Source organism: Populus alba, chromosome 1 (genome assembly GCF_005239225.2).
Source record: "Populus alba chromosome 1, ASM523922v2, whole genome shotgun sequence".
Lineage (NCBI taxonomy): Eukaryota > Viridiplantae > Streptophyta > Magnoliopsida > Malpighiales > Salicaceae > Populus > Populus alba.
Genome location: NC_133284.1, coordinates 40,812,094 through 40,884,182, shown reverse-complemented (window position 1 = coordinate 40,884,182; position 72,089 = coordinate 40,812,094). Strand labels below are relative to the sequence as shown.

General features: G+C 31.3%; 2 protein-coding genes and 1 long non-coding RNA gene across 5 annotated transcripts; 2 read left to right on the top strand and 1 right to left on the bottom strand.

Moving 5' to 3' along the window:
• Window positions 1–6,672: 6,672 nt before the first annotated feature.
• On the top strand, window positions 6,673–12,218 carry LOC118056794 (protein TORNADO 1). The gene is made up of 3 exons (XM_035069147.2): window positions 6,673–8,743; window positions 8,853–10,093; window positions 10,686–12,218. Exons 1-3 carry the CDS (start codon window positions 7,234–7,236, stop codon window positions 12,075–12,077), a joined length of 4,143 nt encoding a protein of 1,380 aa, XP_034925038.1. The 5' UTR covers window positions 6,673–7,233; the 3' UTR covers window positions 12,078–12,218.
• A 4,481-nt stretch (window positions 12,219–16,699) lies between these two features.
• On the bottom strand, window positions 16,700–19,523 carry LOC118056795 (uncharacterized). Of its 3 annotated transcripts, none has more exons than XM_035069148.2 (2): window positions 19,237–19,523; window positions 16,700–18,271 (listed from the first exon to the last, which is right to left on the bottom strand). In XM_035069148.2, the coding sequence occupies exon 2, from the start codon at window positions 18,250–18,252 to the stop codon at window positions 16,954–16,956; it is 1,299 nt and encodes a 432-aa protein (XP_034925039.1). In that variant the 5' UTR covers window positions 18,253–18,271; window positions 19,237–19,523; the 3' UTR covers window positions 16,700–16,953. The 3 variants fall into 3 exon arrangements, with proteins under 3 accessions (XP_034925039.1, XP_034925041.1, XP_034925040.1); XM_035069150.2 differs by lacking the exon at window positions 19,237–19,523 and adding an exon at window positions 19,118–19,142; XM_035069149.2 differs by lacking the exon at window positions 19,237–19,523 and adding an exon at window positions 18,820–19,099.
• Window positions 19,524–41,322: 21,799 nt separating this feature from the next.
• On the top strand, window positions 41,323–44,272 carry LOC118056797 (uncharacterized). The gene is made up of 3 exons (XR_004688851.2): window positions 41,323–41,548; window positions 41,635–41,710; window positions 44,027–44,272. It is a non-coding gene; the product is annotated as an uncharacterized lncRNA (long non-coding RNA).
• Window positions 44,273–72,089: the final 27,817 nt, after the last annotated feature.

The following is a 72,089-nucleotide window of genomic DNA, read 5'->3' as shown; positions in this document are numbered from 1 at the left end:
TGTAGCGGTATGAAGGTGTCGAGGAGAAATCATGAATTGACTAACTTGTTTGTCTGCATAGGGAATATCAAGTTTGGTAATTGTAAGATAGACCAAGCTTCCAACTAGCATTCAATAGGCTACAAGGTCTAATAACAAGTCACCTTTTTCTTTGCGTAGCTTGAGATTTAGTTCCATAAGAGTATTAAGAGTAGCAATCACCAAATCCTAAGCATACTTGTGTTGTGACAGAAAAATACCAGGTGAACTAGTAATAATTTCTAGACTAAGAAAATATATAAAAGATCCTAGATCCTTCATGTGAAAAGAGTCTTATAGATATTATTTTAATTAGGAGATCAGAATCAAATCAGCACCTGTGATGATTATGCCATCAACATACTTCAAAAGAATGACAACCCCAATCTTAGTTTTATGAAGAAACAATAATGGATCATACTTGCTTTTAAGAAAAGCAAACTTGAGAAAGGTAGAAGTAAATTTCCCATACCATGTATGGGAAGTTTGTTTAAGGCCGTACAAGGAACAACACAACTTACACACTGCAGAAGTGGGGGTGGAAAGTACACCTGTAGGTGGAAGCATATAAACATCTTCCTTGATATCCTCGTGAAGAAAGGTGTTATTCACATTCATTTGGTGTAAACCCTAATTTCAATAAGCAGTAATAGCCAACATTGTGCGAATGGTTGTCATTTTGGCTATTGAAGAAAACATATCCTCGTAATTTACTACATATTCTTGATTATTTTTTAAAGCTACTAAACAAGCTTTATATCTATCCAAACTACTATCATACTTAACCTTGATAGAATAGACCCACTTATATCCAAGTAGAGTCACACTCGTAGGACAATCCACCATGTTCCAAGTTTTATTAGCCTTAAGAGCACATAGTTCCTCCTACATGGCTTGTTGCCAATATTTTTATTTAATTGTTAGTGAGTAACCAGTAGGAATAGTAAAAGAAAATAGAGTGGCTGACAATGTAGATGTAGTAGTACTTGTCATATGTGACGAGAATCTATACCAGTCAGGAGGACTAGGTACTTTAGAGAAACGATGCAAAGGAGTAGGTGGCAAGACCTGAGTAAAAGGGGGTAGCATTAGAGGTATCCACTGGTATACCATCTTTGGCTTGAACCTTTCAATATAAGTACTAGGAGCATTAAACTTGTCACCAAAAAAAGGTAAAAATAATAATAAAAGACTCTGCTGAGGAAGACATAGGAAAAAACAATTAATTTTCAAATAAGAGCACTTTTCGTGAAACATGAATTTGATTAGAGTTTGAATCATAGCATAAATATTCCTTTTGTGTGACACTATATCCTTAGAAGACACAATGAATGGATTGGGTATAAGACTTGTTCCTTTCTTGCGAGGGAAGAAGTATAAAACATATACACCCAAAGATGTGAAGATCTGTATAGGTATGATTGTAATGATAAAGCCTAAAATATGGAGATTTAATATCTAAAGCTTGGGAATGGAGTTTACTTATGAGCAAGGTTACTACGGTAAGTGCTTCTACCTAAAATGTAGGAGGAACTAAAGACTCAATGAGCATAGTTTGGACAATATCTAAAAGATGACGATTCTTGCGTTTAACTACTTAATGAGCATGATTTGGACAATAATGTTAAAAGATAATACCTTTAGATTGCAAGAAAGATTGGAACTCATGAGACATATATTCCCTACCCAAGTTGGACCGAAGAATTTTAACATAAGTTGAAGATTGAGTGTCAATAAGAACCAATAATAGTTTGAACATATGAAAAACTTCTAATTTGTTTTGCAAGATGTTTATTTGTTGTTGTCATCGATAAATGTTATTAAATATTTGTATTGTGTATGAGAAATAACAAGACTAATTCCCTAGACATCGCTATGAATGATTTCAAAACTATGGGTGGCTTAAAACTGAAAATACACTCACAATCATTTCTTGCACCATTTCTCAAGTTATAAAAGGTGTTGCAGGCTGTGAACCAACAATAGAAGTTGCAGCAATAGTAACAGATATAACTGGATGTAAGTCACCAGTGACAACAACATGATGGGTTTTGTTGGAGTGTGAAGGTCAAATAGTAGAGTCCTTAATAATATGCCATTGCTGCTTGCAGTAATTACATAATTTCTAAGGATAATTAGGGGCAATATGGCCATATTTCTTTCAACTATAGCACTATGTAGTGCTCATGTCACGACCTTTCCCCTTGCCATAAGCAACATAAGCAACCAAAACGGTATTAGAAACAATACGTGAATGATCCATAATATTTTGAGTATTGAGATGTTGTTCCTCACGCAAGAGTTCTCCAAAGCATGCCTTTAAAGCCACAATAGGATTTCTATCTAATAGAGAAGCATAAATAGCTTCAAAGTCAGGCCTCAATTTCATTAGGAATTGATCTCTTTGGCAGGTTTTGTGTATGTGTTATATTGTTGCCAATCCTGCCTTCAATCTTTCTATAGAGATTGTGGTTGTAACAAGATCAAAATAATCATTCCATAAAATCAAAAAAATTAGAGTAGTAGTCTTGAACTGATAAATCCCCTTGAGTATAGTTAGCAATGGCTAACTCAAGTTAGAAGCATCTGACATTGTTGTCTTGCTTATAGACTTGCTTTAGGTAATTCTACATAGCTTTTGTAGACCGATTGGGATGCAGAGGAAGAATTATATGTAGCTTTATAAAACCAAGAATCTTGGACATGATTTTATTATCTTTGGCCTTCCAAGCTGCCTTGTTGGCCATAGAATCTTCAACATTAGATCCCCCTTTGCTACTGCCATCTATATGTCCTCATAGCTCTTTACCTTTGAGAAAGGTCTCGAATTGAAACTCTTAAACAATATAATTTTTTTCAGTGAATATGACACAAACATTATCTGATTTCTCTATAAGTACTAATACTATGATTAAGAAAACTATGATTAAGAGTTCTTAGAAAAACAACTCTGATACAATGATAAAATGGTTAGAATTTTGAATCATTTTCTTTTTAGAAGTTCTACATTATATATAAGGCATACTGCAAGTTATATAAGGAAACCATAGTGAATTTAGGAAGCTATACATTGTAAGCTAAATCTCCTTTCCTATTTATAAGAGTATATGTAACCTATATGGTAAGCTATTAACAATGCATAATTTATGGCTTTCTATTAATAGTTTAATTCTCAATCAACTTAATTTTAGAATAATAAAATAAAAAAAATCAATGAAAAGGGACACAAAAACTACCTGAGTCAACCGACTAAACTTGTGATCTGGGTCATAAAATTAGGATAAACTTATAGAACACAAATGAAATTAAAAACCTCGAGTCAACCAGTCTAACCCGCAACCCAAATAATAAGACTGTCATAACTGCATAGAAAGAAAATAAATAAAAACCAATTATGCATCTCAATTTCCTAGTAATCCAATGTTGAAGGATTAAATTGAAAAAAATTAAATAAACAAAAGAATAAAAAAAATAACTTGGGTCAACCTAAGATAACTCCTTAGAAGACAAATAAAAAAAAAATTATAAATTCTAATTCCTAATCAATCCAATGTTGAATGATAAAAAAAAAATCAATTAAAACAAAGATAAACAACCCAAGTCAACCTTATTAACCTACAAAACTCACAACTCAGGTTATGAGACCGTGATAACTCCTTAGAAAGCAAATAAAAAAAAAAAATATAAAGCTCGATTCTCAATCAACTCAATGTTGAAGGATGAAATTGAAAAAAAAAATAAAAAAATAACAAAAAAAATGACCTAAGTCAATTCGACTAACCTGTAAAAATCATGACTAATATCATAAGACTATGATAACTCTATAGAAGATAAATTGGAACAAATTTCAAAGTTTAATACCTAGTAAAACCAATGTTGGAGGATGAAATTGAAAAAATAAAAAACTAAGTTTGAAATTAAAAAAAAATCCTAAAAATCTTGAGGACTTAAGTGAAAAAGGCCTTGACATTTCACTATTCATTGCTATGCCAAGACCTTTTAAAATAAATGTTATTTTTTTTAGCTTATGCTTTTACCTGCTCTCTTTAAAATTTAGATCCCATTAATTTTCTTACCAATATAGAAAATTGATCCCCCAATTCCAATACACATTGTTTGAATATATGTAATTTTTTAGAGCATCCCTAGAGTAATAATTAATAGTTATAGGAGAGACAAATACAAGGAGATATGGAAACATGAGTTAAAAAAAATAAAAATTGTTTTTGAGCATAGGTCTAAATAAATTTAATCATAAGTGTAAAATAATTATTTTATATGAAAAAGATAGACAAAAGAAGATAGAAAATCAAAGAGTTAGATATTTATTTTTGAGTTTAGAAATAAATAAATTTAAGCATATGTGAAAATTATATAATTTTTTGTGGATCTATTTATGATTTTATCTTTTATTTTTTTATTTGTCTCTTCTTAAATGAGTGTACTCTTTCCATTAATATTATAGAAAGAACTAAAAGGTTTGGTGGTTTTACTATGTAGGATATACTATGCTTCCTGCCATATTTTTACTATGGATTGAAATAGTGTATTTGTTTTTATCATCAAACTTTTTTCTTCTTTGATTGAATCTTTTTGTGACCAAATTAATATCTAATTTGTTATAATCTGTTATAGAAAGACACAATTAAAAGAAAGAGGATCAAAGTGTAAACATAATAAAATTTCTTATAATTTGTTATAGAAAAACACAATTGATAGAAAGATGATAAAAGTGTAAAACACAATAAATTTACATATCTGTTAAGAAGCTCATATGAAAAAAGTTTGCATTGGTCCCCATACTTTCCCTTTTTTTTCTTGACATAGTCCTTTTATTATTTAAAAATTATGTTTTTTGTCCTAATCTTCGTTAACTTATTTCTCATATCCTAACTTGACAAAGAGACAAAATCACTAAAAATTAGTGTAAGAGAGAGAAAGTCATTGATAGATAATGTTTCAACCATTAAAAAAATTGTTTTTTGTGTCAACCATATGCAAAAAGTTCCAATGAGCTTTTTTTTCTCTTTAATTTAGTCAGAAAAATAGATTGTGGGTCGAGAGATAAACTTTTCTTTTTATTTGATTTTGTGTTTTTTGACAAATTTTGATTTGATTTGTTGGTTTATTGACTTCATAATGATATTTATTTGGTGTTTTTGGTGAACATAAGTCCTAAATTGTATTTTTAGGTGAAAAAATACCTACATAATTTTTCAACCATTTATCTGATGGTCGAAAATCTAGCTAAAAAACAATGTGTCATACCTTTATTTGTTTTTCAAACAAATATGAAAAGACGACATGTCTTCCACTTCTATTGCCAGCTAAAACAAAGAGCAAGATGCTAAATGGATGGGCTTGTAGGCCCGCGCGCATGGCCTTTGCTTTTAATGGGATAGGCACGCTATACCACCTAAGCTCCTAACCCTTTTTAACGTTTGATTTTTTATTTGATTAAAAATTAATTAGAATACATTAATTAAATATATGTGTGGGATACTTGATATAACAAGTATTTAATTTTAATTAAGATTAATTAAAATGAATAAATAAAATAATTTTTTGTGATTTTTTAATAAAATATCTTTTAAGTTTTACTTGGTTTACACATAAGATTGCAACATTTTTTTTTTCCTAATGTTAGTATGTGTTTTTTTTGTGCTACCTTGAATAAGTTTTTTTCTTTGATTTTACTCAGTTGATTTTCAATGCGTGTTATTTTTATTATTATTTGATTAAATAAAAATCTGATTCTAAGAAACAAAGCTATCAATGTTCATGTTCCAATATCATATATTTTAATTTACATCTATCTCTCAACTTTTTATTTTATTTTATTTATTTATTTATTGCTTGGTTTTCAAATAAAATATAACATTATTTTCTAATTTTAGTAGGCATTCTTTTTTCCCAACCCTATGAAATCTTTTTTTTTCCCTTGAATTTTATTCGATCGCTTTTATGTGCTTGACCGTGTTTTTTATTATTATTTTATTTAAAAAAATTGATTCCACAAAACAAATTTTTAAATGCAACCCGATTTATGACTCATGTTGTGAGATAAAATATCTCGTGTTATATCTATCTCTCAATATTTCAGTCCAGTCTTTGGTTATAGACACCGTGTGTTTTTCCGTTTTAAAAAAATTTTAAAAAAAATTATTTACTTCAAATTAATTTTTTTAATATTTTCAGATCATTTTGATGTGCTGATATAAAAAATATTTTAAAAAATAAAAAAATATTTTTTTTTGATATATTTTCGAGTAAAAAACACTTTGAAAAGCAATTGTTACTACACTCTTAAACATCTCATAATTAAAAAAAAAAAATTTGTGTTTATTGATGTAAATAATTTTAGATTTATTTAAATTAAATGTATATATCAACCTTTTTATTTATAATTATTTTTTTAAAATTCAAAATATACATTGAAAATGCATACATATTTAAAATTTTGTGTTATATATATATATCTAATCCATAACTGAACACAGAATCAAATAGCTAGTTACATCACTAAAATTGATTGTGGTATTTGAAACATCGTATTTCATTATTGTTGGTGAACGTTTTTGCTTCAAACCTTATCTCAAAAATGCTTGCCAACTGTATGTCATTCACACAGGACCGAGTTATTCACTGCCGGGAGAAAAGAACCTGGAGCTCACAAGAGTCACAACTGAAGGCATGAGGTGGAAATAATGGTGTGCTTTTTGACTTTAGGGCTCCTAGAAAGAATCATTCTTTCTTCTTTTCCCATTGGAAAGAGAAGGAATCCTATAAAGCGAAGTAAAAGGGAAACTGTGTTGTGGCATTAGTCAAGTTAACCTCTCTTCAATGGATACGTATTTGTTTTCCCATAGAAAAGAGAGGGAATCCTATGAAGGGAAACCGTTTGGTAGTATGAACCCTAGACGAGAGAATACTGCCAATCGTATTTGTTGGAAGTCTGGATTCCATCTCCCTAAAGTAACAATACAATGAAAAGATGGCTTTTATTAGAAGAAAGGAACCTGGGAATATGAAGGAGACAACTAGCAAAGAAAGGTAGTCATTGCCTTGAAACAAGCTGGCTAAAAGGAATACTTTGTCGAAGAAGATGAGAAGAAATACGCTCTCTGTTATGGGCAGCATTTTCTAGTTGACACGAAGCCCCATCCCTGAGAAGCAAAGAAATTTGGTGTGATATTCTTATAAGGAGTTGCAGCAATGGGATCGAACCAGAACCTTAGAGAGCTCCAATGGCTTCTTCAAATGATCAAATCCGAAAGCTTCAATCCTCAAAGCATTTCTTTCTACCTTTCTCACCGAACTTCAGGCTGTTACCAAGAAACAGAAAACTCTGTCAACATAAACATTTCAGAGGACAGCCTTTCATACTTCTCTAACATCCTCTCAGATCTAGGCACAGCCAAAAACATTCAATCATCTTTAACGAACCTGGAGTTTCATTGTGTAGAGTGGGGATTAGAACAGCTAGTATACCTTGGAATATTGCTTCAGAATAGCTCAAACATCAAGCAACTTGTGTTTCGGCTGAATAGATTCAATATAGAGTGTTTATCTGAGCTTTGTGAGGTCTTGAAGAGAAATAGAGTGATCAAAGAAATTATGATTTCTGAATCAGGTATAGGTCCAGTTGGGGCTGGCCTTATAGCTTCTGCTCTTAAGCTAAATGAGAGCTTGGAGGAGTTGCAGATATGGGAAGACTCAATTGGTTCGAAAGGTGCTGAGGAGCTCTCAAAGATGATTGAAGTGAACTCGACACTTAAACTTCTGACAATTTTCGATTCACACCCTATAACAGCGGCTTCACTTATATCAGCTGTTTTAGCAAGAAATAGGGCAATGGAGGTTCATGTCTGGAGTGGAGAAAATGGAGAGAGAAGTTCCAAGGTAGTGGAGTTTGTACCTGACAACAGCACACTTCGAATTTACAGGCTACACCTTTCAGGTGCTGTCAGGGTTGCTTGCTCTCTAGGATGGAACTCCACAGTGAAGTCACTTGACATGACTGGAGTCCGGCTGAAATCACGGTGGGCTAAGGAGTTTCGATGGGTTTTGGAACAAAATCGGAGCCTTAAGGAGGTAAGATTGTCAAAAACCAGCCTTAAGGACAAAGGGGTTGTGTATGTTGCTGCTGGACTCTTCAAGAATCAGTGTTTGGAAAGCTTGTATCTTGATGGAAACTGGTTCAGTGGAATAGGTGTAGAGCATTTGCTATGCCCTCTGAGCAGGTTCTCGGCCTTGCAATACCAAGCCAACATTACTCTCAAGTCCGTGACCTTTGGAGGAGGGAAAACAAAGATAGGTAGGGATGGGCTCGCATCAATCATGCAGATGCTGACAACAAATGAGAGTGTGATTAAGTTGGGAATATATGATGATGAGAGCTTGGGAGCAGATGATTTTGTCAAAATCTTCAAGAGCTTAGAGAGGAATGCTACTTTGAGATATTTGTCATTGCAAGGTTGTAGAGGGGTTCGAGGAGACGTGGTACTCGATACAATAATGCAGACATTGCAGGTAAATCCTTGGATTGAAGACATTGATCTTGCGAGAACACCACTGCAGAATTCAGGGAAGGCTGATGGAATTTATCAAAGGTTAGGCCAGAATGGAAAGACTGAACTAGAAACAGATACAGATTTGTTCAAGGACATGCCACTCACCGAGCCAAAAAGCTGCAGGGTTTTCTTCTGTGGGCAAGAATATGCAGGTAAAGATCTGAGCCTTGAAATTACAATGTCCACATTGGTTTAGAGAACTGCATGTGTTTGTTTAACCCATATTTTACTAGAACTTGAAAGCAGAGTTTCTATTTGCAGGCAAGACTGCCCTTTGTAATTCAATATCTCAGAACTTCTCCTCCTCGAAGCTTCCCTACATGGACCAGGTTAGAAATCTAGTGAACCCAGTTGAACAGGCTGTTAGAACAAGCGGAATGAAGATAAAGACTTTTAGAGATGAAGGCACAAAGATATCAATATGGAATCTTGGTGGCCAGCATGATTCTTACTCCCTCCATGATCTCATGTTTCCAGGGCATGGGAGTGCATCATTCTTCCTGATCATATCCAGTTTATTCAGAAAGCCTAGCAACCGAGAGCCAAAGACACCAGCAGAGATAGAAGAGGACCTGCAATATTGGCTCAGGTTCATTGTTTCCAACTCAAGAAGAGCACTCCAGCAATGCATGCTGCCCAATGTAACTATAGTTCTTACACATTTTGATAAAATCAATCAACCGTCACAAAACTTGCAGCTTGCAGTGAATTCAATTCAGAGAGTAAGAGACAAGTTTCAGGGGTTTATCGACTTCTATCCCACTGTATTCACAGTTGATGCGAGATCCTCTGCATCGGTCAGTAAACTCACTCATCATCTTCGGAAGACAAGCAAGACAATTCTCCAAAGAGTGCCCAGAGTTTATCAACTTTGCAATGACCTGATTCAAATTTTGTCAGACTGGAGAGCGGAGAATTACAACAAGCTTGCAATGAAGTGGAAAGAATTTGATGAGCTATGCCAAGTGAAGGTTCCACCACTGAGAATTCGATCAAGACATGATAATAAAGGGAAGGTGGAAATGAGGAGGAAGGCAGTTGCTATTTGCCTTCATCATATGGGTGAGGTGATATATTTTGACGAACTAGGCTTCCTGATCCTAGACTGTGATTGGTTCTGTAGTGATGTGCTTGGCCAACTAGTAAAACTAGATGTTAGAAAGCAAAACTCCATGGAGAACGGATTCGTTAGCAGAAATGAAGTGGAGAAGATTCTGAGAGGAAGTTTGCAAAGTCAAATTCCTGGAATGAGTTCAAAAGTACTTGAAAACATAGAGGCCAGTGACCTTGTGATGATGATGCTGAAACTAGAACTATGTTATGAACAAAACCCATCAGATCCAAACTCTCTGCTACTTATCCCCTCAATTCTTGAAGAAGGCAGAGGGAAACCCCAGAGATGGCAGTTAAGCACAGCTGACTGCGTTTATGCCGGGCGGCATCTTGAGTGTGATGATTCAAGCCACACATTTCTCACACCAGGCTTCTTTCCTCGTTTACAGGCAATCTCTCTTTCTTTTCTGGCCCCTCTAATTTTATTTTATTGTTGCTTATGCTTTCATGTAAAATTGAATGTATGCAAGAACAAGGGAAAATAAGCTTTACACTGCATAGATATAGAGAATTCAACGCTACAAACTACAGGCTCGTATTTTTCAGAATGAACTTTACTGGTGCTCTAAGCATACGAGTATCGTAATTTAAAAACTAAAGAAAACAAAGGACTCGTGTGAAGAGCAAGGGCATTTCATGGAGAATCAAACAACTTTAACCATAAAACTTTGAGTTGATGCTTCCATGTCATCCTGCTTCTCTTCAACATATACCTTAAAGTACCAGAAAAAAACATACATTCTGCAGGTAGCTTTAAGTATTCATGTAAGTTTATGTTAATTGCCATGTGAGAATAAACCCTTACGGGTGATCTTTGTAGTCTTAAATGTTGCTTACTGGTTGAGCAGTTCTGTGATGTTCAAATGCTAGCCATAGCGTGGGATTATGAATGATACACGTACCCGTACCATGAGATCCTTGTTTGATTGGCAAAGTCAAGGAACTGCAATCTCTCTAATTTTCATTTGTTTGCAAATCCAGGTTCATCTTCATAACAGAATTATGGCACTAAGGAACCAACATGGAGCAACTTACAGTCTGGAGAAGTACCTCATCTCAATCAATATCAATGGGATCTTCATTAGGGTGGAACTTGGAGGACATTTAGGACACTACATTGATGTTCTTGCTTGCTCCACCAAGAACTTGACAGAAACCATTAGACTCACTCAGCAACTAATAATTCCAGCAATCCAGAGTTTCTGTAATGGATTCACCTTGACTGAAAACGTCATGAGGCCTGAATGTGTGCAAAACTTGACACCCCCGAGGTATAGGAAAACCCAACATGTGTCTCTGCAGCAATTGAAGCAGGCACTGCTCTCAGTACCTGCAGAAAGCATGTATGATTATCAACACACTTGGGATCCAGTTTCGGACTCTGGAAGACCTGTTCTTAGACCTGGATTTGATTTGGCTCGGGACCTCCTGTCAGATGATGACTTCAGGGAAGTATTGCACCGTAGATATAATGACCTGTATAACCTTGCTGTGGAGTTGGATGTCCCGCCAGATAATCCAGATGGAGGAGATCACACAGGCAATGAACTTGAGAAAGTTGATCCAAGCTTTGCTGGAATCGCAAAGGGGGTAGAACAAGTGTTGCAAAGACTCAAGATCATTGAACAAGAGATAAAAGATTTGAAGCAGGAGATACAAGGACTGAAATACTATGAACACAGGCTCCTCATTGAACTTCATCGCAAAGTGAATTACCTTGTGAACTACAATATCCAAGTTGAAGAAAGGAAAGTGCCTAACATGTTCTTTTTTGTTAGAACAGAAAACTACTCGAGAAGATTGATCACCAACATGATTTCTGGAATGACTGCACTTCGGCTGCACATGTTATGTGAATTCAGGGGAGAAATGCATGTTGTTGAAGATCAGATTGGTTGTGAAATGATGCAGGTTGATAACATCGCAGTAAAGAGTTTGGCTCCATACATGAAGAAATTCATGAAATTGTTAACATTTGCTCTCAAGATAGGAGCCCATCTGGCAGCTGGAATGGGAGAGATGATACCAGATTTGAGCAGAGAAGTTTCCCATCTGTCCGGCTCTTCCCTTATGTACGGGGCAGCAGGAACAGTTGCTGCCGGAGCTGTAGGGGCTGCAGCTCTGGGGCGAATACAAGGAAGCAGGAACAGAAGCAGGGCTGCAGAAAGCTCAAGAAACATTCAACAAGACGTAAAGGCAGCACAGCAGTGGGTGGTGGATTTTTTAAGGGACCGTAGGTGCTCGACTGGAAAGGATATTGCCGAGAAGTTTGCATTGTGGAGGGTTAGATACAGGGACGATGGGCAGATAGCATGGATCTGTAGGAGGCATATGGCCATAAGGTGCAATGAAATAATTGAAGTACCTATTTGAATTTGTTCAGAAGCCTGAAAGATTGGAAATGGAGTTTCTCATTCTTGTTTTTCTTCATCATCCATGCATGCTATGTTGTCTTGTTCAGTACATTCCAGTTTATAGAAATTCTCTAATAAAATATTGGTTATTTAATGGTTATCCAGGCATGGGAGGAATTCACTTTGAAGCAACTGTTCCTTCTATCTACCTTTTCATTTTAATATATTTCAAAACTATTATCCATTACTAAAATTATCAAACTATCAATTACTTAGTTTCACTGTTATACCTCTGATTATAACTTACTCTAACTCTTTCAATCCAATTTCTCTTATTAAAACTATTTAATGTTTTTTTTAATGCATTTTTTTAATTTAAAAAATTTAAGTTCAAATAAAGAATTTTATGCATAGAGAACAATATGTTTGAATAAATAAATAAATAATCATTAACAATACCTAATAATAAAACTTGAAAATCAAGAGCCAAATTTAGATCAAAATATTTAATCTCGAAAGATGAGACATTTACCCTGTTATATTTGCTAAATTTTTCTATTCAAGCAAATGATGATAGAAATAAAGACACAAATTAATTTGATAGAATAAAATAAAAAGGAAAAATAACATCATGCAAGATTGCACATATTAAAAATATTATCTGAAAATAAAATTTTTATTTTATTTTCAAAAAATAAAGTTCATCCATACAAAAAAAAAATATTATAGATAAATAAGAAAAACTCTTTAAATTTATATGAATAACTAAAATGATAATTACCATTTAAAAGAGAATCCAAACAAAATGAAAGAGAGAATGGATACTAATTTAAATATAAATTAAAAAAATTAGAGAAAAAACCATAAAAAACAACTAATTTTAAAATAATAATAATAATAATAATAATAATAATAATAATAATAATAATAATAAGAGCAAAGGCCAAGTATTGCAGAGTTCGTGCAACTAGGCCCTTTATTTTATTTTATTTTATTTTGCAATTGGGACGAACAATATGTCATTTGCCCCAAATTTTTTTGAAAAAAAAATCAAACGCGTCATTTGATTTGCCCAGATTCTAGTTACTGTGGTGGTCTAAAAATCAGGGTTTAAATTTTTTTTTATATATATCTAAAAACCTATTTTCAACTCATGTTTTACCCAAAACACCTATAAAATGCCATAAGAATCATGAAAAACCTATTTATGGCCTTAAAAACCCAAAAAATCACCCCAAAAACTGAAATCAATTGGAAACAAAAAATCAACTTAAGCTCATATCTGTTTTTTCATCAACTTCAAAGGTTTTAAAAAAAAAATACCTAATATGAACTCTCATCATCAAATAGAACCATTTGAAATAAATATCATTTGTTTTGGTGGTCTAAATTGGTGTCAATGACACTTTTCTCTCTCTATTACTGGAATCTAGCAACCTTTCTTTCCCCTCTCAACCAAGAACTAAAAAATAAAAATAAATATAATTTGGTATCAAAATTGAATTGGAAAAATATTGAGGTACTGAAATTGCATTATTTATGTGATTTTTAAAGTTCAAGGATCATAGTGCATCTTTTATGAAACTTATTACTATTTAATGTTTTTTTTAATGCATCTTTTTAATTTAAAAAATTTAAGTTCAAATAAAAAAATTTTATGCATCAAGAACAATATGTGTGAATAAATAAATAAATAATCATTAACAATACCTAATAATAAAACTTGAAAAATCAAGAGCCAAATATAGATCAAAATATTTAATCTCGGAAGATGAGATATTTACTCGGTTATATTTGCTAAATTTATTTATTAAAATAATTTTTTATTCAAGCAAAAGATGATAGAAATAGAGACACAAATTAATTTGATAGAATAAAATAAAAAGAAAAAATAACATCATGTAAGATTACACATATCAGAAATATTATCTGAAAATAAGTTTTTTTTTTTCAAAAACAAAGTTCATCCATACAAAAGATAAAAAAAAAAATTATAGATAAATAAGAAAAACTCTTTAAATTTATATGAATAACTAAAATGATAATCAACATTTAAAAGAGACTCTCCAAACAAAATGAAAGAGAGAAGGGATGCTAATTTAAATATAAATTTAAAAATTAGAGAAAAAACCATAAAAAATCATTAATTTAAATAATAATAATAATAATAATAAAAGCAAAGGCCAAGCATTGCAGAGTCCGTGCAACTGGGCCCTTTATTTTATTTTATTTTGCAATTGAGACGAACAATATGTCATCCGCCCCAAATGTTTTTGAAAAACAATCAGGTAACGCGTCATTTGATTTGCCCAGATTCCGGTCACTATGGTTGTCTAAAAATCAGGGTTTAAATTTTTTTATCCAAAAACCTATTTTTCAACCCATGTTTTACTCAAAACACCTATAAAATACCGTAGGAATCATGATAAATCTATTTATGGCCTCAAAAACCCAAAAAATCACTCCAAAAACTGAAATCAACCTAAGCTTATATATGTTTTTTCATGAACTTCAAAGGGTAAAAAAAAAAAAAAAAACAACTAATATAAACTCTCATCATCAAATAGAATCATTTGACACAAATATCATTTGTTTTGATGGTCTAAATTGGTGTCGATGACACTTTTATCTCTCTATCGTTGGAATCTAGCAACCTTTCTTTTCTCCCTCAACCAAGGACTAAAAAATAAAAATAAATAAAACTTGGTATCAAAATTGAATTGGAAAGATATTGAGGTACTAAAATTGCATAATTTACGTGATTTTTAAAGTTTAAGGACCACAGTGCATCTTTTATGAAACTTATGGCATGTCACCCATGTTAGAAGCCTTTTTCATTTCAGTCCCTCTTCTTTCAATCTCACCATTTCATAAGAAATAAAAAGCAATTAGTATTCAATTAGAACTAAATCGTTGAAAAAAAAAATTGAGGATCAAATTAAAAAAAAATTGTACAGTTCATTCACAGTAATGTGTGAGAGAATGAACAATTAGGCCTTTCACAATGAAAAAACCATGCCTTTTAGAGTTATATTGATATGATCCACGAAAATGTTGGACAAGAAAATTTATATTCTAGCGTAATTGTGCGTACAATCTAATTTTACCGCAATAATCATAATTCTCAATCCGATTGTTAAATTATACTAAACATTTACCTAGAGTTTCCTAGCATATGGTTCTATATTGGCGTAAAATTTCATGTCAATCGGAGTTCAAGAAGGCCTTATGATATTGGTCAGGATAGGTTGTACGAGTTTTGTTATTTATTTTCTTTCGACTTATAGACTTCTTATTTGACAATGATCATTTTCCTACAAAAATGTGATAGCTTGTTTTGGAAATTTCCTTGTTCTACAAGGATATTTAATAGGCCCCAACATAATTTTCAATTGTGATAAAGATTTATTAATGTTTTAAAATCATTTTCTTATAAGGATTTCATATTCATCATAGTTAACTACACAACGAAAGAAAGGTTGATGATATTTAATGACAATTAGTTTATCTTGGGAAGTTTTCTAATCCTACAATGAAGGTTAAAGGAAGACAATAAAGCTTATGTTAGGAAGCTTTGAGATGATTCTTTAAAGTTATAATTAATTATCCCAGAGAAACAAGGAAACCAAAGAAAAGACAACTTAAACGATCAATTCCCTAACTTGTCTTGGATATCTAAAGGTAGCAACAAAGACCCTAGTATTTTTGGAATGAGAATTTCATTCACGACATTATTTAAACTAGGAAAAATATGTATATTAGGTTATTTTATGTAATTGGTGCAACAACTTTATTTTATGTGTCAGATTAGTTATTTTTATTATTTTCTTCATATTTGAGCTTAGTTAACATACTTTAGCTTTATTGTAAGTAGGTAAATATTAACCCACAAGTTTTGGGTCCATTAGAGTTACTAGTTGAACTATTATATAAAGTTTTTTTAGCTAAAATTTTTAGCAAGCATGAATTTTTGAAATAAACTTGTGTCTTGCTTGAAGTAAACATGTTCTTTGTTATTATAAAGAAGAAAACCTTACTTATCAAGGTATAACTGATCTTGTGACATCATTTAACGAATTCCAATACCTCTATTTTTTAGTTACAAGTTAACTCTAGGTCAAGATTTTTAAACTTGATTTTCAACTTTCTTGGAAAAATATCATCTTCATTGAGGTTGCTTGACAAGTTAACTCTATGTTAAGATTTTTAAACTTGATTTTCAACTTTCTTGGAAAAATATCATCTTCATTAAGGTTGCTTGACCACGTAATTAAGAGATTATCATCATATTATTAAATTTTTTAAAGTGTGTAAAAAGTCAATAAAATAAATAATTAAAAAATAATAATATTAAATAATATTGTTGCTAGCATATTATATAATTTGGAAGAAAAGCCTGTATAGTTTCCCTGGGGTGGCCACACTAGCATGGTCTTTGACTATGGGGTATGGAGATGAAGAAGAAGACAATCAGTGTGAATGTGATTGATATTTTTTAACCCAATTGTGCAAGCCGAAAGCAGAATCATGGATGCTTTAGCCCTTATTTGACTTTTCAACAAAGATCACCATGTCTGTGACTTTGGGATCAATATGATTAGCTTATGATTTGGTGAAAACCAGTTTCATAATAATTACGAGTTGAAGCAACATGGAGAAAAGTGAAAATAGAATGGGAAATATTCAAGTGTACATACACTATCAGCACTTGTTATGAAACAAAGCTAATAAAGCTTACAAATTCATGATTTCCCCTTCTGCTAAACATATCTCAACGTACAGAAGGAAACAACACACTACATGATACGTTATTACACTTCACTATTAGTATTAGTCACCATGCTAAGGCCTAAAATCACCTGTGTGTTTTCCGATGAACTAGGAGAGGTCAGAGCTCAGAAGAAAGCCCGACTCCCATAAAACACACGGGAACTTGTGTTCTTTGATGCCTGCATTTTCTGATCGGAGCTTGAACTTCCTGAACTGGTTGGTCCACTATCAATGTCCAAAGGAAGCTTCATCTTGGCCAGTGACTCTGTGAATTGTTGCATGCTTTTCATGTACATGTCTACTATGTCTTGCTGGACCACTTTGGACTCCGGCTCAATGTTGACTGGAATAACAGGTTTTGCATTTTTCTCATTTGATGCTCCACCAGAGCAATCAGTCTCACCATCTCCGGCGTTTGCACTCTCTCTCTCTTTATGGACCGAGACATGCTCCTGATTTGGTGTTTTTGAAGCTGCTGGGCTATCAGATGTTTCTGAACTTGCAGCAGCGGAAGGTGAAGAAACACCATTAGTTGACACACTGCTTGGAGGAGAATCAGGCTTTGGAACTTGAGTTGGATCAGAAGTGGCAGCTGAAATGCTTTCCATAACATGAGCTCCGATTTCTGAACCGAGATTATTTTCAGCATTAGAAATGGCCAAGCTCTCAGAGGCTTCAGAATCCAGGCTAGAACATGAAATTCCAAAATACTCTGAGATCATCATCTGGTTTTCATTCACAACCTTTGGATCCGGGAACTCAATCTTGTCAAGTTCGCAAGGGAGTGATTCCTGTATCTCAGAATCCTGGATGGTTCCATTTGTAGCTAAAGCGGTGGGCATTGCTGGAATTTCCATTACCTCTGGTGAAGCTCCGATGTATGATAGAGACAATTGAACAAACCCTGCTGGAGAGTGGAACAAATCAGTTGAGGAAAGAGAGAACTCTTTCTCCAAATTTCCGTTATTGATTAGAACTTCAGACAACGGAACCAGAGCAAACCCTAACAGCTGATCCTCCAGATAATTCTTCACCCTACTCATCATGAATATCTCACATTTAAGGGAGGAATCAATAGTCTTAACATTGAGCCGCAGACGGTCGTTGAAGACAGGATTCCTCCCACCACCATTGATGATTTTGGTGGACAATGTGTACTCAGGATCACTAGTCAAGCATAACTTAGCATAAACATCTTGCTTGTGGTAAATGCATATGTTTTGGATGTCCCTAGCCTGGTGTACGTAAACCTCAACTATGCCAATGAAGTCTTCTGGATGGCCAGCCACAGCCTCATGTCTGGGGAACTCAATTCCCTTGGATAAGTTGTCAGTACTCTGAGCAGAACAATCAGATTTCTGCTTCTCTGGCTCAAAGACAACAGAGGTCTTGAATGGTGACACAACAGATTGAGGGGAATCCATAGCTGCTTGAACAATAGACCTGGAAAGGCACAAAAACAATCAAAACTCAACCTTGAAATTAGAAAACAGAAGATCTGTATTTGAAAAAACCGTAGATACTATGATTTTTAGTACTCTACATCCTGCAATAACAATCAAATCCAAAACTTATATCCTAAAATAAGAGATAATTTGATATATTAAAACACCTTTTCTAACACTAAATCTGACCTAAAACAAAACACAAGTTCCCAAAATTCAGAGGCAAATGATAAAACCAGGCCTTTCGCATGAACCAATTAGACCCAAGACAAGACACGGCCAACTATCAAAACTCAAAAGTAAGGCAAACAGCTGAAGCCCCTAGCTTGAGCTTATGTGAAAATAAAAATTCTCAAACCCTAAAGACAACCCTAAACTTCAACAGGAACAACTTCAGAACCCCGAACCCAACCTTAAAATTAACAAAATCTAAGTCGATTTAACTTATAATCATCAAAACCCAGAAACCAAAAAGCCCCCACAAATGAGACCTTGCACATGGACTACTAAAAAAAACACAAACCCTACTAAGAACAATAAACAAACCTAGAAACCAAAATCCAGAAAGAGCAGCGGTCAGTCCGAACTCTCAAAGACCCAAAAGCCAAAAACCGTGAAAAATGAGAATTTGCAGTGGAACTACTGCTATCTTGACTCCCTGAACTGAAAGTAATAAAGACCAATCAACAGTTATGCCACATAACCAGATTCCAATAAAGCTACCAACGTTTTCCACACGAAACTGGAATCCAAGAGAGTGAAACAGGGAAAGCAAGAAAAAAGCTCTCCCATTCAAAGCCAAAATAAGCCATGACAAACTAAAAGCCAAAGATAGCACAGTTGCCTAGGTTCATCACCGCAAACTTCGAAAACAAAACCCACTAAAATTCTGCTCGAAACCCTTCTGAAAAGCCCGAGAAAGTAAGAAAAGAAACTAACAAGAAAATCAAATAAAAAACCCACCTTTAGCTTTAGCAACAAAGTCAAAATGAAGTGAGGGTGCAACACAAGATATGGCCAAAACCCAGCCGATAATTGGAGGAGGTGCTTTGGTTTTGCTGTTCAAGTGAAAGCTGGTGCTAATAATAAGCTTGGGATAAAATCTAGTACTATGATATTACTCTCTCTTTTCTTTTAGATGCTGATACATAAAGTACAAGGAAAAAAAAAAAAACTCCAACAAAATACAATATCCTTCTCAAACAGAAATTAACAATGCATCTCGCCGGGCTGCCCAAGCAGTCGGAGTTGTATTTATGCTGATCAGTAGTGGTAGTAATACCAATACAGTCTCTCTCTCTCTTTACTTTTAAGATTTTAGAGATAATATTTAATAAGATTTTATAAATACGTTAAATTGGCCTGAAGGTGTACTTTAAAATTATATATATAAAAAATAAATTTAGATAACACATGTTTTCGGTTCAATTTGATTTTTATATAAAACAAAAGTAATCAAACTGATTTTTTTTCAAATCAAAATTGGTTCAAATCAACCAGTTTCGGTTCGGTTATTTTAGAATAAAAACCGGTTCAAATCTACCGGTTTCGGTTTGGCTCAGTTTTTTCTGATTTGACTCGGTTTTTTTCTGGTTTAGCTTAGTCTTTTTCTGTTTGGCTCGGTTTTTTTTTATTTTATCTTGTTTTTTAACGGTTTGGCTCGGCTTTTTCGATTTAAATTTGGTTTGGTTTGGTTTGTTCGGTTTCAGATTTATAAAATCAAAATCAAACAAAACCGGTCAGTTCTTTAAAAATTCCAATTAATTTAATTGATTTTTTATGGTTTAATTTTTTTTAATTATTTTTTTTTATTTAATCAGTTTTTTAGTTTTTTATTTCACTCCTAACACACAATATCTTATAATGGATTTATCATCTTACAAAAAAGAAAAATACGGGTAGAATACACTGTAATTAGTACGCTGTAGAGAGACATCGCCCCACGCGTTGGCAAGAAAGGACCAATGACAAGAGAGATGAGTGCGTTTGTTTAGGTAGGGACGGACAGACACACACACTCACACAAGCCTTTTTACTGTTCCAACTGTTCACTTCTGTCTTCTTGTCAGTCTGCGCTTTTTTGTTTCTCTCTCTCCCTTTTTGACTTTTCTGCTCTCATCACAACGGTCTACATGCCTGATTCTATAATAATTCGGATACGACATCATTATTTTCTGAATAGTTTAACGCCATGTTTAAATAGTTTTGTTGCTTTCATTATTCCCTGAATTTGAATTTAGGATTATTAATTAGATTAAGTTCTTTCTAATAGATTATATTGGTACGAGGAATGTGTTCTTACTATCATTTTAAAAAAAAAATTAAATATCCATTAAGATACAAATCATTCTTAATTATAGACCTGTTTAAGAATATAATTATAATTATTTTTTAAAATATTTTTCATGTTAAAATACATTAAAATAATTTTTTTTATTTTTTAAAAATTAAATTTTAAATATTCTTTTGCCTTTAAGATTAATATCATTACTATAAAGATTATTTGATTTCATTATAGCTTTACCGTGCAACTTAAAAAAAGGGATAGAGATGGGTTTTCCTATTCACACATATATATTATACTTTAGATTTATTAACAATCTTTTTATTTCCTTGATTTTTAGAAACCTCGTAATAGTTTTATTTTGTGACTTTTTTAATCTCCATACGTAAAGTGCATTTTCGTTGATATTTGGTCCTTCACCATCTTTATGGAGAGAGAATGGCATAATTAAGAAGAGAGGAGGCAATGGAAATGGATTTTTCAACATTTATCCCCATCATTTCCTTATTTTTCTAACATTATTTTTGTGAGAGAATAATATATAACCATGAATGGAAATGGATTTTTCAACATTTATACTCATTATTTCCTTATTTTTGCAACATTATCTTTGTATGAAAATAATGATTAACCATGCAACACATTTCATTTTCATTTAAAAAGTCAATGTTCTCTTAACAGAGACCATAAAACAACTCAAACTTTTCACTTGAAGAATAAAAATCTAATTATTTGAAAAAACTAGAAGCTCTATCACAAATACAAAACAATATGTTCATAATTCAATATTTTATTCTTTTTTCTTTCTCTTTCTCTTTCTCTTTTCTTTTCTTTTTCTCATATTTTATTTTCTCTCTCTCTCTCTCTTTTTTTATTCTTGCCCCTTAAAGAGATGTAATGTGAAAGATTAAAGCGAAATGATGTGTCGATGGGAAAAAAAACATGCTATAAATTTCATGAATTGAATTTGATGGTTTTTAACCCTAAACTCCAACATTCAAAAATTTTAAGGATTGATTAATCTAGTATAATCTTAGATGGACAAAATTAATTAATAAAACAATCATATATGAGCCTACGCTTTAATCGAAGCACAAAAGACATTAACACATTAGTTTATAAGAAAATGAAAATCTCAGCTCCTGACCTTACTTTAAAACCCAAAAAAAAGCCTTAAACCAATCAATCAAACATGCTTGTACTGACATACCAAAACTCTCAAGAACTTAAAATGGAAATACAAAACAAATATTTAGCCATACAATCCATAAAAAAATCAAAAGGCATATTCTTAACTACAAACATTATATTATTGATTCTAACATCTATTTTTAATTGATATTATCATGAACTTAGCTTCATGAACCCAACATTTCATCAAGAACAACATATAGTATATTTTGTTGAGAAACAAAAATAATCAAAATAAATTTTTCCACTAAACTAGACATCTAAACATGCTGAAATGCCTTTTAAACAACATTAATAACATCAAGTTTTAGCCTTAAAACAACAAACTATGCATCAAATACTATCTTAAAAACACATATGTAGGTTTAAGATAGCATTAGTTCAAACATGAATAAATGCATTTAAACATAAGTATTAACAACTCAAACATAGAGTGTAGACAATAAACAATCATAAAATAGTTTAAAAGGCATTAAAAGAGGAGGGGGTGTGCCTATTAAGCTATACATCCTCATCAAAGATAGGTATATACCTTGTAGATGCAATGATGTTTTTGTCCTTCTTGTCTTTTTTTATGACTACCTGTTTCTTCTACCTTTCTTTCCAACTCCTCTGATCCTTGATTTCATGCGCCTTTTCTTTTTCCCTTTTTTGAACATTATTATTGGAATTCTTCTCTCAACAACTCTGCAAACCCCTGGATAAAATCCACAACATTAGTAAAGGAATTATTATGTTAAATGGGTAAAGTAAATATTTAGATTATGACCTTACCCATTTAAAGTAAATATTTCCATATTATCATCATGGGATGATGATAGATTTATGAATTTGAAATAAAATGTTTATGTACTAATGTTAAAAGAAATAAAATGTTTATGTACTAATGTTAAAAAAAATAAAAAAATGAAAATGGTTGGAAAAACAATTATAGAAACACGAATAAAAACTAAAAGTATTGGTATTTGATTTAATGAAATTTGAAATAGCTTATGTTAAATTCAATAAAAACAGGTGGTGGAATTATATATGGAAATTGATGTCAACCTCCCTTTGAGATGGAGGTTGATGCTAGCCTGTCCATGAGAGGAGCCTAATGCTAACCTACCATTGAGATGGAGGTTGATGCTTGCCAACAGGTAAGGTGTGGAAGCAAATGTTAACATCTCATTGTGAATAGGGTTGAGAAAATATGGACTTGCATTACTTAGAAAGATAGGAAAAATTTTTGAATTATATAAAATTGATATAGAAGGAAATGGTTGGAAATTGTACAGTCTGTTGTGCTTTGAGACAAATCGACCGACCGGTTTGTAATTTCTAATAAGTTGACCAGTTGAACAGTAATTATCCATTCTTTGGTGGACTAGTCGACCGATTCACACAACTGTCTTAACTAGCTGACAGGTTGAGCCAGAACATCAACAATAAAGTTGACAAAAAATATACAATAAAAAAATAAAAACATCAAGTTTATAGTCTTATTGTCTTAAATACTTTTTATAGAAAGATTAAAGATGAAGTTTAGAGTTATAGGATGTTATAGGATGTTATAAAAGTATCATGGATACTCAACTATTAATATATAGTCCTTAGTAAAGACAAATCGGGGGAAGGATGTGAATATAGAATAAATTAAGAATAAGTGAATTATAATGAAATTTGAATTAAAAAAGGTTGTAATGCAACTACATATGTCAAGGATTTATTGAATATATCTAATAAATATTTATATTTGAATTGTGAAGTTGTGCATTAATCAACTTATTATTGTATTGTTACATGTGTTGCACATCCAATAGATATCATTGAACAAAGTTTTTTTAAATCAAAAGTAAGGATCACTTTTGCATTATTGTTATGTATCCTTGTATTGTTATATGTATTGTATTATTATATCTCAACTTGATGATCACTTCAAGGATCATTCCATAAAAATTAATATGGAGATATGAAACGGTTAATAAGATTGTGTGTTATATTTAAATAAATTATTTATATTTATTAAGTAATACATAACGAGTGAGATGATGATGGTTAATAATAAGTATTAATAAATGAAGGGATTTCATCAATAGTGGATGAAAAAGTATTATGTTGAAGTTTGCCATCGAATTTGTACAAGCAAGTTAATGATGTTGAGTTGTTAATATAGATTAATAAATACTAATCATTATGACTACTTGAATGCCAATTAAAATTTATAATCTTGTACGTGTCTCATGAAATTATATTGGTTGATATAAGCTCTTTATAAAGGATTAACAAGTTATTTAGTTTATTTGACAGATAGTTCCTTGTAATGGAGAAGAAGAAATTTGTATTTAAGATATATGTATGTAATACCGAAAATGATGGAAAACATACTAATGCATAAAAATAAATGGTACATCCTTGTACAAGATGTAAAAAAACATACTAAGTGCGGGACGTTACAAACTTAATATGAGATTAGGACATAAACGTGCCATTGAAAGAATTGAATCTTGTAGAAGGGATGCAATTCTATAATTGGAAACAAACCACACTTGATTTAGAGGTTTGTAACTCCATATTTATTAATTAGAAGATTGGCCTTCCATTAACTTGAATTTGCCAACATAGAAGAGGTTGACTAGGGATAAGATGTTGGCAAGTTCATCAATCCAAATGAGGTGTGAATGTTTAATAAGGATAGATGATCTTTATAGTGAAAGTATTTTTTAGTCGATTAGTGCTAATTAAAGCCCCTGAGATGGTTAGAGATGTCACATTCATTCATCTAAAAGTGGCCTCTCGATCAACCTTTTGGTTGAAGAAGAAGAAGATATAATGACTAAACGACATGTCATTTATTTTCTTCATTAAAGTCTAAATGAAATGTCGGTTTTTTAAACCTAAAAATTAGGGGTTTAAAATAGGATTTTAAGAAATTTAAATTCAGCCCATGTTCTTCCAATTTCAGTGTATGTATTATTTATCAATCCAAACACTTTTCAATCTCTGTAATTGCATCCCTAGAAACATTGATTGAGACCCTTTAGAATTTGCATGCCTTTTGCAATTTAGTCATTGGTTTTCAGATTATGCAATTTGACCTCTATTTTTCATTAAACTTTTAATTTATCTCAAATTGACCCCTAGTTTGATCAATCTTAGTCCCTAGATCTATACGCCTTTTTCACCTTGGTTTTTGGTTATGAAGTTTTGCAAATAAGTCCTTAATTAACCTCCAAACTTCATATTTCTTTCAATTAAACCTCTGATTGCATTAATTTGGCTCTTTAAAGTTTTAATTGGGTCATTTTTCTTTTAATTATTATAGATTAACTCGAATTAGGTCTCCAAACTTAATACTTTTTCAATCAAGTCCTTGATTAAATCCACAAAACCCATTTGGAGTTTAATTAAGTCCTTAAATTTAATTAATTCCTTCAATTTTTTCCAAATTGAATTTCAAACTTATTTGTTTGCTTCAATTAAGTCATTAATTAAGTTAATCAAACTTGTTAAAAGTTTAATGAAGTCCTTAAACTTAAATAATTCTTTCAATTTTTATCAAGTTTGGATGTCAACTTTAATTTTCTTTAAATTAAGTCTTTCTTCAGCTCATTTTGTCTAAATACCATAATCTGACTATTCTTTTCAAGGATATTTTGATTTGTTGCATCTCAAAGGCTTATCTCCCCATGTCTCAACAATAATACACATACAAACACACATTGTTTTGAATTATTATTATTTGGATTTTTAAATAACATGTAGTTTTTATAAAAAAGAACTTTATGGAACCCAAATTTAGGTTATGATAGTTAATATGCTTCTTAAAGCCTTAACAATCATCAGTTGAATGACCTACAACTCATACATGTTATTCATGTTTGGCATCTTTGTCATATCATTTAGGGAATGATAGTTGAATGGGTTTGAGTGGTTGATGTACTATTTGATAAGTATTTATAAGATGTTAATATATATTGATAAATAGAGTTAGAAAGAAATATTATGGTTCATAGTGTACTCTTTCACAATTTATATTGTAATAACCCAACATTTCTAATGTAATTTAAAACCTTTACTTTAAGATTTTCATGTAAAATGTGACAATTTGTTTTTTATATAACATCAATATGTCTTTAACTGGTCTCAACATGTAACATTTATGCCCATCCTATCATACTTTATAATTCTTATATGTCATTTTACATGCATGTTTACTTAGTAAAGACATGGTAATTAATTAAAATGAGTCTTATTCTTTTTTTATAAAATTTTAATAGATTTTTCAATACATAAATCCTATTCAAAAAAATTTCCCACCTAATCTCTCGTATAAAACTAATTTCACACAAAATGGTCTCTAACTCACCATCCAACCATACACAGTTATTATTTATAAAATAGTTAGTCTCAAGCACACCACCAACCAATTTTAATTAGGTTCACTTCTTTAACACATTATATGATATGCAATTTGTTTTAACAAGGATTCTTCAACGTTCAACCATCATTAATCTTCCTAGCACCAAAAGCAACAACACAACCTCTCACATCAAAGCAACAATACAATATCTCACATCAGTTCATCAGCACCATTTGCTCCCCTAATCACTCATCATGAACACTTTCAACTGAAATAATTTCATTTTAACCAGAGAAAACCATCTAAAAACTAGATCATCCTCCTTCACAAATCGCCAAATGAGCCTCAACCAAATACCATCTGCCTCCTAGCCAAACCACTATAACCTACACATTCACCACATCCACCATAAATCATCAACCTTAGTAAAACTCCATTTCCTACCAACATCACCATAACTACTATACAACCAAACCCATAGCAAACCCCTATCTCACCAAATAAACAAACTAGATCTGCTAACAATATAACCGTCTTGTAGCTTTGCTATACTTTAGTCATAATTAATCACTTTTGGTCCATACATGACAACTTTAAACCCACATAAAAACAACCATCCTAACCCAAGATTCACCACAAATTCCCCAAACAATATCCCTAAAAATTACAACCTTTATTACCCAAGAAAATGAATTTTTCTGTGTTAATTCTTTTTTAGGTCAGTAGTGGGGTATGAAATGTGTGCCTAACCCAACTATTGTCAATCTACTAGTGTGTGTGCCATACGCAGTGCCACTACTAAGTTTAGTTCCAATTCTTTCCAATCAAAGCAAGCTATTCTTAACATTATTCCCCCCCATACATTATCTTTGATCAATTATTAATTTCCCTATACAAGAAATTTATGATTGGATGTTTAACAAATTTAAATTCATGGGTGGACTTGTTTGAACTTGCATTTGAATTTATTTGATTATGGTGAGAATGTATTTAAATTTTTTTAAGGATATATTTGAATTTGATGAGGATGTGTTGAATTTGTGTATGAACCTATTTGATTTTAAATTAATAATTATCATCACTAAGCTTGTATGACGTCTATTATAGGTTGATGTTTATATCATTAATATTAATAAGTTTTTTAAGAATATATGTTTTAGACTTTTGTCATGTGACAATTTATTTAGCTTTGCTCCCACGTAATCACTCCCTTGGTTCAAGGCACCCTACCTTTCGATCAATATACAGTTGAGCAGACCAATCATGAACGCATATGTATGATAAGTAGGGCATTTGTATACTTTATAGACAAGTTTTTCATGATTTTCCAGTTGTCTTTAGATAATAGGTCTACCTATATTCTCTTTTTTTAAGAAGCAAATGTGATTAACTTTTAATGCCTTTTGAATATGATTCTTAAAGACAACATAATTATTAGTATCATGTCTTTATGAGTCATGCCACTTACAATATTTCTTACCCATGATGTCTAGGAATGGAGGAGCCGCCAAAACAATTTATATGCCACCATAGAAACCACTATTTAGCCACTAGGAAATGCCATACAAACAGTTAGAAGCATGACCAACACCCATATGCTGACGTGTACAACCCACGTGTCAACAATGTTTTCTATTTAATAATATTTATTACCAATTAAAATACCACTTTGCCCCTTAGCCTTTTATAACAAAACAAAAAAAAAACCTAGGGTGAAAATATGGAAAAGCACCTAGGCGATGGGTTATAGTCTTTTTTATTTTACTATGTCTTTTAAACTAAAAGGTTCAAACAACCCTAATATTCGAGTTCAATTTTTTTTACTCTCAAGAGTAGTATAGTCATTTTACTATGCGTAAAGTATAAAAAAAACCCTAGTACCCTCAATAGTCAAATCAAATTTTTTTTGGTTAGAACAAGGATGAAATAAAAAAATATTAAATATTAAATATTTGCCAAAGCAAAATAAATAGCAATAAAAAAATAAGGACTAAATTAGACATAAAAATAAAATAAAATAAAATATTAAGGGATAAAATTGAAAAATAAATTAAATTAAGAAAATAATTAAAAATAAAACAAACAGCAATCAAAAGAATTGGTACTAAATTTGACAATTAAAAAAAAAATTAAAGGTGGATAAAATTGAAAAAAAGATATCAAATCTATAAATAATTTCATATAAAACTAATAGTAATAAAAGGAATAAGGACTAGATCCGAATAAAAAACAAATTAAAATGTAGTTTTGAAATTTTAGAGGGTTAGGCATGGAAACCAGGGAAGAGAGTTAAAAGAAAAGAAAAGAAAAGGTCATTGGTGCCAAATTGAAGTTGTGATGACCACATATGATGTCTAGGAATGGAGGAGCCACCAAAAACAATTTTTATGCCGCCATAGAAGTCATTATTTAGTCACTAGGAAATGTCATTCAAATAGTTAGAAGTATGACCGACACCCATGTGCTGACACATACAACCTACACGTCAACAATGTTTTCTATTTAATAATATTTATTACCAATTAAAATACCATTTTGCCCCTCAACCTATTATAACAAAAAAAAAAAAAAAAAAACTAGGGTGAAAATATGGAAAAGCCCTTGGGCAATGAGTTATAGGTTTTTTTTATTTTACCATGCCTTTTAAACTAAAAGGTCCAAACAACCCTTATATTCGAGTTTAATTTTTTTTGCTCTTCAAAGTAGTAAAATTTACTATGCATAAAGTATAAAAAAAATCCTAGTACCCCTGATAGTTAAATTAGATTTTTTTGGTTAGAAGAAGGATGAAATAAAAAAAATAATTTAAATCTAAAATATTTGCTAATGCAAAATAAATAGCAATAAAAAAATAAGGACTAAATTAGACATAAAAATAAAATAAAACTAAATATATAGGGATGAAATTAAAAAATAAATTAAATTAAAAAAATAATTAAAAAAAATAAATAGCAATAAGAAGAATTGATACCAAATTTAACACATATATAAAAAATTAAAGGTAGATGAAATTGAAAATAAAATCAAATCTATAAATAATTTCTTATAAAACAAATATTAATATAAAAAAAATATTTAAGGAATCAGAGCTGTATTGACCACACATGACATTTAAGGAATAGAATAGCCACCAAAACAATTTATATGCCGCAATAGAAGTCACTATTTAGTCACTAGAAAATGTCTTATAAACAATTAGAAATATGACCAATACACATGTGCCAATGTGTATAACCCACGCGTCAATAACATTTTCTATTTAATAATATTTACTACCAATTAAAATACTATTTTTCCCCTCAACCTATTATAACAAAAAAAAAAAAAAGGGTGAAAATATGAAAAAGTCCATGGGTGATGGGTTATAGTATTTTTTATTTTATTATGCCTTTTAAACTAAAAGATCCAATTAACTCTTATATTCGGGTTTAATTTTTTTTTTTGCTCTCAGGATTAGTATAATTATTTTACTATGCATAAAAGTATAAAAAAACACTAGGGATAGTATCCCTAATAGTCAAATTAATTTTTTTTTTTTTTGGTTAGAAGAATAAAATCATAATTTCAATGTAGGTGTCCACAATTACATTGGCATATAAAGGTTCGGTAACATGACACTATTCAAATACCCCTTCCGTTTTGGTTTTTTCTTTATTTTGTATTTAAGTGGGGATGTTAGAATATATTAAAATATAATGTAATAATTATATGATTAACTTAACCTCAATCAAATGGATTGTTATTGTCCTTATTTAGAAGTATGATTCTGTTTTCTATTTAAGTGTATAAATTGTGTATAAATAACCTGTATCACCTTTTTATGATAGACATACAATTTATTCAATATGAAATACCTTATAGTTCCCACAATATAAATTATACATCATTATATTATATTGTTTTATATTAGTGATTTACTAAAGTCCCAATCACATGATCAATAGATTACCGTTGACATGTAAATGTGAATTTCTAAAAAATATCGGGAGGGTTGTAAATAAAAACTCAATTTAAACTATGTTGGAAATTTCTTTCCTTTCTTCGAAATCATATTAGTGACATTTCTCTCTTGTAATTTAAAAGATAAAAGGTATGTACCAAGAAAATCTCTTTAGACATTAGCCTTGGTGACTGCGCTTTACTACAGGTGGTGGACTATTTTCTTGTATATAAAAAATAATATTTAGGTGTTAAAATGAGGTGAAAAAAATATAAAAAACCAGCCATAATAAACCTTTAATCAAGCTAATTAGGGTTGAGTTAATTTAAGATATCCCACTAAACCTTCCACCTAGATCATATAATTAGAAAAGTTCAAAAAAAAAAAAAGAATTATAAAGTCCTTTAAAAAAAAACTCTATCTAACTTATCAAACTCGTAACCCAAATCATTAGATCCGGAGCATCTAATCTGGAAAAACCATGAAATCCAATTCCTAGTCAATAAAATATTGAAGCATGAAATTGAAAAAAAGACTTTTAATTATATTAAAGGATTTTAAAAAATAAAAATTAAAAGAATGAAGATCAAAATCAAAATACAAAATAAATTATATATCTAATTGGAAGGTGAAATTGAAAAAACAATTAGTGAAAGGATGAAAAAAAATTAAAAAGAATGAGGATCAAAATTAACATAAAAATAAAAAATAAAAATTGTAATTAAAGAGTGAGATTAAGAAGAGTAATAACTTTTACAAAAGGACCAAGGAAAAAAAATAGAAGTCAAAACAATTAGGATAAAATTGAAAAATATAATACCATCAATTTGAAATTAGAGGATGAAATTGAAAATGACTAAAATATTTACAAAAAAACCAAGAAAAAAAATGAAAATTCAAAGAATAAGGAGCACATTAGAAAATGTAATATTTCGTAAATTGAGTTGAAGGAAAAAATTGAAAATAACTAAAACTTCTATAAAAGGACCAAGATAAAAAATTAGAAATAAAAAAAATAAGAACTAAAGTTGAAATATCAACAACCAATAGGGAAAACTATATTTTTTTTTTTGGTGGAGAGAGAATAAGGAAAAGAAGAGAGAGAAAGATCCACCGACACCAAATTATATCATCACCAGTAACACACGTCGCACCAACAAGAAAAGGGCATGATGACAATTCTAGCCAGACATTAAAAGGGCGTGATGACATACACCGTTTGAAAGGTGCTGGTACTTTCCACAAGCCTCCAGATGCGCCACACTCGCACCTATATTTTTTGTTTTTTTTAGCCAAATACAAAATTGCCCCTGAATTGACTTTATAATTACTAAAAAACATAGTGAAAAACCGAAAACACCACTTGATCTTAGGCTTAAACTCTTTTACTTTAGGGGTATTTTCATTGTTCTACTATGTATTTCAATTGTTTATTATTTTAATATTTTAACATATACCAAATCATCCTTCAACTTAAATTATAATAACAAAAAAATAATTGTGAAAATATAAAAAACCCCTTCACACCATATTAATTTTTTTTTTTCTAGATATTTTGATCGTTTTACTATATACTCAATGTTAAAAAGGATTTAATTATTCCTATTCAAGTGTAAAACTTTTATAGTGTAAAAGCAAAAATAAGTCATCACACTATTCAAGTGAATAATATAAAGAATAGCCATAGTGTTTTCCATATATCAATTAGCCAAGAAGAATTAACGGATGCTTGATTAATCAAAATTACTAAAAAGTAAAATAATTAATAGAATTAAGGAGAATTCCCACTTTATTAGCTGCCAAAATGGCCCCACTAACTGGAAGCACTATGCATACTTATTTTTTTTTTATGTGGGCCCTATGCCGTTCTGATCCGAAGGTGCCTGTGCTTTTATTATTCAAACAAAAAGGTGTCTTGCAAACGGCTTGAATTGGTGGGGGATATCAAAGGCCAATAATGGCGAGATCCTTAATTCTTCTAGCTTTACTTGAAGAGGGGCCCACCATTCAATGATCCTTAACTATTCTTTGAAAATCATATCATCAATCCATGCAAAGTAGACTTTTGAGATGCCATATTGCCATACAAGATCATCTAGCCATTAAGTACACTGTTTTTTTTCCACCCGTGACGCTTGGAAATAAAAAAGTTTCCCCACCATGATAGAGATGGACATGAAGCTCTCCGTTTTTTTTTTTTTTTTTTTTTTTAAATTTTTTTTTGCCCTTTTCTCTTCCAAAGTTGATATAGATGGATGAGACCGTTCCAAGTATAATTTTCATGTATGTGTGTGTGTGTATTATTTACTATTTATTATACTTTTAGGTTACCCTTGTTCATATTACTTACTCTTTTCTCTTCTAGGCATTTTGATTGCATAACTTGTAAATTAAGGAAAGAAAAAAAAAAAGGCATATATAATAGTCCCGTTTATCTCGGCTTGTAAGCACATACAACATAGGGGTAGGGTGTGCTTTGATGTGTAAAGTAATGTAATTTTATTTGTTAGAGAACATTAATTGATTTTTATCAACACTAATCTATTTTAATGTATTGAAAACTCCTAATTATAAATAGGATTGAACCTTCTAACTTAGAATTTTTTTTATTATAGTGAATCACTTTATTTTGGTTGATTATGACTTTTGGATGACTTGTGGATATCTATTTGGTAAATAACAATTATTATTCTTGTCAAACTGATATGCGAATATTTATTATTGGTATAAAAAATGCCCGTATATTTCTTTAATTCTAGGATAAAAGAAGAATTATTTCCCTTCTTATATTATTACTAAAATCAATCAAAGGAAACAACCATTAATGATGTGCCTTAACGAGTATAATTTTACCAAAATGTCTATCATACTTTAAATTGCTAATAAGTCATCCAATCAATTTATTTTAAATGAGGGTGTTTTGGTTTTAGGCATGATATTTTGATTCTATTTAATATAATGCTTGCTAGGTTGTAGTTCTTTAATTAATATATAACTCTCCCTCTTCTTTATAAATCTCCAATTCTTCAAGAACAGTTACTTGAGAAGGATAAAATTTATTTGTTTTAAGCATTATAAAAAAAATCCTTTAAGAAGATGATGTGAAGATTAATATATGAAGTAAATCTATCCCAACTTGGCCCAACATTGCTATACAAACTATATTAGTTGGTTGTATAAGATGCAACAATACATTGGTGAAGAATAGAAATGTTATGAGATTTTTTAAGATAGAGTTTGTAAAAATGAGGTTTATGTGAAGCAAAAAAGAAAGGGTTAGACTTAGAGAATAAATCTTACTTAGGTTGGTTCTATTTAAACTAGAATAACATTTATTTTTTAGGTTATAACTGGAGCTATCAATTTCGGATTCGTGTGTGGTTTAACTTGATGGAAAGCTAAGATAAATGTCTAAAACATTCATGGAGAGCCCAAGACTCAATATTGTCATTTTTAAGTTCAAAATTTAGCAATAAAAAAGAATTTTGAATTTGTCTTGCAACTCAAATATTGTTCGGTGTTCAACTCATAAATGGAGCTCTGGAAGTTCAAACAAGCCCATTCTTTTTGGGTTAGAAAACTCAAAAAAATATCTACAATTTTCATGAAGATTATTTGTTCAGATTATGATGTTATCAATAACGTCTTGTCTAGTCACCAAATCAATAATTAGCCACGATATTAATAGTTCTAAATTTTAGCTTATAAAAGAGATATTTACCATATAGTTAGGCGTTTTGGTTTTCAAATCAAGATCTATGCTTTTGCTTTTTTTATTTGTATTTTTGTAATATTCAGGTTTTATTTCATGTTTTATTACGCTTATCATTTTCTTTACTATACTTAGTTAATTTATATCATAATTATGTTTTTATCTTGTTTATTTATGTTTTTGTTCTTAATAATGTTTAGTTAAGTTTATTTTTGTCAATGTGAAAAGATTACATTAATAATACAAGAATAAGTATAATACAAATATTACATGGACTTTAATATTTAAATTCAAGAAAATTTGTTATTAACATGTGTTACAATTATTATCCAATCAATTTATTCATGGTGTACAATTGTTAGCACCACAAATACTTGATTCTTTCATAGCCTAATGCAGAGAGAATCGATATGTGTGTTTATGAGATCTTGATTTATTGTTGACATAAATTAGCACTATGAATACTTGACAACATTTACAAGTGTAGACATTACTCAAATAAGGTAATTAGACATAATTAATATGATCATATTAATAACTTAAAATGAGTCATTAATGATAAATTATCTGATAAGAACCTTCTTTGTGTTTGGCTTCCAATTCAGTATTAGAAAGAGTTTGAAATATATTTATTTGAAATATCATTAGTAGATCCTCTAATCTTGAAAATCGTTTTATCTTTGTTAAATATTCACATTAATATCATATCTTTTAGATCTCTTTAACTCTATTTCTTTTATTATTTATATTTTTGTATCTTTAACTTTCATATGAATCAATTGTGATCTTGTTAATTTATTTATTATTTTGACATACTTATACTAGAGAAAAAAATATTAATTATTTGATAGTATCATCAACCTTATAAGAAAGAGCCCATGGCCAGTGCTTTGGACAAAATATTTAAGAGCGTGTTTGGCAGTGTGGCAGCGGTTGCTTTTTAAATAGCTTTTCGTGTCCGAAATACATGCAAATGATGTTTTTTTTATTTTTTTAAAAATCATTTTTGACATCAGCACATCAAAACGATCCAAAAAGTACAAACCGCACTCAATTTTAGCAAAAAAAAAATTCAAAATCTGATGAAAACGCAGATACAAACGCAATGCCAAACGGTTTATAAAAACATATCCAAAAGTCTGAAAATAGTAAAGAGGATGGCGGACCGAAAGGTGCAAAAGCAATTGAAATTTGGCACCAATAAAAGGGATAAAGTGACCAAAAAAAAAAGAAGACTATTGAAGACAAACAAAGAGGAAGGGGTGAAACACTAGAACAAAGATATGTTTGAGAGAAGTAATAGGTAATAATTAGGAAAAGGCAAGAAAAGATAGGCAAGCAACAACAATAAAAATAAAGACAGAGAAAATAAGTAGAACAATGGAGGATAATCAACATGCACAACAAAATAAAATAAAAATTAAAAAAAGAAGAAGCTAAAAGCATACTTATAATAAGATAATTCGTGTAGGAAAGGTTGAACAAAAACTAAGGCAGAAGGAAATTAGAAAGAGACATTCCTAATTAAAAGGAAAAAAGAAACATGTAATGAAAAAAAGCAACAGGTGAGAATTATTGGTAAAAAGCGTGAAAAATAGATTTAAGTCATGTAAAAAGCGTGAAAAATATTAAAAGTCATGTAAAAAGCTTACAATTATATCCAAAGCTGCTGAACAATTAAAGATAACCACACGCACACACACACAAAATAATTCTGGCAATATCTTCATCTCACAATCAATCAATTTGAAAGTCCAAACAATGAGACAAGAAATTGGATGAAAGCATACCTATTGTATTAGTACGCATAAATGCAACGCAGAACCATAACTTTTGCACAATTCACAGCGAATCAGCTTGAATAGATGTTCCAAACAAATAAAAAAGAAACTGAAAAAGATTATCATTTGACAATTAAATTGATTGGCTTGCAAAACAATCGGTGGGGATGGAGAACAAAATACCTTTCGAAGACTAATCAAAAAGATATATATATATATATATATATATATATATATATATAAACAATAGCCAAAGGGTATAGCTAATTCAAAGAAAGTATAAGTAGCAAAATCAAGAGCAATGAAAAAAAAGTATGAGAAATAGAGAGTTGAATGAAAACAAATAAGAGGCAGAGAGGGAAGCAAATTCATCTTGTAAATAGAAAATTTCCAAAAAAAGGGCAATAAATGTTAACAGTAAAGAAGAGGAAGATTTTAAAGCAAAAAAAATGATGCAAAGACGAAGCCAGCCTATAATTGAAGAAGATAGCAAGATGTAATAGAGAAACAAAATATAAGGTTGGAGTCTAGTCAAAACCTATGGGAAAAAGAAAAATGATGAGCTTAGTAATTAAAACTAGAGAGAAAGCATCACTCAACAAATTAAGAACCTAGAAAACAAAATAGCATTCGAAGCATCTAATATGGCAAGTGATGTGTGTGTGTGTGTGTGTGTGTGTGTGTGTGTGTGAGAGAGAGAGAGAGAGAGAGAGAGAGAGAGAGAGAGAGAGAGAGAGAGAGAGAGAGAGAGAGAGAGAGAGAGAGAGAGATCTCTAATGTGGAATCTTGGTTGTTAGTGTGTGTATATATTTAATTTATGCGTCATTTTTTATTTTAATGTTAATTTATATTTGACTAATGAATCTAGATTAAAAATAAAGATTTTGTGATTAAAATATTTTGTAAAAAAAATTATAAAATAGTTATAATTATAAGAATTTTTATTGAATCAAAGCATTATTTCTAAAATGATCATAATTAATACTCTATTAAGACTATATATTGGTTAGAGTCGTTGAGATTGATATATATTATGTTATTTTCTTTATTAAATGAGGTAGTTATTCATATAAATTGAGGTATTAGTCATATTTGAAATTATGTAGATGCTTGTTAAATAATAAATGCATTGAACTAACCCTCATGAGGATTTTATATGGAGTGATTATCTATGTCTATAAAAAGACTCAAATGATGATTTTGTAATGGATATAAAAAATGATATGTTTTGATCCTAACTACAAATTATCATAATAAAAAATAATAAATGGTCAAATATTAGGTTAAACATAAATTATATGAAAATATTTTAGTAATCAAGAAATGATATATTACCCTAAGTGAATTAAAAAAAATATTTCACATGTTTGCAAATAGTATTTATTGTGAAATCCTTGCATAAAAAAATGATATTTGAAAATGATTTCAGTTTTAATTAAGAATTAATGATTATGGTGTTGTGAACAAATATAATTTGATAAAACAGACATGCTTAAATATCTAAATAAAAATATTATGAATGAAGTAATAGTAGTTACATTTAAAAACTTAACTTTGAAAAATTAAATCAAACAACATATGAATTCTTAAATATTTAGAAGACCATTACATGTTGCTAGATGTTGCACTTAATAAAAAAAATTAAATTGATAAAAATTCAAAATATTTAATTTATTTAATCTTGTTTTATTTATGTCTATTATTTATATTTAGGCCCATATATTGAAACATAATGTTTTACACACATTAACAATTATTGGTAAGAAGTTAAATTGAAATGATTAATACAATGAAACTTGATTGTTAACATGTTTTAAAAATTAAGAACTGTAATATAATTAAAGCAGGGCATTATAATTATGGACTAAATGAGGTTATGAGATTACTAATCTAGTGATTCACGTAAATTATTATTAGTTGTTAGACAATTAGATAACTTATTGTATGCAATAACATAACCTTAAAGAGTTAATTAAATATTAAAACAAATAATTAATCTTCAAGTAATTTTTACACAAGCTTTTAAAAATAATTAAAAACAAATGTTGAGATAAAAAAATAAAAACAATGTTGTAATTAAATGATGGAATTAATAAAGAATAATAACTTTTACAAAAGCATCAAGAAAAAAAATTACAGATCAAAATGATGAGGACCAAATTAAAAAAAAAAACATAATACCATCGATTTGAATTGAAGAATAAAATTGAAAACTACTAAAACTTTTACAAGAGTGCAAAGGAAAACAAAATTAGAAATCCAAATAATAAGGACCATATTAAAAAATATAACATTTGGTAAGATTGAATGATGTAATTGAAAACAAATATGACTTATACAAAAAGATCATAAAAAAATTAAAATCAAAAGAATAATGACTGAAGTTGAAATATGAACAACTAAGAGGGTCAAAAAATAATTTTTAGGGGATAAGAGAGAAGGAAAAAAAAAGCTCACTAGCTCAAAACTTAATCAATAACGTAGACAAACATCACACCAACAGAATAAAAAATGGTGATGCTTCCAATAACATGGTGAAATGGAGTTTTTGAATGCCAAAAGGCATTGCACGCGTTGCCTGAATGACTAAGTGCCTCCCACACACTCTCAAGTATTGTACACACGTATTTACCATTCTTTTGTTTTATTTTTTATTTAACCAAATATAAAATTTTTCATGAGCTAACTTTGTAATTATAAAACAAAACATTGTGAAAAGCTAAAAACATCCATTGACCTAATACTTTTTTAAGGGTATTTTTGTATATTTATTTTGGATTTTAATTATTTATTATTTTTATATTTGTGCAAATACCAAAGTGCTCTCTTGCTTAAATTATAATAGCTACAAAACCATTGTGAAAATATAAAAATATCCCTTCTTAAGATATTTTGAGTTATTTCATTGTACAATGAACATAAAAAGTAGTTATTTATTTTTGTTTTACCCGGTAATGATAAATGGGCCAATTTTCTTATAATTCTTATTCATCTCAAGTTTGTTATATTCGTATAAATTGCCTTTATCTTTGATATTTTCTCTCTATGGTTTGGTGATAAGTTTTATATTTTTCGATAACGTTTATTTATCCTTTCAAAACCTATTCAACCACTCCTCTAGGCCTAGCTCTTGGTCTTTTATTTGATAGAAGATCTTCTTTTTTTTTTTTTTTTGTTGTTGAAATATTTGGTATAGGATCTTTGAACTGTTAAATAGGACTTGCTATTTTGGAGAAACGATCATGACCAACAAATCCAAGGTACTTTGGTTTGATGGCTCTAACTACTTCTATTGGAGTTATAGAGAGATTTTCCCCCCCACAAGATCTTTGGGATATGAGATATAGTTAAGAATGGTTTTAATATTCCTATTGTAACACCGAAATTAAATTAAAGAATTAAAAATGTAGTAAAGGGTTATTTAATCCCAAAACAAACATTGATCTCAAGAATATGAGTGAAGAGTTATTTATATCTAAAAGAAAATCGACTCACCTATACTATCTATATCCTTTCAAATGAAAAATTAGTTTTATTTTGTATTTTTCTCTTAAATCTGTCTTTTTAAAAGCTATAAAATACTCTAATATTTTTTATTTATTTTATGATCTTCTTATCCTTTTTAGGAAATAATTTGATATCAATCTCTAAAAATAAGATTATTGTTTTAGATTATTGAAGATTATTTTAAAAAAATAAAAGACCCGTTAATCTATTTATTAAAATCCAAGTTTTGAAGGCTTTGCATTTTATTTCTTAACCTAAACTTCATGTGCTTCATGTGCTGATATGTTTTGAAACCTAAAAGTAGGCATTTTATTTCTTCTCTTACAACTAAACATAGGCTATCAAATGAAGCTAGATGATCACAAGTTTTCCTTATCCATGACTGCGTCTGTACATTTCTACATTGAAGTAGCAAACTGACTTAGCAATTGAATAACTAAACCATTGGGGAACTTCTTTCCATGCAAATAAAACATGAGCTGACTAAAGTAGGTGCATTTTTGTTTCACGCTTTGCAGACTTAAGACTGCATATATCTCACTACTAATTAAAAAATAGGGCTATTGGCAACAAACTTAGGAATGAAAAATCCGTTGCTAAAGGCAATATAAAATTTGCAACCGAGTATATGTTGCTGATTGAAAAAATAATTATTTAAATCTTAGCCTAAAACAAAAATTATACATATTGTTAATTAGTATTGACATTATAAGATCTCAACCATTGATTAGCCTAAAAAAAAAAATTAAGTTGCTCTCTCTCTCCCCTTCATAAATGTAAACACAACAAAGAAAAAAATAGCCCCCTAGAAAATTAACTTGTAGTCTCTTCATCTCCTTCATCTCCATCTCATTATTTTGGTGATGATGTGCAAACAATTTGGAATTGAGTTCCACGAAATGATAATGGTGGCCTTAAAAGTCTAAAAAGATTTTATAGAAGATAATTATCACATGTTGAAATGCAAATTGCACATAACTATATGATATTCAATTGTAAAGAATTGAAGCGTTATTTAAAGTATGAAATATTATTTTTTACTTAATTTATAATAGTTTATTATTAACTTTAATATTTTAAAATTTGAGGCAATGTCGCCAAGAGCTAAAGTCACAGCAACCACATGCGAATGATGTTGAAATTGAAAAATTTTGCAAAGAAAACTTTCAAAATTGGTTAAAAAATAATGTAAGTATTTTCATAAAATTAATTTATATTTTAGATCAATTAGTTACTTTTAAAAAATTATGAATCTTTTTTTAACAATATTTTTTATAGAGTTAATTATTATGCTAGGTGGAATACCAATCTAATGGAATTGAAAATCAACTCTTTGGACTTGCTATGGGCCCTTCAACTTCAGTGAAATGTTATAATGAGTATTATGTGAATAGTTTTAAATTTCATATTCAAAGATATGACCGATTTAAAAAGACGATGAATAGTGGAGTTTGTGTGAAAGGAAGTTGCTATGATTATAATGAACGTGATTATTATGAAATGCTTAAAGAAGTTGTTCAGCTAAAATATTTGGGAAGTAAGTGCGAGTTATTTATGTTTAAATGTAATTGGTATGATATAAAATGAGGAATCAGAGTGCATCGTTCAAATGGTTTGGTTGAAATCAAGCATCCATCTCAACTACATGGAAATGAAGATTTTGTATTAGTACAACAATGTCAACAAGTTTACTATACATATCCACCTAATAATAAATGCTTGGAATGCTGGACGATTATTAAGACAACTACTAGAAGTTGTTATAATATTGGCGTGGATGAATTTATTGAAGATGCCAACAATGTGAGATCATTTGACGTTGATTAATCAGATCGAATGGGATTTTTCAACCATATCGTGTCCTTTCCACTCGAACACTTGATGATCTAAATATACTTGTTGATCGAATGAGATTTTTCAACCATATCGTGTCCTTTCCACTCGAACACTTGATGATCTAAATATACTTGTTGAATCATCTTATTATGAAGAAATTAGTCAATATGAATTGCTTCAACTTGACGCAAATTAGGGAAAAGAAGATGAAAGGGTTGTAGAAGAAGAAAATGATGATGATGACATGATGATGATGAGTGATAATAATAATGAGTAGCTCGAGTTAATTATATTTTTTAGTACATGAATTATCTTTATTAAATGTGTGGATGATTTGATATTATTTCCTCATATTACTAAATAATGCTTATTAGATAAATAAACAGAACCTTTTACATGACAATATGACATGTTTTGTAGCCTTATGATGATATATAATGAACCAAATCATACTTATTTCTCTGAAGCTTTTCTGGATAAGTTTTGACAAGTTTAGGCTTTCAATGTCATTTTTGTGTTATTTGATTCAAGTGGGTGTTAGGGTACAAATGTGAAACTAGAAAAACTGAAGGATTTCCATTGACAGAGGTTGCAAGTTCTAGTCAAAGCCAATCCGGATTACATATATAATTTTCATTGGCCTTTGAGAGTTGAGACCATTCCTGATAAACTTGAAGCCCAGGTTCGTTCTTCTTCCATTTCTATTTTCTGTAGTACAAGGCATGGTTAATCTAAAAATTATTGAACTATGCTTGCTATTTATTTCAGAGTTCATATCTAAGCAGGATAGCAGCAAAGTTGAGGGAAATAAAGAAAAGTTATAACGCTACAATTTCAGATCCAGGTAGAGAGACATGATTGCCACACCACTAATTACTTCATGCTGTTTTTGTTTTTATGCTTAGCTTCTATCCATGCCTGCTTCTTCCATGATGTATATGTACATATATCAAGAACAGAACAAAGGAAACAATTTTGCCTTCCTTATTTGCTATAATTGTGGAGCTTGGCTGGTTTTTTGCTGGTGATAGACATAACAAAAGGATAGTTTATAGCAAAGCTATTGTGTGTTCATTTTCAAACATATTGAGCTTTCAAACTGATTTAATAAAAATTTGTATTCAAGAACAACATTTAGAATTACGTTTTTCTTATTCAACATTCAGATTAAGCCATAACCTAGCCTAATTTGGTGTTGTAACTTGGAAACAAAGAACCGAAATGGAACAGGACATGTACTCTTCTACCTCATGTTTTTAAAGCTATCTTTTATGTATTTTTTTTTGTGTCATCTTCTTCTCAAAGATGCCGGAATGTATTAGGGCGAAATACACATTATTTATGTCAAATAACTATCTCAACTTATAAGCTTAAGTTTTTAGGTGAGGTCCCAAGATATAATTTATATTATTCTCTAACACACCTCCTCAAGTGAAAGCCCTTTAAGCTTGAAACTTGTACATGCTCATTTTACCTTGTGCTTAATTTTTATCAAATAAATAGAGATCGTGATATTTGAACTCGTGACCATTTGGTCAGCAAGACTCTTATATAATTTTAAAGAACTAACTTAACCCATAAACTTAAACTTTTAAGTGAGGTCCAGGATATAATTTATATTATTTTTTAATAATTTAGTTGTCATGGTTACGTCTTTGAGTAGTGTAGTGATAGCTTGAATGAAGGCTTTTGTTTAGCCTTAGTTGTTCCTATCAAAACATGATGAAACCTTGGGAGGCAAAAATTGGAAGCAAAAATTGATGTGATTGCTATTCTTTTGAGGCAAACGGGTGTTTAACTTCCAGCCTTCCCCTTTAAAGACTGCAGATGTTCTGCTTCGGTCTAACAACCGAAACTCCAATATAGTTGTGGAATTAGGATAATTCTCTACTGTTTTTGGCCTTCGGAGTTGCAATTCTCATCTGTACCAAAGATTGATCTTGTGCTTCTGTGAATACTCTCAAAGTTGATGGTGGAAAAAGCAACAGGATGTGTTTTGGGTCACACACTTTCTCTAGCTGCGGAGACTTCCTCTGTTTTCACAGGCTTTGTTGTTGTAACTTCATAAGCATGTTCATCGTTGACTTTCATTTGTTTGCCATCCTTTTCAAAACGTATGATTTTGCCAGTTTGGAGTTGTGCCTTCGACCTCGAGGTCATCATTTGTCTAAGACAATTAGAGAGCTTGGTTGCTTTCAGTTGTGTACAGTCCATTTATCACTACTGTCAACAATGATACAACAGTCTAGTTGACTTGTTTCTCCATTCTCTTCTCTGTTCCCTTTCCATTGAGTTTTTATGCATTGTGTCTTTTTTCCGAGTATTTTTGGGAAGTTCTGACTTGCTAAAAGTGGTGGTAGTGGTTAAAGACACCATCTGTTTGGAGATTTATCTGCTATAAATCTGCGTTTATTCTCTGGATTGCTGGTGACTAGGTTTATTCTTGCTTCATAAATTATTGCATGATGAGCTCCTTTAGCAAATTGTATTCTGCCAAAGAGAAAATACAATAATTATTGTGGGATACCCTTGCATGAATATCAAACCTGTCAAAGCAATGAAGAAGAACTACTGGACCAATTACTGAATATATAGACCTGGGATGAATGAGCTTTTTCCATAATATTTATTATTGATGATAATTCATATATTTTTTCTGGTGTTTAGCATGTCTCGACGAGAATCCATATTAAATTCTAGGAGTGACAGATCCATTTCACCTAGATCATTTTAAACTCCATCCAGGCCTGATAACAAAGGATCCACGTTTCATCAACTTGTGTATCATAATTCAAAAGAAGTATTAAATACCTAACTTGGGTAGTACACATTCTCCTTAACATGATCATGGGAGGGTTGATGCATATCAATATTTTTAGGGCTTTCGATTCTAAGATTTGCTTCAAACTTAAAGAGGTTTCTCTCGAGATAACCCAATTGCTTATGGAAGATATAATTCATATAGGAGTTATAAGAGAGTTGATGGTGATGATGGTAATATTGATGATAATGTGAGTATTAGAGATAAACATGAGGGAGACGTAGTTGAAACTTTTAAAAAAATAACTTTATTAAGGTTATATTTTTAGGTATGAAAAAAATTAATTATTATTATTATATAATAATTGTTTAACAAAAGTTTGTTATTATATTTTTTCAGGTTCAATAACGCATCGTGTGAACATGCAATCAGAGATATTTTGAGGTTCAATTTTAAATGAGCAAGACACTCTTGAGAAAAAATAGATTTAATGTGTAGGGATGAACTCTTTAAAGAGTTTAAGGTATCAACCTTGTCATATTTTTTTTAATTTTAATCACTTTAATATAGTATTATGAAAATTCTCAAGTGAGGTATTCTTTTGTTTAATTGTTGTCTGTTGTTTAATTGCTTCATTTAAATTCATGATATTATATACCAAAAACTTATCTAACATGAATTTATTAAATGTAAGCCAAGTTTTGGAACTGACCATAATATTGGTGAATGCTTTCACAATATCTAGCATGAGAGTTTGTGGTTTGTTCATGAACCGCAGTTGGAGTTAATTAATTGAAAAATTGTGCCCAACAAATGGTAATGGGAGCAAGTGTACTAAGGAAGAGTGATGTTGCAGCATCTTAATTTTCTGCTTCAGATACAACTTGAACTCCAGCCCCTCCATTTCAAATTTGTCCTTCTAAAAACCCTCACTATAATAAATATAACACGACATTTTAATAAAATCAGCAGACTTCTTGGCATTCTTACCTCTGCAGGAGCACTGTAAGCCAAGTTTTGGAGCAGACCATAATATTTTAATTTTTTTAGTTATTACAATCATGGTGTCTCTTGTTTGGTACCAACACATAATCTTGCAAATTCTCAATAAGATAACACAATATGATTAATCATTTCCATTATCTGAAATGTTGTGCACTTTTTGTACTTGTTATATATTATTTGGTAGAAAAAAATATACATTTCCTGAGAAAAATAAATTGATTATTCGTAATATTTGAGAAGATAAGGTTAGGAGCTTTGAATCAACAATTGACACGGGCTCGAAAGAAAGCCATGTCAAATAAAAACACTACAAATGCTATAGATTGATGACATGATTAAAAGATTGATGTCTTATCACAAGTGCAAGAGTGTCAAAGTAATAAATAACCCAGCAAAACCGGGGTAAAACCACAAGGAGGTGAACTATATAAATTACAAATAATAAAATGATGTTGATGTTGAAGAGAACTTTGAGATGTGATAATGATGAAAAGATTAAACAATGATAAAACAATTGTCAAGGTTAGAGGATCTACTAATGGTATTTCAAATAAGTATAGTATAAACTCTTTTTTATTACTCAACTGGAAACTACACACAAAAAAGATTTCAATCGGATGATTTATCATTAATGACTCATTATAAAGTATTAACATAATTATATTAATTATATATCTTATTTAAGTAACACCAATACTTTTAAATATTCTCAGGTATTTATGATGCTAACTTATGTTAACAACAAATCAAGTTCCTCTCATAACAACGATGTTGGCCAAAGACTATGAAGGATCAAGCATTTATTGTACCAAGTGTTATACAACACAAATCTAAATTAATCATTTAACAAGCAAGATATTAAGAATTAGTAAGATAAAAAGATAAGACATGTTAATAACAAACTTTCTTGGATATAAACATTAAATTCCTTGTTAAGTTTATATTATACTTACTCTAACACCATTAGTAAAACATTTTCACCTCAATCTAATTAACTTAGCTAAACATAATAAAGAAGAAGAACATAAATAAACTAGATAAGAACATAGTTATGATGAAAAGCATAAAAAAGAGATTAATGAAAGCAAAACTTAAATATTATAAAAATACAAAAAAAGAATGCAAGAATATGATCTTGATTTGAAAATCAAGATGCCTAAATACATGGCAAATGCCTCCTTTTATAGGCTAAAATTAGAACTGTTGATTATATGACTAACTATATAGTTGGTGGCCAACCATTGATTTGATGGCTGGTTATTGACATTGTTGGATGGTTAAAACGTCATTACTAACATCAGAATTCGAGCACATAGTCTTCATGAAAGTTGTGGGCAATTGTCTCAGTATTTCAAAAAAAAAAAAAAAAAAAACCAGAGCTCATTTAGACTTCTAAAACTCGAGATACTCGAGATATAAGCTGAACACCGAATAGTGTTTGGACTGCAAGACAGATTTAGACGTCTTTTTTTTTTGCTAAAATTTGAGCTTAAAAACAAAAGATTTAAATCTTGGACTCTTACTAATAGTTTTAGGCCTATGTCTTAGCTTTCCATCAAGATAAACCAGACCTAAATCCAAAATCTACAACTTCAGTTATGATTCAATAACAGAATGATGTTCCGGTTTGAATTGAATCAGCATCTCTTCTCAAAGCTTAGTCCTCTATTTGTCTTCTCAAAGCTTAGTCCTCTATTTGTCTTCTCAATTTCAATAATTAAACTCATCAATCAATCCTTTGATTTATCTAATAGGCTTGCATTTAAAATGAACATTTACCTTAAATTAAAGGTATCTTATATTATCATACTTGTTATTATAAAGCATGCTTAAGTCAAGGAATTTAATGATACTTTAAGTGCAATATAATGATATAAAGCCTTAATGAGAATGTACTTTTAAGTACTAATCTATTGCCTTGATAAAGGTCTTGTTTGGATAAACAATGATGACTGAAATCAAATAATAAAAAATGTTTGGTTCACCCTTAAATTTCAAAGGAGGTCGGAATCTGTAAGGAAAAATTAGTTAACCAAAACAAATGGCAAAAATAAGCACTCATTCTAGATGGAACAATGTCATTTGCATTTTTTTTTTTTTTGCTTAAGATAATGAATTAAAATTTTTATATTTATCTTTTATAATATTTATTAATCTTGAAAGCAAGAGCATGTTGGTGGAAAAGAACCTCTATGGGATAATGTCTTTTCAACTCTGCATAAAAATACTAAGCAGTCTGGCATCTTCGTAGACAACAAGTCTAAAAAAATAGTTGTATGTATTTTAATTAATTTATTTATATAACTTAAATATTATTTAACATTCAAATGAATTTATTATTGCATGTATTTTATTTGTAGGAAAAGTATTTTATTTATAGGAAAATTATAAGAAGGAGATGATTTCAAAGTATAAAACTAATTGGGAAAATCATCCTTCATTGGATAAAAGAGCTTGGTGTGTGGTTTCAGGAGGAGTTACAAAGAGTAGGATATATTGTGCACTTTGTATGCCAAAATCTATAGTTAATACAAGTTTTTAAACACATTCCTACTTGGGGGTGTCATCATATCCTAGTTCATCTTATCGGACATTGTAAAAAGAGAAGATAAAGAAAAAAAGATGATTTTATTTTTCAAATGAAACGACAGATGAATTCCATGAAAGAATATCTTATGAACAATCTTAAGAATCATGATGGGACATCAAATATTGGTCAAGGTATGCCAACACCTATGACCCTATCAATGTTGCCACATATGGCTTCCTAGATAATGACACCTATGGGTCCCACTTCTCCACCAATTTATCGACTAACACCTCGACCACCATATCCTGATTCATCTTACGTTGATCCATGGTATCATGGTTTGTCTTCATAACAAGCATCATAATTGTATCTTTTATTGTATTTTGACTTGTTTGTATTAATATAAGTTTAACTAAATCTTTTAATTATATTATGAATTTTATTTTTATTCCATTTATTATTGGTGATAAAGTAATTTTAAATATTAATTTATGTTGTTTATATATAAATCTACAACTTTCAAAATATCCATAAATAATTAGTTAAAAAATTAAAAGTCATTTGGATAAAAAATATATATAAATTAATTTAATATAAATCATATAATCTGCAACAGATTTTCCATTGCAGATTATAAATAATTCATCAATCAACAACGAAAAATCTATTGTTAATTCTCAAAACCAGCAACAGATTGTTATATATATATTAGCAACGAAAATCCATTGTTAATATATACATCGGTTATTTGTTGTTGATTTGTAAGCGTCAGATTATTCATCGGTGATTGGAAGCGATGGAATTTCCGCAAATTTGTTGCTGATTACAAATCTGCATTCAATGTTGCTGATTTTAGCAATGGATTTTAGTTTTATTTGCAATCGATTAGTTAGTTGTTAATTCCTACATTTTTACAACTTGCAGAGAAGTAAAGACTTTGCTGGAAAAAAAAACAAAAAACTCGTGATTTGCCAGGGAATACGCAGACATTAAACCAAGCAAAAATGATACCTACAACCACCGAAGGGTGAGTTTCCAGTAAAGATCATTCACGGCATTCATGGCGAAAGGTGAAATTCCAGTGAGCTAACTCTTAGTATTCATTTTTTTTTTTCACCTATGTTTCTCTTCGATAGAATGGAATTAAAAGTTTAAAAAAGCCAGATCTTCACGGTGCAGAAACACATTTTCTTCTGGATTAAACATTGAACTCTCATGTTTTTAGCAAGCTTAGAACCTATAATTCCTCTGCTCTGTTTGCAGATCATGAAGATGCAAGTTTGGAGATAGTTTTTTTTTTTTTTTTTTTTTTTTAAAAAGGCGAAAAACAACTAACTATATGCATGCATCCTAACTTGCAAGAATTTATAAAAGCAGAATGAAAATGCAGAGAAGACCAGTTTTTAGCCGCTGACAGGATTGCATGTTTGTAGTAGACTTCATGTTAAGCAATGCACACTTCAAAAATGTCCAAATTATTTTTTATGAGTTCAAGGTCACCAAAGGTGATGTGACATCAGTAAGAAAGGCAAAGCATGAGACTAGCATAATGGGCCAAATTATTTGCTATGAATGCAAGAAACCCAGGCGTGTCAAAAGACATTCTCCATTGCTTACATTACATTATTAATATCAATGATCGTGTAACTTCATATCGACATGCCATAGGAAGCCTGGAGATGTAAACATGCATTTGATTTCAAAGCTTACAGTAAAAGGCTAGGAAGTCAATGACAGAATTAAACCGACGATACAATTTGTCCATGAATATCCTGATGGAAAAATTTTGTCGGGATATACTAACGACATTACAAATGATATAACAGTAAAATTTAAAAAGATAAATCATACAATAACATAATATTTATACCGAAAGAATTGTTGATGGAGTAACCATCGGAATAATTTAATTTATGACCTAGTGCTCTACCTTCCTCTCCCCCTCCCACATTTCTACTTCTTACTTGTAAAAGTTTTATCTGCAATAAAACATCCACCTTTACCATCCTTAATCTCAACACAACTTAATTTCTCTCAACTTTTTGAGCCATAGCAATACTCAATTTGTCAACATCCGTGTTTTGATTCAAATTTTATTGAGAATTGTGCACCTTAAAGGCATGTTTGGGAACGCGGTTGAAACCGCGTTCCCTCAAAATTTAATTTTTTTTTTTCAGTAAATTTTTTTTTTTAATGTTTTCACAACAGTTTAATGTGCTGATCTCAAAATTGTTATGGTTTTATTATTTGTATATGTTATGGTTTGTTTTAGATTTTGTAAAATTATATTTGTTTATAAATCGTTGAAACTTATGTCGAATTACCGACTTAAGTGTTTTGTGATGAAATAAATAATAACTTATTTAATGGGTTTCATTTTATATTTTATCAATTTTATTGTCGAGTTGTAATTTCTGGTAAATGTGTATAAATTTGTATTTATATAGATAATTGATAATGAATTAAAAAAAATATTAATGTATATTAAATAAGTTTGAGCAAAACCAATATATTTTAAATTTAGTTAGTAACATAGTTAATAATAAATGTTGTTATCATTAATTTATATAGATTTGATTGAAGCAATGAATTACGGAAGTATTGAGATTTATTTTAAGAATTGTGGAGGATAAATAATTATAATAGGATTTAAAATTTTATTAATTCAGATAACGAAATAACATGGGCTGAAAACTAGATGAGTGCTGGGTTTTTAAAGCTGGCGACTGTTACACTATGGCTTTGATTCGTGGGAAAGAACCAAGGCATGAAAACAGGATTCGATGCTTCAAGGTTGTATCCTGCGCGCATGAAAGAGAGCACATACCACGTGATGTTACCTCGGGAGAGAGTCGATTATGGACGGAAATTGGGGCCAAAGTTCGCTGGGTGGTCAGCTATTCCCAGCGTGTTTTCAGCCAACTGAGTTTAGAGCAAAACGGAGTCGTCTTGTCTCTTAAGCGTAGTCTTGTTCTTCCTCCTTTTACTAAAACACACGCGGTTTCATTTAATGTGAAAGAACATTATTTTTTTGCTTTTGGGGCGTTTGTCACATGGAAAATCACTTTTCACATTTTTTTTATATTTCTTTTTCATTAAAAAAAAGTTAGTTAATAAAAATAATTTTTTAAAAAGTTGTTAAAAATTTAAAAATATCATGTTATTTATTGATTATATCAAATTTGATCCTTAAAACTTTTGATTGCTATATATATTTTGTTTTGTATTTTTTTTTAATTTCATCCCTTAGAATTTAATTTTTATATTAACTTTAGTCCTTATTTTTATAATTATTATTTTTTTTCCTTATCATTTTTTAATTAAATTTTTTTTATTTATCAAATTTAATTCTCATTCTTTTAATTGTTACTTATTTTATTTGAAATTATTTATGAAATGGTTATTATTATTATTTTAATTTCTTCATCTTTCAAATTTTTTATTTATTAGATTTGATCTCTATTATTTTGATTATTATTTATTTTATTTGAGATAATTTATGAAATTATATATTTTTTTTTTTTATTCTCATTCAACCTTTTAATTTGTAAGATTTGTTCCTCGTTATTTAATAAACTTGAACAAATTAAACATTAATAAGTTATTTTTCAGCTCATTTTTCCATGACATAACTAAACACTGGAAAATATTTTTCATCACACTACCAAACATCATAAAATAATTTACTTTCCTAAAATTCACTTTCCAAAATAAAACTACTTTTCCATAAATAAACAGAAATTGAAATCTAGAGTTTTTAAATTTAAGCAAGAAATGGTATCGATCTCAAACCGCAAAATTCACATTAAACATTTCCATTCTCACTTCTTTTCTAGTTTTGTCCATTGTCTTTCAATTATTTAATTTTTAGTTAGTTTTGGTCTCTTAAAACTTAATTTCTTTCATTTCCCCCATCATCAAATTGGAATGGACCCCTTAATTCTGCTTCTTCTTGCATTTTAATCATTGGCTTTCCCAATCTTCAATTCTTAGGTCAATTGCAATTAATTTGTTATTTTTTTGTTATATACAAGCCTTTTTTAGCTATATAAAAGATTGAAATTATTTTTTATACATTTTCATATTAGTATGTTTCATAAATCTAATTTTATTATAAATCTAATGTAAAGATTTTTTTTTAGGGTTTCTTATTTTTTATGAGTTTAAGGTTACCAAAGGTGATGTTGACATCAATAAGATACTAAAGGATGAGACTAGCAAAATGGGCCAAGTTATTTGCTATGAATGCAAGAAACCCAGACGTGTCAGAAGCTATTGTCCATTGCTCGATAAAAAAATGAAATGTAAAGATAAGAAGTATTTGAAAGCCATGTGCTTACATCAAGATTACTGATGAACTCATCCGTGAATGCGGCAAGTGTTTGGTATTGTGTTTTGAAAGTATTTTTAAAAAAAGTTAATTTTTTTAATTTAAATTAATATATTTTTTATTTTTATAGATCATTTTAATATATTAATGTTAAAAATAATTTTTAAAAATAAAAAATATTTTAAAATATAATTATTATCACATTCTCGATCATCCTCATCATCCTCATCTTGAAGAAGATGTTCTCTTATGAGTTCTAATGTGGAGGATTCTGCTGGGGTTGCCATTTTTTAAAGACAGAAAAAACTGAGCCAAAAAAGTGGATGTATGGGTGGTAGTCAAGTAGTTTTTTATATACAGGGAGTGAAAACAAGTTGCTACTTTTGCTTTGAAAAATCATCATCAAATGGGACTCCCTGAATTTATTAGATGCAGGAAGCGTACAGCGTAAGGAGCATCATTGTACATCCTCCATTAATGAGGTTTTGGAGCTGGATTTGGGTCATCTTCTCCAAACCTCATTAATGGGGATTTCAAGTTGGCCGGGAGGACAACATCATCCAGTTTTGGTGTTTTTGTGTGTCACAGTAAGCACAACTTATCATAGTTTTAAGATCTGGATTTCAAGTTTTAACCGGGTCATTGAATCAGTCGGGTTAAATTTAAAAAAAAAACAAAATGAGGTCATTTTAGTAAAAAAAAAAAACAAAATAAAAGTCAACTGGTTTGCGGCCGGGTCACACCGAGTTTTTTCTTTTTTTTTTTTCTTCAACCTGACCCGGTTTCAGCCCCGGGTTCTAGGTCGACTGTCGGGCCAGATTTCAAAACTATGCAAATTATGATTGACATCTACTTGTTGTGCATGTTGTGGGAGGCTCCGTTTTCTTGAATGATTTAGTATCTATTATAAATATATTATATGTAATTTTATTTTAATATAGTGAAAAATAAAAACTTTTTACTCCTGTGAATGCTAGCACATTATCAAACCACGTTGTTGTGTTAGGAGAAGTAGTCATAATCTTAATGTATTTGTTGTTGCTTTGAACAAGTTTCTCATGAAGAAACAACTCAAGTTAGAAATCTAAAATAAATACTCTCATTTTTTATTTTGAGATGTATCTTGTGAGAGCATAAAAAGAGATGAGCACAAGGTTTTGGTAACAAAGTTTTATTACCATTGTGGTTACCGTAGCAAACCCCGTGAAATGGTACCTCGTGATATCATAGCATAAGGTTTTACATCAAACGGTTATGAATTCGAATCTTATCATCCTCATTTATTTGATGAAAAATTAAATACAAAGTAATGTAAGTGTGTATAAATTTTCAAGTCTAAAGAGTTTTTATTTGAAAGAATATGTTGAAGAATAATATAAATTATATCCTAAAATCTTATCTAACAACTTAAATTTATTGAGTTAAGATGATTTTATAATATTTTCATCCTTTTGGATGATTTATAAAAACATTAGAAGAAACATCAAACATAGTGAGCAAGATATTGGGGTCTTTACCGAGACCTTGGGATCTTGAAGTGATGGACATTAAAGAATGAAATATCTTGAAGATAATTAGCATATAGGGCTACAAGAGGTGATGTTGACATCAGTAAGAAAGGCATTGCGCTCAAACTTTACAGAATGAGGATAATCAAGACGATGATGAAGATGTTGCTCATATTGTGAGGAAATTCAAAAGGGTTTAATTTCTAGAAGGTGTGACCACAGAAATCATAAAGGATGAGACTAGCGAAATGGGCCAAATTATTTGCTATGAATGCAAGAAACCCAGGCGTGTCAAAAGAGATGTATTGCCCTTTGCTCGATTAAAAAAAAAAATGAGAAGATAACAAGTATTTGAAAGCCATTCTGGAGGAACTTTTCCCGAGCAAAAGTGATGATTAATCCAACTCGATGAGATAACCAGTCTGTCTTATGAAATAATATGATAACATTGATGCTAATGTTTAGGGATGATCATTTTCGGTTCGGTTTTATTTTTTTAAGATAAAAACCAGTATAAATCAATTTAACTTGTTTTTTGGGTTTGGCTCGGTTTTTTTTCGATTTGGGTTCGGTTTTTTTAATTTAGGCTTATCAAACCAAAACCAAACCAAACCGGTCGATTTTTTCAAAATTTTAATCGGTTTAATCTGTTTTTTTTTACGGTTCGATTTTTTCGATTTTTTTTTTCCGGTTTTCTTGATTTTTTGGTTTTTTTGCTCACCCCTACTAATGAGGTATTTGGATATTGGTTTCTCACAGTGACGGAGTCAGAGTATTTTAAATGAAGAGGAAAATTAATTAATAAATACTATATTATATAGATATGCGTTAAAAATCAATTCGAAACAAATATACTAACTCATATAAAACAAAATTAATTTAAAAATACTTTTAAAATAAAAAAAAAACTTACATTATAATTATTCTATTTAAGTTTTCATAATAACAAAACTCAGTTCAGTTATATAATAATTATAAATCTTCCATATGAATTCATAATAAAATACACATTAATTCATTAAAATCCATTTTACATCTCATTACTATGTAGCATGCAGATCAGCATTGATATTTTAAATTTATCATGATAAATTATTTTTTAAAAACAAAAAGATAGTTTTTGTTTTTTTTTTAAATAAACCAATCTTTAATTTTATAAATATCAATATTTATTCAATAATAATAATTGAAATGCTTGTTTGTTTGTCTCGAAAAAAAATTTAATTTTATACCATAATTAATTCAATTAAAAAATAATATAATTTTTAATTACCTCGAAACAATTAAATGAATATTTATTGTTTAAAAACAATCATAAAAAATTAAGTAGGCAATTGCCCCTTAATCTCCCATGTGGCTTTCCACTGGGTTCTCGTAAAAACTCTTGATATAAGAGGTAATCCCGGAAACTCCTTGTACTATTTAATATAAGTCAAAGTTATGATAGGAATAGTAAGGTTATCTTTGATGGTGGATTGATGGGGTAAAAAGATGCACGATCCACCAATACCATGCTCGAGAAGCTTATCAGAAAGTTTATCGATCGGGGATGAGGTAGTGGCAACACGTAGGGAGCAAAAGCTAAGAGATTATTTTTTTTTTATTTTCTTGATTTCCTAAAGGTATTTTTTAATTTTCTCGATTTCCCATTCCAAGTAATGTTTACTCGATTCTTATGAATTCTAATATTGATATTGACCCAGTTTTGGGTTTGGTTTCAAAGGTTGGATGTCAATAGTTTCCATATGATTTTAATTTGTTTTTAAAGTTACTTACTCATTCTATGAAATTTTAAAAATAATTTTTAAATTAGTATGAATTTTAGAAATAATTTTTAATATATTTTGAATTATGTGCGAGTTTTTCAAAACAAATTTAAACATATGTGATTTACTACTAATATTGCATGTTGACTTTTCAAATAAATTTACTTTTTATCTATCATAAATTATTCCTCACTCATTATATATGAGATTTCAAATATTTTTAAAATAATACTAATTATTTATATATTCATTGTGTTTAGAGTTTTGAAATTCTTTTAAACTGTAGGTTTATTCCACTAGATGTGAGTGAATCTTTTTTCTAATAATTTTTAATTTGATGTGGATTATTTCTCCATTCATTTTCTTCGGAGTTTTAAAATATTTTAAACTCATGTAGTTTATTCCACTCAGTGTGTTTGGATTTTTTTTTTCAAGTTAATTTAAATTTGATGTTGATTATTCCTTTATTCAATCATGTTTGAATTGAATTTTCAAATATTTTTAAATCAATGTGGTTTATTCCATTCCATACGTGTATATTTCTTTTCATAATAATTTTTAATGTGATGTGGATTATTTCTCTATTTATTATGTTTCAAGTTTTCTAACATTTTTTAAACTAGTGTTGTTTATTTCACTTGATGCGTGTTGATTTCTTTTTAAATAATTTATAATCTATTATAGGTTATTTCTTTTTTATTGCGAGTGAGCTTTTAATTTTCTTCTTTATTAAATTGATGCAATTTATCTCCCTTCATTAGGTGTGAAGTTTTCAAGTAAACTTAATCCAATAAACTCAAAATTAATTTTCTTATTTGTCTCAAATTCATTCTCAAAACCAATTCTTCCTTTTTTAAAATGATTTCAAAAATTCATTCTTATCCATTAGGGATACATTTTCATTTAATAGTTTTGTGGTTGGCTTCATATTATATATATTGCCATTTATCAATTAGATTTGATTTGATTTTATTTTTGTTTTAGTTATATAAATTAAAAAATACAAAAATATTTTCTTTTGTTGTCTGTGTGTTACATGTATATATATTATACATATAACTATAATGAAGTCTTGAGGAAAGGTTAGCCAATGATGATGATATAGATGTTTCTATTGATGGGGAGGTAACTTATTTTACAATAAGATTCATTATTTTCAGGCACAAGCAATATCAATAGTGGAAAAATCACATTTGAAGATAACACAAAAGAAAAGATCATTAGAGTTGGCAATATTGAAGATAAGTTTTCTTCCTCAAAAGAAAAGGTGTTTCTTGTGAATAACCTAAAACATATTTTACTAAGTATTAGTTAATTGTTTGATAAAGGCTACAAGATCATGTTTGATCATGCTTAATCTTTGAAAATGATAAAGCTTTACTTGATGGTAATAAGAAAAAGGAAATGTTTATAAGATTAAAATTAATACATGCATGAGGATAAAAAGTTGCCTTGTTTCTAGCATTAACGATAGTTTTTTTTGACATAGAAGATTAGGTCATACATGCATAGACATTCTTTCTAAGCTTGTTAAAAACGAGCTTGTTAAAGGGCTCTTTCATATTGCATTTAAAAAGAAGAAGTTATGTGATGTTTGCCAATTGGGTAAACACATAAAAACATCTTTTAAGAGAAAAAAACCACATTTTTACTGAAAAATAGAATTGCTACACATAGATCTATTTGGACCAAATAGAGCTAAAAGCATAAATGATAATATATATGTGTTTGTGATTGTAGATGACTTCATAAGATAAAAATGATTTTTATTTTTAAAATAAAAAAATAAAACTATTTATGAATTTGTAAAGTTTTCAAAGAAAGTTGAAAATTAAAAGGGTTTTTCAATCATAAAAATAAGTAAATTTATAACATTAAACATCATACCTTTATATTATACAAAATAACAATTTCTAAGGTTGATAAAATTATTATTGGTTGCTTATATAAGTTTTGTTCACTAGAATTTTGGATTGATGATAGGACTCATTATTTTATTCATTATTATTAGACTACAAGGTATTGATGTTACGCATAGAAGCATATTTATGTTGACATGTGGATTTATATTACTAGAGAATGATACACATCATGTGTAAACACGTTTGCTATAATATGAAATTTTTCATGAAAAAACCATCATTCAATACTAGTTGCTTCTTGTTAAATGTTGTTGTCAATTGTATATTGGAAGTACACAAAAATTTTCTTGACCCTATACAATTTTAAAGTTAAGCTGTTGTAATGTCCTTTGATTAACAAAGAAATTTTACATTGTAAGTGCAAGTTGCTATCACTATTCATCACCCTTTAATTATGGTATTCTTATAACAACAACATGCTTTAAATCTAACAAATTAAATACATAATTTACAGTTAAAGTTCAACAATAACACAAACATTACGTAAATTATTCAAACCAATAGATGATTAACGATTACAATGAGCATTAAGTTTTAAATCAAGGGTTAAAGACGACCAAGTTTTTAAACTAACCTACACGATCTTGTATCTTAAAAGTTAACTCATAGTCAACTATTTTTTTTTTTTTTTTTTTTTATGATAGCCAACAATTGCAATTCAAAAATTTATGCCTACCTGGAAACAAACATTATAATCCTTAAATGTATTAGTGAAGTAGACAATGATTAAAAAAAAAAGAAATTTAACATGCAGACAAAGGTTATAATGTAAATGTGATTTTTCGTAGATCATTGCGTAAATTGTTAGAAAATAATATAAATCATATCCTAGTACATCACCTAATAGTTTAATCTATTGGATTGAAATGGTTCTTTAGCATGGTATCAGAGCTTTAATGACCAAGCGGTCACAAGTTCCAATCTCATCATCCTCATTTATTTGATAAAAATTAAGCATAAGATAGTGTGGGCATGTGCAAGTTTCAAGCCCAAAGAGCTTTCACTTGAGGGGGGGTGTTAGAGGAGAATAATATAAATCATATCGTGGAGCCTCACCTAACAATTTAAGCTATTGGGTTGAAATGGTTCTTTGACATAAATGACCGTTGCTTGTGAAGATAAAGAAGAAGATGATAAGAAGTTAACAGACAAAGGTTTTGTTTTTTTAATTGTTTATGGGGTTCAGGTTCTCTTCTACAGAGAGTAAAGTGAGGTGTGATGGATAATGGGTAACGAATGGAAGAATTGAGAAACCTAGTTGAGGTGGCAAGAGAAAAGTCATGGAATTGGAAGGTCTACGATCAGATTTGGGGGAAAGAAGATGTAAAGCCCTAGTTAAAAATAGATAAATTTGGGTTAAATAGGATAACTATTAATTGAAAAATAATAAATTAGGAAGAAAATATTATAGATTAGGATGAACATTCACAGGAGATTAATTTAAAATTTAGAGAAGCTAAAGTAATAAAATAGTATGCGAAATATTAGTTAACGATAAATCATGAAAACTCCCTAACTTGGTAAAAATAATAATTTGCAGGAGAAAAATTTGTAAATTGGGTGATATTATGTGTAAAATAGAAGGAAATATCAAATAAATCAATGCATGACCCTTTGTGTGAGAAACATCGAATTTTAGTATAATCCTTGTGCACAATTGCGCTATTGGAATTGCATACAGTAAAAAACTCAAAGAAAAACTTTATGATAATTATGAATAGGAACTCCAAAGAATTAGTCTAAGACCTAAGATGATTTAAGTAAATTATATAGTATGCGAAATCTGGATTTTTGGCATGAAATTTCCAACGATCTAGTTTTATAATATTGAATGTATCTCTCAATCCAACCATTGGATCGAACTGAAATTTTACATGGGGTATTAGGACAAGTGTTTATACCTTGGGTTACAATTTGAAATCGATCGATGTTTGGAAGGGTCTTGAAAATAAAGACACAATGTCAGTTCAGTGCAATAAACTAAAATTTAGAGGGGATAAGTTGGGGTATAATAGTAATTAACCCATAAAACCTGATATAACTATTTTTGCTGCTACTACTCATGTGGAACAACAACTAAAAATAGAGGAAGAGAGCTTCTCTCTTACATCTCTTCAAAAATCATTTGAGAATTTTTTTCAAATTATGAGATTGAACCCTATAAATAGGTTTGTAAAGAGATAAGTATGAGTGATGAGGAGGAAGAACAATTGAAGAAGAAATTGGTAAGAATTCTTCAATTTAAACTCAAAATTATTAATAAAAGTGTTATTCTTTAGTTTTCTTGTTTGATTTTCATAGTTAGTAAAGGATTAATTGGAAAACCCTTCAATGTTATAATTCTAGGATTTTTGAAATATATAGGAAATGAGAGTTTCTTTAAATATGGAGTAATGATAATCGATGTTATGATGTATGAAAACACTTAGTGTGCTTGTCAAATTTATCTCTCGTGTAATTAAAATTCTGATAGTCTTATTAGCCAACTTCTAGTTAAAATTACAACTTGCAAACGATGTAATTTGAGTTGGTGTCTTTATAAACATTGTAGATATGGATGTTATCTTTTAAATGAAACCAATCTTGACTTATGTAAAGTTGTATAACTCCAGATGTGAGAAAAACACCAAGTAAAGGTCCAAACCGATATAGTAATAAATAGATTTTGGGTGCTACTGTAATTGTTAAGTTTGAGCCTTAAAATGAAGTAATTCAGAGTTGGTGTCTTTATAAAAGTTGTAGGTATGGATGTTATTATTTAAATGGAACTAGTCTTGACTTATATGGAATTGTATAACTTCATATACGAGAAGAACAAATTAAAGATCTAGACTGATATAGTACTGGATAGATTTTAGGTGCTATTATAATTGTTAATTATGAGTATTAAAATGATGTAATTTGGAGTTGGTGTCTTGATAAACATTGTAGGTATAGATGTTGTCTCTTAAATGAAATTAGTCTTGACTTATTGAGAGTTATATAACTCCAGATATGATAAAAACACAAAGTAAAGGTCTAGACCGACATAGTATTGTAATGATTAATTATGAGTTGTAAAATGATGTAATTTGGAGTTGATGTCTTTATAACAATTATAGGTATGGATGTTATCTTTTCAATGGAACTTATATTGACTTATTTTATGCATTATAACTCCAAATATAATAAAAACACCAAGATTCCAAACTAACATAGTATTGGACAAATTTCTTATGCTATTGTAATGAGTGAGTTTAGACATGTAAATGGAAAAAATGGATGTTATATACTTCATGAACATTGTTTCCCTTTGTATTAGCTTTTCATAGAGACAAACCATGCTTGAAAAAGAGTTATAAAACATTAGTTACGATTAAAATACCAAATAGTGTTTCAAGTTGGGTGGACTCAACCAGTTAGGACTAATCAAGCTCTAATCTTTGCTTGGAATTTGTTGTTAATTAAAGGTTCTAACACCAAGAATGATGTGGTAAAAATTGATGAAATGAACACTTAATGTTAATACCCATGTTTCGGCCTATTGAAATTTAAATGAGAGAATCCTTGAAAATGTACATGTTGAACTAGATTGTGTACTACTTGTCGACATTGTGATGAACTTGATGAGGTTATGGAAAAGAATATGATCCTTAAACATGTTTAGTAGTACTTTATAATTGGAATGCATAGAACACCTTATGTCACGTGATAATGAATGAGAATTTGATGTTGCCATGTAAAGAACATAAAAATATGCTTGTTAGGGGAATTACATAGGCTTCGACAACCTTAAGAGAGGATAGTAAAGAAAAACCCTCATAAAGATAGTAATGAGTGATGGTTCCTCTTTAACAATGTTTGATAAATTTATGATATTGTCATGGAATATAAACATTACATGTTTTCTTTGCTTCAGAAACTTTTGAAATGAATTTGGTTGTGGTCTATGTCCAAAACTAGGTTGAAGTATGGATTTTAGGAGAAAAACTTGGTATTGACCATATGCATGAATTTAAGGAAAAGAAATGTCAGAATGGCTTAGTTTTTTATTGATGTTCAATGTCAAAATGACTTACATTTTTATTTATGATTTTTAATGTCAGAATGCCTTAGTTTTCGTTAACAATTTTCAGTGTCAGAATGGCTTAGTTTTCATTAACAATTTTCAATGTCAAAATGGCTTAATTTTCATTAATGATTTTCAATGTCAGGATGACTTAGTTTTTGTTAATGATTTTCAGTGCCAGGATGACTCAGTTTTGTTGACAATTTTAGTGTCATAATGATATAATTTCTGTAGATGACCTTCATTAAAATTAGGGACGAATGTCTTATTACAATATTATCATTGTAAAATTGTACAAACACATGAGATGTTTGAATAAATATATGTGTGTTTTGGTATATGTATGGAAATGGTCTTTGACATTACCTAAATAAAAATACACCAAGTAATGGTCATTTTATGCTTTAAGAGGCACGGCCGGGATTGGATCTTCGACCGAGCACGAACACACTATAGGAGGGGTAGGTAGGTGGTTTCCACCTTTAACTAATTATTATTAAATCCTCAAAGTATTTATACATAATGTTGCTACCTGATTTCAATATATTAAAATTACTTATGGAACGTAATGAATAATGATGTGATTAGATTCAGCTAATGGTATCCATTTTGGTTAGTTGAGATTAATTTATGAGATTAGCTTCAGCTAATGGTATCCATATTGGATAACCAAGGTTCAATAATGTGATTAAATTCGGCTAAAGGTATCCATATTGGATATCCAGGACTGATTGATGAGATTAGCTTTGACTAATGATATCCATATTAGATAAACAGGAATAAATGATAAGATTAGCTTCAGCTAATGATATCCATATTGGATAGCCAGGAATAAGCATTAAAGATTAGCTTTAGCTAATGATATCCATGTTGGATAGGCAAGAGTAAAGGATAAGGTTAGCTCTGGTTAATGAGGTCCATATTAGGATTACCAGTAATGAGTGTTGTGAACCATCTCATTTCAAAGCATTTGCTAATACGATGAAATAAGAAGTATAATGTGTTATTCACAATCAAAATTAATTGTTTAAAAAACTATATATAAAATTTATCATAGTTAGGAATGAATAGATATGCATGGAAGAATTCTATATATACAAGGATTCCTAGACCATAATACATGTCATTAGTTATTTGTTGAACATTACTCAAATAAACTAATGTGGCATAAGGTTGTATAAAGATGTGGAGTAAAATATTAAAGATAGACTTGGCAATCAAATGGGTTTGCCAGAATTATTGGCATTCGTAAAGGGATGACCGGATTATACTTAGTGGCCATAGTATTGGCGATTAAGGATGATATAAGAATAATACTTAGTGGTTACAGTTTCGATGACTGAGGATAAGAAAGGAATGATATTTAATGACCGTAATTTCAGTGACTAGGAACAAGATATAAATTGATAGTTAACGACCACAATATCAGTGACTAAGGACAAGATATAAATTGATAGTTGACGATCAATTCCCAATATCTATGAATATGACATCCTTTGATGTTTAGTTGCCTAAAAGAATGATGACTAAGAAAGCAAAATACAATTTGGTTACTTATAAGAAGATGATGTAGATTCTCATTTTCCTATGCTTGTATTTAAGTTGATAAGTCCTTTAAATTAAATCATGGGCAACAAAAGTTATTTCCTAATTGTCCATAATAAAAAGGGAATTCATGTGGTTGTCTTTGTTTCGAATGGAGATTATTGTGTTGTTGTTTTCTATGAGTAGAAACCATGGTGTTGTTATTTCCAAATAACGGAAACCATAGAAACTATTGTCGCACGTGTGCGGCGGCGCGGCGATCGTCCACCCTCAAGGAATAATCGGAATATGTATTCCTGGAAAATAAGGAGAGACAAGGAATTCTTGTCTCTATATGTGAAAATATGGATTGGAAGTCGCCACCTAGTATTCTGGTTACTAGGAACCTTAACTGGTCTTTAGAGATCGGGTACGGAGACTGGTTGCGTAAAGGGAAGGTATTAGCACCCCAACTACGCCCTACCTAAGGTAAGCTGCATTGTTTTGTCTGATAAAATCTAAAGTCTTGTTGTGGTTTGTAATTGTTCGGAATACGCATTACATGTAATGTCATACCCCAGGTTCGATTGTTCGGAAAAAAAAAAGAATTAATATCCAGAATATGCATTACATATAATGTCATACCTCGAATACTAAGAGACAAACAAAATAAATTTTTTTGTTATTTTTGAAATTTTGGCCAATATTCTCTTGACTTTAATAAACTGGTTATTAAAGCCAAAATGCATGCTAAAACATTGTTTTTTTGGTGTATGAAAAATACAATATGATTTTTAGCTTTGAGACACTTGGCCGTATGCACAAAAACATTTTTTCTCCTTTTTTTTAATTTTTTTTATTTTTGGAAGTTTTTGATGAAAAAACGGGTAGTTTAATACCAGATTTGTATTTTTACGACATAAAAATACTACCCGATATTAATAAAAATAACATAAATCAACAGTGGGAACATCATAAATATTTTTTTAAAACAATAATATTTTTTTTCTATTTTTTTTACAATGGGCCGGATCAGGCCCAATTGCATGGGTTGGGCCAAACCTGGCCCATTTACATGGGCTGGCTGACGTCCCAGCCCAGGCCCAAATGGGCTGGTTACTGTGCACATAGTAACCGGGTTACTGTGTGCACAGTAACCAGTGAATTAATTAGCCAGTTACTGTGCCCATGCACAGTAACCGGGTAATTAATTCATGGCTTGCAGAACGTGCACAGTGCACGTTCTGCATGCAAGAAGATGAACAGTAAAACGAGATAAGGGGTTGAGGGCTGACCTGTGGTGGCTGTCGTTGATGGCGGAGCTGCTGGTGGCGACAGGAAGCGGCGCTGACAGTGGGGTGGCCGGCGGTGGCTCTGCGTTTTCCTTCTCTCTCTCCTCTGTTTTCTTCTCTGCTTCTTCCTTTCTCTTCTCTGCCTTCTCTCCTCTCTTCTCCCTCTTCTCCCTCTCTTTGCTCTCCCTTCTCTTCTCTTCCCCCTCTCTTGGTCTTCTCTTTTTTTTTTTTTTTTTTTTTTTCAGCAGCCCTCCCCTGTATTTATAGGAAAACAGGGGGGGCGAATGGTGGGGCGGCCACTGTTGGCCGCCCCTGCACTATCTGTTCAAATGGATAAAAAGGAGGCAAGTGGGCGTCGAATGGTAGCGTCTTATTGCGCCAAATCCGGGAAAGAAGTTCGGCGAAAAGTGGAGAAGAAAAATTCTTCTCCCCTGTTCTCTGCGTGGGCAGGGAAGAAGACGATGGTGCCGTTTCCAAACGGCACCGTTTTGCGTTTTTTTATAATATAATTTTTTGAATTTTTTTTTATTTTTATTATTTTTTATGTGGGGACCAAAAATGGGTTACAACAGTTGCCCCCCTCTTTACAATGCTTACGGAGCAAAACTTTGTGCATAGTAAGTGTTGTAAAGATAAAATAACATTGGTCTTCCGAAACTGGTCGTCTCAAAATTTGATTGACCTAAAACTTCAACCGGACCCAAAGTCCTGTATGTGGTTGGGCTAAACTGAGATTCCTTTCGCCTATCCCCTTTAACCAGAACCTAAAATATTATGTGTGTGTGGTTAGGATAGACTGAGATTCCTTTCATCAATCCCCTCTAACCAGAACCAAAATCCTGTGTGGTTGGGATAGACTGAGATTCCTTTCGGCAATCCCCTCTAACCAGAACCAAAATCCTGTGTGTGGTTGGGATAGACTGAGATTCCTTTCGGCAATCCCCTCTAACCAGAACAAAAAACCTGTGTGTTCAAACCCTTTGTTTTTGAAGAAAGATGGTATATTTTCACGGGCAAGCTGCCCAACACATACTTAAGGTGGTCTATTTTCAGGGGCGACCAGCCCACACACTTACACTGACATTGGTCTATTTTCATGGGCGACCTGCCCAAACATAAAAGTAAAGAGTGGTCTCATTGTAATGGGTGACCTACCCAGATGGAAAAAATATGAAGAATTGGATGGTGAGGGCTTAAAGGCACACTCGAAAAGAGGTAGGGTTAGAAAAACGCACTACCAAAGGAGTTGAGGGCTCAAAGGCGCACTCAAAGGGAGGTAGGGTTAGAAAACGCACTACCCAAGGGATGAGGGCTCAAAGACGCACTCAAAATGGAGGTGAGGGCTCAAAGGTGCACTCAAAAGGAGGTGAGGGCTCAAAGGCGCACTCAAACGGAGGTAGGGTTAGAAAACGCACTACCAAAGGGATGAGGGCTCAAAGGCGCACTCAAAATGGAGGTGAGGGCTCAGAGGCGCACTCAAAAGGAGGTGAGGGCTCAAAGGCGCACTCAAAATGGAGGTAGGGTTAGAAAACGCACTACCGAAGGGATGAGGGCTCAAAGGCGCACTCAAAATGAAAGTTGAGGGCTCAAAGGCGCACTCAAAAGGAAGTAGGGTTAGAAAACGCACTACCAAAGGGATGAGGGCTCAAAGGCGCACTCAAAATAGAGGTGAGGGCTCAAAGGCGCACTCAAAAGGGAGGTAGGGTTAGAAAACGCACTACCGAAGGGATGAGGGCTCAAAGGCGCACTCAAAATGAAAGTTGAGGGCTCAAAGGCGCACTCAAAAGGAAGTGAAGGCTCAAAGGCGCATTCAAACAAGTGGTAAGGTTAAAAAACGCACTACCTAAAAGTTGATACACTGATTGTCAATGTTGAAAAGCAAATGCATTATGATTGATATGCATGTATACTTACCTGAGAAATATAGGCCCCCATTTCTTCATGGTGTCTTTGTTTTCTCTCAAAAGTTGTAGTGTTGGTAGTAAACTTCGATGGCTTTTCCACTTTTGCTTACTCGGGTTACATCTTGTGATCTTGACCTCTGAGAATGGTTTGATGTCATCATACATCTTTGTCCTTCACCCTTTATCTTAAGGGTTACAATTTTGCCCGACATTTTCCTTAGAACAGGAATCATGGAGTCAGCCCTACCATGTGTTTTTGATTGCCCTCAGCTTTGATGATGCCCCCCCAAGTGTTCAACTTGGGTTTAGTTTGGGGTGAGGATATGTGAAAGTAAGTTTGGGTTTTTTGTACAATGAATGTTTTCATGCAAAATTTTTGGAACTTCCAAGTTATTCCAATCACAAAATTGATTTTGATATTGGTTCAAAATAAACTTGTTCTAAAAAATCAAGCGATTCCTATAGACAGGTTTCTTGAAGTGATAAAAGCTTTTTGCTTTTGGTTAAAAGATGAAGTGACATCTGGTTGGTCACAAAAGGTTTAAATGTCAATTTGAGGGTTATTGAGAACCGAATTGAGTCAAAACATTTATTTTATTTGCATGAATAATGATTTGACTTGCACATGAAAGCACTACCTACTAATCTAGATTGCTTGCCTTTGATCAGAAAGGGCTTTATCAGGTATGTAATATAGGCTTTGGCTATTGGTTACGAAGAACATGGATATGTTGCAGGCTCAAAAGGTGTTTAAGGGATTTCAAGACTAGGGATCACTTGTGCTTGTTTCCTGACCTTTTGTCTTTTGGATTTGTTTTTTTTCAAAATAGTCTTCATGCCCCCCAGTGTCGGGTTTGGGCTTTTCTCTTTGTTTTCTCCATTTTTGTTTGGTTGAGCACGATCATATCAGTTGTTTGTATGAGAAGCTCAAATCTTTTAGATCCTTTAGATCTTCTTCTTTTCTTTTCTTAACCAATCACTGCTTCATTTAGATGATAATGAAAGATTAAAAATTACATGATCAAATCCAGCACCCATCTTCACTGCTTTGTCTGGATGGGTAAAAACTCTATGATTTTGCCTCCCAGTGTGGGGTGTGATCTTAGTCAAGGTTATTTCCAAAAAACATTACTAGGCTCAAAATGGGACTGCAACGGATCTTTTTTTAGCCTTGTGAAAGGATTATCAAAGATGGCCTTTCCTCATCTCAAATGCATTGCAGTGAGGATCGATAGGTCTTGCTTTCATGCGCGTATGCAAAGTGATTTATTCAGTCAAATAAAACTCAGCTTTTGAGTCACCGCATAGTGTTGTTTGTCTTTGTTGTATTTTTTCTTTCAAGTTTTCTAGGTATATGTGTACCTATTTAAGGAATCATTTGAATTTCTAGAATGCATTTGTTTTGGACAAATATCAACACGATTTTTGTTTTTGTACTCACTTTGGAGGTCCCAAAAAATATCCTTGAAATCATATGAGATTATGTATGGGTTTGGAAGAAAGGAATACCAAAGGATTCTTCATGTTGTAGTGTTGTGAGCAAAGTTGCGCTCAAAATGTTATTTACATGTAATAACAACAAAGAAGAGTGTGATGTGAACACAAGAAAACACATGATCTTATTTCATAAGAAAAACTCGTTAACAGAGAAAGTCTTATTCAAAAGCATTAACAAAAGGCGATAACAAGGCAGGTTTCATTCCTCTATTTTGGCGAATTTGTTCATAGGCTAACCTCCTCTCAAAAGCTCTGTGTAGAGGACTCAAAGACAATGCGGAACATCACCACGGTCAAAATTTGAGTTCTACAAAATTCAAGCTATCATGCTGGACCATTGATGCTTTCCAATTCCCCAAACATTCCATCCTAATATGCTTCAAGCATGATTAGGCAACGGGTTCGTATTCACATTGGGGGCATCTTGCATTTCTATCCACCGAGCCTTGATTAATTGCAGAAGCTTTCTCTTGAAAGCGTTGCAGGTATAGATGCTATGCCCAGTAATACCGGCATGGTATTCACAATTGAGTTCTGGCTTGTACCAATTAGGATAAGGTGGCTGCAGAGGTGTCAGAGGTTCTGGAGCTATTTGCCCGATGCTCAATAGCTTTTGATACATCTCATTCAAGGGTAACGGTAGTGGAGGTAGTTGTTCTTGAACCATTTGGAAATTTCCAATTTGGCTTTTGGCTTGAAAGTTTTGGGGTTCAGGTTTTTTGATGTTGGCAATTTGGGATGGAGTATGGTAATTTCGGGATGTATTTGTTCTACCCATGTAGCCATCTTCAACATGGTGAACCTCTTTTCTTTCAAAGCTTCTTTTCTCGGTTGGTGCAACAATTCTACCACTCTTGACACCTTGCTCTATGCGTTCACACACTATCACAGCATCAGTGAATTGTTGGGCTGAACTACCCATCATATGTTCATAATATGGTGCTTTGAGTGTGTTGGCAAATAAAGAGACCATCTCTTTGTCCAGAAGTGGGGGATGTACTTGAGCAGCTAATTCTCGCCATCTTTGAGCATATTCCCTTATGCTTTCTTTATCATTTTTCTCTATATTGGACAAACTAGTTCTGTCGGGCGCAATGTCCATGTTGTATTTGTATTGCTTGACGAAAGCATCCACAAGATATTTCCAGTTGTGAATTTTTGTGTTATCTAATCTCATGTACCAACTCAAAGTTGCCCCACTTAAACTGTCTTGGAAAAAGTGCATTAGTAGTTTTTCATCATGTACTACCTCAGCTATTTTATTGCAGTAGGATCTAAGATGGGTCATGGGGCATTGTGTTCCACTGTATTTGATGAATTCAGGAACACGAAATTTCTTTGGGATAACCACATTTGGGACCAAACACATCTCTGCTGCCCGTACCGGGTCATATAAGTCTATCCCTTCAATGGCTTTGAGTCTGGCTTCCAGTGCCTCTATCTTAGCTTGATCAATGCTATCAGATGACTTAGCCTTGTGGGACTCATTAGCAGATGCCTTCACGACTGTTGGGGATGGTGCAGGTGTCGTTGACTGCACAAATGTTGGATTTTGCTGAGGTTCTTGACCATGTTCGTTCATTCTTTCCTCAGGCTGAACTGTAGTAGGAGCCGGAACAAAGGTGATCGGTTGATTAGAAGGACCTTCATCAGAGGTATTCCTTAGTGTTTGCTTGAGTAAGCTAGTGAGGTGAGCCACACTTATTTTCAGAGACTCCAACTCTTCGTGCAAATAGGCCTCACGTTGAGCACGCTCTTCATCTTCCATGTTTCTAGCTCGAAGTCGGGTGTTGTAGATTTTTTAGGGACCTATATTTCGATCTGGCATGTATGCATGTTAAATGTATGAACATGTAATTTATATGATGCATTTGCCCTTCAAGGGGTGACATGATTTTTTATTTTTATTATTTTTGTATGACATATTCTGTAAAGAAAGATAGCACATACAAACTAAAGACAGGGTCTAATTCATGAATAGATTTTCTACCTGGTCTCAAAAGGGTCTCATATCTGCCCAGTGACGTCCTTCGTAAAGGCAGTATGGGGGCGTTGCAAAGAACAGTTAAGGCACGTATGCCCACCATTACCAAGCAGGCACTCAGATATGAGTTGGGTGTTTCACGCATCTAAACCCGACCAATAGTCATAGGGCAGATCGTTAATTCCCCACTTAACTTAGAAGCTTGTGCGTGCTTGAAAAATATAAAGCATGTGATGCATGAGGCAGTTCTATACAATGCATGAACAAATATGTACAAAATTAAAGCGCGTGAGAAATAAATAAAGGAAATGCATATTTAAAAATAAACACGCAAACCACAACAAAAAACACAATAAATCAGACAAAAACAAAGCTTAGTCCACAAGATCCCCAGTGGAGTCGCCATTCTGTCGCACGTGTGCGGCGGCGCGGCGATCGTCCACCCTCAAGGAATAATCGGAATATGTATTCCTGGAAAATAAGGAGAGACAAGGAATTCTTGTCTCTATATGTGAAAATATGGATTGGAAGTCGCCACCTAGTATTCTGGTTACTAGGAACCTTAACTGGTCTTTAGAGATCGGGTACGGAGACTGGTTGCGTAAAGGGAAGGTATTAGCACCCCAACTACGCCCTACCTAAGGTAAGCTGCATTGTTTTGTCTGATAAAATCTAAAGTCTTGTTGTGGTTTGTAATTGTTCGGAATACGCATTACATGTAATGTCATACCCCAGGTTCGATTGTTCGGAAAAAAAAAAGAATTAATATCCAGAATATGCATTACATATAATGTCATACCTCGAATACTAAGAGACAAACAAAATAAATTTTTTTGTTATTTTTGAAATTTTGGCCAATATTCTCTTGACTTTAATAAACTGGTTATTAAAGCCAAAATGCATGCTAAAACATTGTTTTTTTGGTGTATGAAAAATACAATATGATTTTTAGCTTTGAGACACTTGGCCGTATGCACAAAAACATTTTTTCTCCTTTTTTTTAATTTTTTTGTATTTTTGGAAGTTTTTGATGAAAAAACGGGTAGTTTAATACCAGATTTGTATTTTTACGACATAAAAATACTACCCGATATTAATAAAAATAACATAAATCAACAGTGGGAACATCATAAATATTTTTTTAAAACAATAATATTTTTTTTCTATTTTTTTACAATGGGCCGGATCAGGCCCAATTGCATGGGTTGGGCCAAACCTGGCCCATTTACATGGGCTGGCTGACGTCCCAGCCCAGGCCCAAATGGGCTGGTTACTGTGCACATAGTAACCGGGTTACTGTGTGCACAGTAACCAGTGAATTAATTAGCCAGTTACTGTGCCCATGCACAGTAACCGGGTAATTAATTCATGGCTTGCAGAACGTGCACAGTGCACGTTCTGCATGCAAGAAGATGAACAGTAAAACGAGATAAGGGGTTGAGGGCTGACCTGTGGTGGCTGTCGTTGATGGCGGAGCTGCTGGTGGCGACAGGAAGCGGCGCTGACAGTGGGGTGGCCGGCGGTGGCTCTGCGTTTTCCTTCTCTCTCTCCTCTGTTTTCTTCTCTGCTTCTTCCTTTCTCTTCTCTGCCTTCTCTCCTCTCTTCTCCCTCTTCTCCCTCTCTTTGCTCTCCCTTCTCTTCTCTTCCCCCTCTCTTGGTCTTCTCTTTTTTCTTTTTTTTTTTTTTTTTTTCAGCAGCCCTCCCCTGTATTTATAGGAAAACAGGGGGGGCGAATGGTGGGGCGGCCACTGTTGGCCGCCCCTGCACTATCTGTTCAAATGGATAAAAAGGAGGCAAGTGGGCGTCGAATGGTAGGCGTCTTATTGCGCCAAATCCGGGAAAGAAGTTCGGCGAAAAGTGGAGAAGAAAAATTCTTCTCCCCTGTTCTCTGCGTGGGCAGGGAAGAAGACGATGGTGCCGTTTCCAAACGGCACCGTTTTGCGTTTTTTTTATAATATATTTTTGAATTTTTTTTATTTTTATTATTTTTTATGTGGGGACCAAAAATGGGGTTACAACAACTATCATCAATTGTATAATGAAAACCATTGTATAAGACCATTAACTGATTTTAAAAATATATATGATAGGGGAGGTTGATTGGCAACTTAAAACATAATATCGTTTAATGTACTATTAAGTCAAAACAAATATAGATGGGGTGATAATGTAATAAACGGATGTGACACCTAGAAAATAGAAAATATGGTAATGTCAAATAAATTGTGTTAAGCGGTGATGGTGATGAGTACATATAAGATTTATACATGTGGTTACTTCAAGGATTGTACCCAAAAAAATCGGTAATTAAGGAAATTAAATATTAATTATTGATTGGGGAATCAAAAATTAAGAAAATGAGTTGTGGTGATGTATAGTTGGCAACCCTAGATTTGAATGCATTACATGATTAATTGTAAAGGCAATGTTAAAAATGACGTCGTTTTGATTTAAAAAAAAAAAATTGACTCGGTCAAAACCCGGAACCTGGGCCTTGGACCGGGCCGGGTCTTAAAACTATGCTAGAAATTCTGGCCCTCTTATCTCTATTTTTTATTTTATTTTCAATGAGTGCTCTTCCATTTATGATTGAATAAAAAAAAGAAGCACCTTCCCACCAAGAAATTTTAGCATTCCTGAAATAGCAGCATGTGTTGCTAACGAATTTGTCCATGTGGTGGCCACATGGGCGCTGTCATCTCTAACGGGAGACAACGGCCGCATCCGAGCCATTTCTCAACTAGAAATAACGGGTCTTATCCTGATCTGGAAAAGCACAAAACAAGATCAGGTTGGGACACAACGGCCTTCCACGACAAAACCTGCTAGACGCGGTAACCAGTTCCTTATCAAACACGTTACAGATTAGTTCACATGTTGCTGTCATATACCAAAACCATTTACTATTTCCTCAGAGCCTCCAGTTACATTGATTAATTTTGTTCACAAAAACAGGTAACTACTTTTGTCATGTTATCAAATTTGCTTTAGTAAAGTAAGCTGTCTTTGGTTTCTAAGCTTCTCGAGGCACTACGGTAGGACGTAGATCGATCATGTCAATAACTTTAGCTTTATTTATGAAATCGCTTGCATAGGATGTTGACAAACCATCAGATTATGTTTTATAGCTAACTTCACAGCTGCCCCGCTCT

Bases quoted from the DNA above. Each gene is read 5' to 3' on its own strand.
- LOC118056794 (XM_035069147.2), top strand. From the start codon at position 7,234: ATGGGATCGAACCAGAACCTTAGAGAGCTCCAATGGCTTCTTCAAATG. The intron at 8,744-8,852 runs GTAAAGATCTGA...TTCTATTTGCAG, and splicing joins CTGTGGGCAAGAATATGCAG to GCAAGACTGCCCTTTGTAAT. The intron at 10,094-10,685 runs GCAATCTCTCTT...TTGCAAATCCAG, and splicing joins GCTTCTTTCCTCGTTTACAG to GTTCATCTTCATAACAGAAT.
- LOC118056795 (XM_035069148.2), bottom strand. From the start codon at position 18,252: ATGGATTCCCCTCAATCTGTTGTGTCACCATTCAAGACCTCTGTTGTC.